Source organism: Carya illinoinensis, chromosome 1, assembly GCF_018687715.1.
Source record: "Carya illinoinensis cultivar Pawnee chromosome 1, C.illinoinensisPawnee_v1, whole genome shotgun sequence".
Lineage (NCBI taxonomy): Eukaryota > Viridiplantae > Streptophyta > Magnoliopsida > Fagales > Juglandaceae > Carya > Carya illinoinensis.
Genome location: NC_056752.1, coordinates 19,897,133 through 19,969,221, shown reverse-complemented (window position 1 = coordinate 19,969,221; position 72,089 = coordinate 19,897,133). Strand labels below are relative to the sequence as shown.

General features: G+C 35.5%; 2 protein-coding genes and 2 long non-coding RNA genes across 7 annotated transcripts; 1 reads left to right on the top strand and 3 right to left on the bottom strand.

The window, feature by feature from the left end:
* Nucleotides 1–18,373: 18,373 nt before the first annotated feature.
* Nucleotides 18,374–21,571, bottom strand: LOC122312945. Its single transcript, XR_006243243.1, has 3 exons — nucleotides 21,329–21,571; nucleotides 18,938–18,974; nucleotides 18,374–18,667 (listed from the first exon to the last, which is right to left on the bottom strand). It is a non-coding gene; the product is annotated as an uncharacterized LOC122312945 (long non-coding RNA).
* Nucleotides 21,572–34,646: 13,075 nt separating this feature from the next.
* On the bottom strand, nucleotides 34,647–47,040 carry LOC122312903 (KH domain-containing protein HEN4). 4 transcript variants are annotated; one of them, XM_043127590.1, is made up of 8 exons: nucleotides 46,291–47,039; nucleotides 40,225–40,659; nucleotides 39,236–39,487; nucleotides 35,962–36,136; nucleotides 35,747–35,862; nucleotides 35,566–35,639; nucleotides 35,090–35,204; nucleotides 34,647–34,990 (listed from the first exon to the last, which is right to left on the bottom strand). In XM_043127590.1, exons 1-8 carry the CDS (start codon nucleotides 46,909–46,911, stop codon nucleotides 34,847–34,849), a joined length of 1,932 nt encoding a protein of 643 aa, XP_042983524.1. In that variant the 5' UTR covers nucleotides 46,912–47,039; the 3' UTR covers nucleotides 34,647–34,846. The 4 variants fall into 4 exon arrangements, with proteins under 4 accessions (XP_042983524.1, XP_042983510.1, XP_042983516.1 ...); XM_043127576.1 differs by having other exon boundaries at nucleotides 35,747–36,136; nucleotides 46,291–47,037; XM_043127582.1 differs by having other exon boundaries at nucleotides 35,090–35,201; nucleotides 35,747–36,136; nucleotides 46,291–47,034.
* Nucleotides 47,041–55,664: 8,624 nt separating this feature from the next.
* On the top strand, nucleotides 55,665–56,459 carry LOC122317463 (zinc finger BED domain-containing protein RICESLEEPER 2-like). Its single transcript, XM_043134603.1, has one exon. The coding sequence runs from the start codon at nucleotides 55,665–55,667 to the stop codon at nucleotides 56,457–56,459; it is 795 nt and encodes a 264-aa protein (XP_042990537.1).
* Nucleotides 56,460–61,543: 5,084 nt separating this feature from the next.
* Nucleotides 61,544–63,843, bottom strand: LOC122302084. Its single transcript, XR_006240335.1, has 2 exons — nucleotides 63,692–63,843; nucleotides 61,544–61,812 (listed from the first exon to the last, which is right to left on the bottom strand). It is a non-coding gene; the product is annotated as an uncharacterized LOC122302084 (long non-coding RNA).
* Nucleotides 63,844–72,089: the final 8,246 nt, after the last annotated feature.

Below are 72,089 nucleotides of genomic sequence, written 5' to 3'. Positions count from 1 at the left end.
GAGAAAGCCCCATTGAGGGAATGAACGAACCTCCCACGAGGAAATACACCTCTTGCGGGAAAGCTCCCTTGAGGGAATAAACGAACCTCCCTCAGGAAGCGCACCTAGTGCGGGAAAGCTCCCCTAAGGGAATGAATGAGCCTCCTCAGAGGGACCGAAGGGGAGGGTTTGGTTTAAGGCACCCTTGCCCCTCACTCGGTGGAATGCCCCAAAACTAATCCGAGCTCGCAAAGTGCTCGAAGTCCCACTGCGTCAAATCAGCGAGGTAGGTTGGTAATTATCAAGTAAAGTATACATATCCAGGTTCTAATTTTTCATAATGTACGCGAAGGATTTGTATGAGTTTGGCTTATGTGCCACTCGGCCCCTTCTGTAGAGTGCCAAGATCGACTAAGCCTTGTCGGTTCTACATATTAGAGGGATTTCTGTTGTGGCTTTGACTATGCGGCATGCTCAACCAAAATGGGGGCCTTGCATACAAGATCGTGGGCCAATTATGCCATAAGGGGTCTCACATATCGCTAAGTGTAAAGGTTTAGTGGTACACGGCGAGGTGTCATCGAAAAAGTTATCAACTCGCCACAGTATCAGAAAGCGGCCAGTGCATCGCTACCCATGAAAGGCATACATGATACAAGTAAGCATCGCAAAGAAAGACGACGAAACAAGAAGACATAAAAAGAAGAACATTTTATTCATCAACTGCTAGAACAATTACAATGGAAGGGCTATAGCATAACAGCGAGAAACCATACAAAGAGAGACAAAAGTCAAAAATAGCTCAAAAGTCCATATTGGACCTGACGGGCTATGGCACCATTGGAAGTTAGGCTTGGTGGGGTACAGTTGCTTTGGTAGAAAAAGGCAGTGACTCTCGAGGTCTAAATAGCAACTCTAGAGAGGCACCATCACAACACTGCAAAGGGGAAGCAGGATAGAAATCAGCTCCAAAGGGGAGGCTCGATCAACCTAAACTCTGTAAACTCCCCCTGAAGAGTAGGGGGCAATGAAGAGCTCGAGTTGAAGGTAAGACCCTTTGCTGTCTGCATAAAAGCCCCCCCTCCCCCCCACCCCCCGGGTGGCACAGGCCTTCTCTCTTACTCCACCTTGGGCACGAGAGGAAGTGTTCAGGTTTGAGTAGACTCAAAACGCCAGAAATCTCCTATGATAATCCAGCCGAGGAGGGAAGCCCTGCTCTCCTTGGATGTGGGGGCAACCATGGATGTAATGAAGAACCATGAACTGCACAAGGAGTTCTGAGGCAGAGAAACCCATTGAACGGTCCACCCGTGAGGTTGGGGGCACGCCTACTTTTCAAAGCATCTCTTGGTAATGAAGAATGACATGACTTTTAGAAGGGCATCCGTTGGAGATTCAAGGGAATTACCATGCACATATCTCTGCAAAAGCTCACCGCAGGATCTGGCATCACAAGGCCGATCTTGAGCTAGAGTGCCCATCAAAGCCAAGAAGGGCCAATGTGAGCACAAATGGGGAGAAAGGGAGACAAAATTTTGGAACGATTGAAGAGCAGGAGGGGAGAATGATGGCAAATAACGAAGATGCAAAATTTTACAACACTCTCAGCCAACACTCTTAACTCCCTGCGATGGCTCCAAGGTTAGAAAGAAAAGACAACAGACTTAAAAAATAAAAAGTGAAGAGAAGCAATGCAGGATGCAAGGGGGACAAAGAAAGAAAGACCTCAGAAAGAAGTTTCTGTAGCTGCTCCACCTCATGGTCTATAACATGGTCCTTCTGCAAAGCCTCACCTACCAGTTTGAAAGGTTCAGCTTCATTGGTAGTCTCCAATGGGTGCACTTCCCCTCTTGGGGGCCTGGCCAACATGTCCTTGCTGGGCCCATAGCCGGGGGAAGTAAAGGTGCCCTCACTCACCGATAAGATAAGGTGGGCCAAAGTAAATGGGCCACCTTCGTCCCTATGTCTGCATACGTCCTGCTTCAGGGGACTTACCGCTCCAACCATAACTTTGCGGGGACTCGACAGGGTATGAGTTGAAGGTGCGGCTGGTGCACCTTGATGTGTGCACGAAAGTGTACACTGAATATTGTTTTTACGAGTTTAATTGCTAGATTATATGTGTTATTTAGACATTTTGATTATGTTTTTTCAATTTAAACTTTAATTTCATATTGCCCAATTTTTTATTTAGTGTCTAATGATTTTATTGCAAGAATGAATTTCAAAATTATTAAACTGAAGTCTGGCTAATAAGGAAGAAGAGAACAATAAAAGAAGAATTTCATACATTCAAATTCAAAGAAATTCAAGTCATAAACAAGGAAGGAAAGAGCAAGTAATGAAAAATATTTAGAATCCACAGTCTCTCTAAATATCTGTTAGTATTATGGTCATTTCTTCATCTTCTGATATCCGATTGAGATAATTCAAGATGCTTTAGAAAGATAACTCAATGGGCTACATTTATTTCAGAAATAACAATTTTCTAATTCGTCCGTTTACTAAGTGAAAAAGGGCCTGAAATATGCACATAGAAATCTGGAGTATTACTTACTTGAGTTTGCAAGCGATTTTTTTTTTTTCATATTGGGGATAGCTCATGAAAAGAAAGGAAAATAGAGAGTCAAGAGAAAAGAAAGAAAAAAGGCTTTTCTGGTTTTTGGGAGATAGGATACTAGAGTTTGGAGATACTCATCTTCCAGAAAAAGAATTATTCTTCTTTCGAATGGGGACCTAATTCCTTGGTGAGGCTAGGGATGAACTTGCTTAAATAATAATGATTTCAATTCTATTGGATTCATGTAATAAAATTTCTTGTTGATACAATTCTTGTTTATCATCTTTTATTAGTCTTCCTTGTATTTGGATAATTTTACAACCAATAATTTTCATAGATTCAGTCATGCTTTCTCTATGAGATTGTTGAGGTATTTATGATTTACCTATTGATCTTATTGTTGTGATTCTCTACTGTAATATTGCTATTAAGTATATTATCATCTTTGAATCTAAGTCCAATAGGATAGCAATCCGTGCTTTCAAAAGAAGAGTGATTTTTAAGAATTACATTTCAATAAATTGGTTATAAAGATATATTTTCCAATTAGAGAGTTTGGTGCTACAATCTCTAATTGAGTATCTAATGAATCTAATATGGATAGAATTATCAAGTTCAAGTAAGAGATTCCCATGCTTAATTGTTATTAATTTTGATCAAACCTTTTCATTATTACATTTTGACTCTTCAGTTTATTTCTTTTCAGAAAGGATTTGTCTTATATTGCTACTTTGATTTTATTTTCTTAAATTTTTAGTTTTTTTATTCATTCTGCTATTGTCTTAAATCCAATGGATTTCAAAGCTTTAGCACAATCCATATACTCAGAATATATTCAAAATTTAATTGAATAGATGTATCTAGGGAGAATTCACTTTGAAGAGACCATTCCTTAGACAATTTGTCTCTCTATGAAATCGACACCCCAAAGCTGTGTTACAATTACTGTGTTATTCTTTGAGCATGATCAAATTTTGGGGCCATTTCCAGGGAGATGGTAGAAGAATTGTTAGATAGTTTTCTTTTTAGCAGTTTGTAAAGGTGGTAACTTCAGTCCCTATTTTAGCTTGCTGCATCTTTATTTTATTTCATTTTTCTTTTTGTAGTTTGTTTTAGTATTGCATTTGTCTCTACCTTGCATGCACAGGTTTAGAGACGCCTTGGATCGGTTTGCTTGTATACGTGTGTTAGAGTCAGAGTCTAATTTTTTGAATAATTTGTTGGATAATTCTTCTAATTCTGAGAAAATAAATGAACACGGAAATCAACCCACTAGGACCCTTCAGGATTATCTCTACCCTACACTCACAGTCACACCATAATGCATCATGTTTATAGCTAATACTCGCCAACTAGATTTTAAAATAGAGATGATACAGTTACTCCCTACTTTTCATGGCTTGAAAAATGAAAATCTATATGTGCACATTAGGGAGTTTGAGGAAGTAGTTGCGACTTTTCATAGTCAAAATACAACTGATGACGTTGTAAGATTTAAGTTCTTTTCTTTCTCTTTAAAGGATAGAGCTAAGAGTTGGCTATAGTCACTGAGATCGTGATCTATTAGGTCATGGAATGAGATGACTCAGGTCTTCTTTAATAAATACTTTCCCCAACAATAGACCAATACTTTAGAAAGGCAAATCTCCACCTTTACACAAAAGGACAGTGAGACTTTGTATTAGTCTTGGAGAGATTTAAAGAGTTGTTGAGTATGTGTCATCACCATGGGTATGAGCATTGGGGCTCAGTGAGCTATTTTTATGAGGTACTTACATCTAGAGAGTGCCAATTTGTGGAGATGTTGTGTAATGGTGAGTTCTTATAGAAAGATCCTACTGAGGCCATTAAATACCTCAATGGGCTTGCTGAAAAAGCTCACACTTGGATTGAACCTAGTGCTACCGAGAGCACAAATAGGTCACGACCTGCAAGAAACCCAAATGGTGGTGGAATTTACCATCTCAGGGAAGAGGATAACCTAAAAGCTAAGGTTGAGATGCTCACTAGAGAGCTAGAGGTGTTAAAGACTAAGGACTTAAAACCAACACACAAGGCTAATCATGCAGAGTCTTTTGGACCATGTTATGTGTGTAGCGAGATAGATCACCTCACCTAAGAGTGTCCCACATTTGCTAAGATGAGAAGGATGCATGAAGAATAATGTAATGCCTTAGGTATGTACAAAAAGCCTTTCACACCTTTCTCTGATGCCTATAGTCCGAGGTGGTGTAATCACCCCAATTTTAGCTGGAAGTCTGAAAACCAGCCGCCTGCACAACCCCCTAACTCATATCCTACACCATATCATGCACCTTCATCTTCTAGGAGTCCTTTAGAAGACACTTTGTATGCTTTTATTGAGGCACATGGTATATGACTAAACAAAAGTTTGAATCTTTAATTACACAAGTTGTTGAAGAAAAGAAGGAGATGAAGAGCCAAGTGTCCAAATTGATGAGCTCCTTGAGTGTGAATGAGCGAGGTAAGTTCCCTTCTCAAGCCCAGTCCAAACCCCCATGGTCAACACATGGCACAAGGGAATTTAAAGGATATGAATGCCATTTTGACACAAAGTGGTAAGTCATTACACATCCCAACAACGAACAAATTAGAGGATGTGGAAAAGAATCAAGATAGTAGTGATGTCGAGCTGCCCAAGGAATCTGAGGTGACAAAGAGTCCTGTTAAGGTACCATTCCCTCAAACCTTAAAATCAAGCAAGTGAACTCTAGATCCTAACAATGAAATCCTAGAGAATCTAAGCCAGGGCAAAATCAATCTTCCTCTTTTGCATGTAATTAAACAAGTTCCTACTTATACAAAAGTTCTTAAGGATTTGTGTATAATTAAGAGGAAGCACCATGTGAAGAAGACAGCGCTCCTAACAGAGCAAGTTAGTGCTCTAATTGAGCAGTAGATTCCTCCCAAGTACAAGGATCCGGGTTATCCAACCATTGCATGCAGCATTGGAAATCATGAGTTTGGGCAACATTTGCCAGATTTAAGAGCTAGTGTGAATCTAATGTCATATTCTATTTATTTGCAGTTGGGGTTGGAAAAAATCAAACCAACTACTGTGGTATTGCAATTGGCTGACCGTTCAGTCAAAGTACTCTGGGGTGTGGTAGAGGGTGTTCTAATTCAAATTGACAAATTTTATTATCCTGTTGATTTCCTAATCCTTGACATTAGCTCTGTTGTTGATACTAATTCTAAAATTCCTTTGATTTTAGGTAGGCTTTTCCTTGCCACTACTAATGCTCTTATTAATTGCAAGAATAGACTCATGAAGCTGTCTTTTAGAAACATCACTCTCAAGGTGAATATCTTCCATATTGCAAAATAGGCAAAAGATGATGATGAGAGCCACTAGACAGACATGATTGACTCACTCATGGATAAGGGAGTTTCTACAGCTCATGATTTTGATCTCCTTGAGTATTTTCTTGTTAATTCTGAATTTGATTCTATTAGTGATCCATCTAATGTAATTGATATTTGTGCTATTTTTTATAGAACTCAGGATTACGGCACTCGAGCATGATAACCGAAATTTGAGCAGTTTCCTAAGAAAGGTGAAAAACAAATTTCTTCAAGTGTAAAAGCACCCAAGGTTGAATTGAAGCCTCTGCCATAGGGTTCAAAGCGTGCTTTCCTTAGGCCAAGTGATACTTTTCCTGTTATTATCTCATCTAAATTGTCTTAGTCTCAAGGTGAGAAATTAATTCAGACCCTAACTGAGCATAAGTCAGCCTTAGGTTGGAGCATTGCTGATATAAAAGGTGTTAGTCCCCTGGTCTGTTATCATAAAATTAACTTAGAGGAAGGAACTAGCCCTCGTAGAGACCCATAGCGTAGGCTTAATCCTATTATGAAAAAAGTGGTGAAGAATGAAGTGTTGAAACTATTAGATGCAGGAATCATATATCCTATTGCTTATAGTAAATGGGTAAGTCCTACATAAGTTGTTCCTAAAATCAGGTGTTACTGTGGTGAAGAATGACCTGGGAGAGTTAGTCCCTACAAAACTTGTGATAAGTGGTGAATCTGCATTGATTACAAAAAATTAAATGCTGTCATCCGAAAAAACCATTTTCCTCTCCTTTTTATTGATCAAATTCTTGAGTGTGTGGCTAGTCATCATTTCTATCGTTTCTTGGATGGTTATTCTGGTTATTATCAAATTGAAATCACATTAGAAGACCAGGATAAAACCACTTTCACTTGTCCTTTTGGCACTTATACTTTTCGTAGAATGCCATTTGGATTGTGTAATGCACCTGCTACTTTTTAACGTTGCATGATTAGCATTTTTAGTGACATGGCTGAAAATTACAGAGAGGTTTTATGGATGACTTGATTGTTTTTTGATCTTCTTTTGATGCATGCTTATTGAATTTAGAGAGAGTGTTGACTCGTTGTGAGGAGAATGAATTGGTTTTGAATTGGAAAAAATGCCACTTTATGGTATCTTCAGGTATTGTCTTAGAGCATATTATTTCTTCTAGAGGGATAGAGCTGATTAATCTAAGATTGAATTAATCTTTAAGTTGCCTACACCTAGGACAGTAAAGGATATGAGATCCTTTCTTGGTCATGCGGACTTTTATAAAGATTCATACAGAATTTTTCTACCATATGTAGACCACTATGTGACCTTTTAGCTAAAAATGCCCAATTTGAGTGGACACAAGCTTGTTAAGAGGCCTTTAAAATGCTAATTGGCAAGCTTACCTTATCACCCATAATGCATTCACCAAATTGGACTTTACCTTTTGAGATCATGTGTGATGCTAGTAATTTACTGTAGGTGCTGTTCTTGGACAGCGAAGGAAGGGGAAGCCTTTTGTTATTTACTATGTTAGTAGAACTCTAAATAGTACTGAGATGAATTATTCCACCACTGAAAAAGAGTTGTTGGCTATAGTATTTGCTATGGATAAGTTTCGTGCTTACTTGATTAGTTCTCCTATTATTATTTTCATAGATCATGCAACCCTTAAGTACCTTCTTACAAAGAATGATGCTAAGGCGCGACTAATATGGTGAATTTTACTTTTACAAAAATTTGACATCACCATCAAAGATAAGAAAGGAGTGGAGAACGTAGTGGTTGACCATCTCTCGAGGCTCACATTTGAGGACACCTCTAACCACCTGCCAATCAAGGATGATTTTCCTAATGACCATTTACTTTTTATTACTTTTCCACCATGGTTTGCTCATATTGTGAAATATTTGGCTGCAGGTGAGATACCGGTAGATTGGATCGCTTAGGACAAGAGGAAATTCATGATTGATGTACGTAATTTCTATTGGGATGACCATTTTCTTTTCAAATACTATACTAACCAAATTGTAAGGCCTTACATGCCTGATGAAGAGATTGCCAGCAACCTGGAATTTTGTCACTCCCAAGCTTGTAGGGGCCACTTTTTAATGAAGAAAACCATTGCAAAAATTTTGTAGTGTGGATTTTATTGGCCCACCTTGTTTAAGGATGCAAATATCTATTGTCACTCATGTGAAAAGTTTCACAAGTTAGGAGTTATGTCCCATCATAATATAATGACCTTAAACCCAATTTTAATGATTGAAATTTTTGAATTTTGGAGCATTGATTTTATGGAACCATTTCCTTCTTCTTTTGGATATCAATATATTATTGTGGCAGTAGATTATGTATCGAAATGGGTAGAGGCAGTAGCTTGCAAGATCAACGATAATAGGATAGTAATTAAATTTCTCAGAGAGAATGTGTTATCTCGATTTGGTACACCACGTGCTATTATTAGTGATCGGGGTACACATTTTTGCAATGGTTCTCTTGAGGCTATGATGAAAAAATATGGGGTAGTACATAAGATCTCTACTGCTTGCCACCCCCAAACAAGTGGACAGGTAGAACTAGCAAATAGGAAAACTAATCAAATATTAGAAAAAATGGTCAACCCGGATAGCAAAGATTGGTCTTTGCGACTAATTGATGCGCTTTGGGCCTACTGTACAACTTTCAAAACTCCCTTAGGAATGTCACCTTATAGGCTTGTTTCTGGAAAGTCTTGCCACTTACCTGTGGAGCTCGAGCATCGAGCTTATTGGACCATCAAGCATTTCAATTTTGACATGGGAGAAGCAGGTAAGTTTAGAAAATTTTAGTTGACCGAGTTAAAGTCATTGACAAATGATGCTTATGAGAACTCTAGAATCTATAAGGCTAAAATGAAAGTGTTTCATAATAAAAATATTTTGAGAAAAACATTTAAGCCTAATGATCGAGTGTTCTTATATGATTCTAGACTCAATAAGCATATAGGAAAAACTTTGGTCTTGGTGGACCAGCCTTTTTGTAGTGAAGAATATTTTTACAAATGGGGCGGTAGAAATAGAGGATCCTAAGGATGGTAGGATTTTTAAAAGTAAATAGTTAATGCCTTAAAGTATTAATTGATAGTCAAGTTCTGGAAGTGGAAGACATTTCACCTGTGGATACGGTCTATCAACCTTGACCACACCATGCAAGTATTTTTTCTTTATTTGTTTTGTTTGTTTTGTTTTATTTTTATCTTCTCTTATTTTCTTTCTTTTCCTTTTTGTTTGCTGTTGTTTTCTTTATTTTTGTATGCAAGTTAGTTTCATTTTGTCATTTTAGGTTACCATCTTTGGTGCTTAGCAAGCCACCCATGTCACTCGTTAATTCACCAAACCCATCATAATCATTTTTTGTTGAAACATTCACAGAACCTCTAATGCACTCATCCAAACTTTGTGGTAAGATGGTAGTTCAACACATGTAACTAGAGAACTCTTTTGCTTAAGTATTCATGTGAGTTTTGAAGAGGATTGAGAGCTTACAAATTCAGTAAATTGTGATAAGCGTTCATTGATCTATTGAATTTGGTACTTCTTTTAAGAATATCATTACATGGATTGTGGTAAGATGGTGGATATACTTGAGATATGACAAAGGTCAACTTAGGATCAACATTCAAGCCTTTCAAGCTAACCCTTTCCATCATAGACCCTTAGTAGCCAACTTTGAGCCAATAAACACATGTAGCTTTTTCTTTAATATGCCCACATCATCCATGCCTCTTTGCATTGGAGTAAGCCTATACACTGATTTGTCTACCCTTTTTACTTCCAAGTATATATTAGGTGTTGAATTTACATTTTTTTTCTTTTGTGTTGGGTTCTAGAAAAAAGTGGCGTGTGTATGTTCATCAAATTGCTGAAAAAAAAAAAAAGAGAAGAGGAAGAAGAAGGAAAAACATTATTATTCGATGATCTAAAAAGTTGGAGAGTACATCAAGTAAGAAGTGCAGTCTACTAAGATATTTAATAAGATTCCCTTTGTATGTACTTAGAAGTTTTTGAATCATTTTCATCCTTTTTTTTTTCATATAGCCCAGAACTCAAGCCACATTATAATATTTTGTGTTTACCGTTCTAATCCTAAGTAAGCTTTTGGAAAGAGTAGTGGAAGTCTCATTTGTTAGTGATCCTATCATAAGATTAATGTTTACTTGTTACTTGTACATAATTACCTAATTTCCAATCATAGTGTGTGTACACCCATTGTCAACTGCATAAAAAGAATCCTCACACGGAACGCTTTTATACCCATGAGTTATAGAGTTAAACCTTTCGCTTGAGATATTCTTGATGTTGCATGTGTCAAGGCTTCTGGCTAGATGAATATAGTTTAGAATACACACACACTCTGCGGATTGCTATAAGTGGATTGCTTGTGATAGGGTTATTGAATTCCTAAGATTGATTTGGTATGTTAATCTAGAAAGTGCGACTTAGTAGCCTTTGTGTGTGATTTTCTTTGATCTCTTTCGTTGTTTTGATATGAAAATTGTCAGGGACTAGCAATGAGTAAGTTGGGGGGTATGATGAGTGCACGAAAGTGTACTCTGAACATTGCTTTTACGAGTTTAATTGCTAGATGATATGTGTTATTTAGCCATTTTGATTATGTTTTTTCAATTTAAGCTTTAGGCCTTGTTTGTTTAGCCAAAACCAAAAATCTCATCTCATCTCATCTCAACTCATCATTACACCTTTTTCAAATCCCAATACAAAATATAATAAACAATCTAACTTTTTCAAATCCCAATACAAAATTAATATTCAAAAATTATATTATAACAATATTTTATTTATTACTATTTAAAACATCTCATCTCATCTCATCTCATCTGTGTAACCAAGCGGGGCCTTAATTTCATAATGCCCAAGTTTTGATTTAGTGTCTAACGAATTTATTGCAGGAATGAATTTCAAAATGATTAAGCTGAAGTCTGGCTAATAAGGAAGAAGAGAACAATCAAAATACATCCAAAGTCAAAGAAATTTGAGTCATAAACAAGAAATGAAAGAACAATTAATGAAAAAATTTGGAATCCGCAGCCTATTTGAGTATCTATTAGTATTATGGTCATATATTCCTCTGCTGATATCCAATTGAGGCGATTCAAGATGCTTTAGAAAGCTAACTCAATGGGCTACAGTTATTCCATCAATAACCATTTTCTCATTTGGCCATTTACTAAGCGAAAAAGGGCCTGCAATCTGCACATGGAAATCTGGAATATTAGCTACCCAAGTTTGCAAGCGATTTTCTTTCCATATTGGGAATAGCTCGTGAAAACAGAGGAAAATAGAGAACCAAGGGAAAAAAGAAAAAGAAAAGGTTTTTTCTAGTTTTTGGGAGAGAGGATGCTAAGGTTTGGAGAAACTCATCTTCCAAAAAAAGAATTCTTCTTCTTTAAAATGGGGAGCCAATTCCTTGGTAAGGCTAGGGATGAACTTGCTTGAATGATGATGATTTCAATTCTATTGATTTCATGTAATAACTTTCTTGTTGATAAAATTCTTGTTTATCATCTCTTATTAGTCTTCCTTGTATTTGGATAATTTTACAACCAATACTTTTCATAGATTCAGTCATGCTTTCTCTATGGGATTGTTGAGGTGTTTATAATCTGGTTGTTGATCTTATTTGTGTGATTCTTTGCTACAATATTGTTATTCGATATATTGTTGTCTTTAAATCTAAGTCTAATAGGATAGCAATCTGTGCTTTCAAAAGAAGAGTGGTTTTTAAGAATTACATTTAAATTAATTGGTTATAAAGATCCAAATCCACTCTGAGGTGGCCCAAAACTCCTTCGGGATCAAAAGCTTCCACCAAGGATCAGGCTGTGGATGATGGGGAAGGGGACATCTCTACATTTATCTCTGGAGGAGGTTCCACAACCCGAGTTGGCGAGGCACCCTGTCGAGAAGTGCACCCCAAAAGTGCATGTTGACCACGTTCACCCTTCGCAAGATGTCCATCTCCTCCACTAAGGTACATGGGCCCCTGCAGCTAGGATCCCTCATGGGGGCAGTTAAGGGGAAGGAATGTAGAGGTTGTGCTCGGGCTCGGTAGCTCCCCAGCCCCCTAGCGCCAGACCGGCATCATGAAGGAAGAAGAAGGGTCGATCATTTCCCTAGGGCCAGGATGAGCCACACTTGCAGTCCATGGAGCCAAGGCCTTCGGAAACGTCAAGACATCCCCCTTGGCTCCAAGAGGATCCTCTTCCCCTTATCTTCGGGAGAGGAATCTGTAGCCCGCTTCCTCAAAGAATGTGGCGACGAGTCGATGGCAACACCCAGGGCAGAGGGGGCGACATGACCCAACAGAAGAAGGAAAGTGACCAAACTGTCTTCCCCAAGGAAAACCTTCGAATGGACTAGGAGTGAGTGCCAGGCTACCCAATCCTGCACGATCGTGATGTGGCATATCTCAGTCTGTGTAGCAATGGGCCGCACTGTCTTGTCACTCAACACTACTCCCCAAGACGCTTTTATCAAGAATTCAACCCAGGAAATCTGTCCCACCAGGAATTCCCACCCTCGATCGGCTAAGAAAAAGAATTTGCCGATCCAGTATGAGACCTTGTTGTATCTTAGCTCTAACACAACTAGCACGGGTGCCATTCCCCTAAAACTACAGATTTCTCCCGTACCCATTTTCACGTGATGAGTCAGGAGGAACTCACGGTAAGTGAGGTCAGCACCCTCTGGGTCAAACTTCGACAAGGCCCGCCACCATAGTACACAGCACATCAAAATCCACCAAGAGTTTGGATGAAGTTGGGCGGGCGCTAGTCCCGGGCGGGCGAGGAAAAGGTAATCTTAGTCCATAGGAAAACATGCTGGGAAAAAGTTAATCCACGTCGCCAAGCCATCAGCATTCACAGCCCCTTCACGCGGTCCAAGAACCTCCAAGATCAATGAGTTCAGTATGTGGTAGGTCAAGGCCAGTGACTGAAGGATGGCCGAGCTATGCCAAAAGCGACTGGTGAACCTAGGCTCCAACGACCCTGCTTCATGGCAGCGCTTGAAGCTAGCCAGGTTGGTGGATTTCTAGGAAGCCATTGGGGCAACGAGGACTAAGGTAGGCTAGGAAGGCCCGAAGTTAGGAGGAGAGGAGATGATGGGAACCGCGAAGATACTAAGGCAGCAGGGGGTACTCACAAGCCACGGATGGTAAAGGGGATCGAATTTGAAGGCACAGTATGGCTGCACAATCACAAAAGGAAGGTAGCATCTAACAACCTACCTTGCAGGGTATGTGAAGCAACAAGCATCGTATTAACACCCCAGGAATAGTAATGGCAAAATCGGCATTGAACACGTGGAATGACCAACTTGCCCATGCCACCACTTAGTAGTGAGGAAGGTGACTAACAGCAGTGAACAAAAGATTATAGAAATTCCCATCAAGTTAGCTGGATGAGAATTGACGGGGTAACTGTTAGGTGGAATTTTCATCAGGGGCCTAAAGCCCATGCTGACAGCCCCAAGCCCATCACCTTCCCCTGGGCCCATGAGTCAAGATATCACCGGTCCAAGCCCGCGAGGCCCCCCTAGTAGCTTGGGGTGGGCACCTAACCCATACAAGTCGGACGCAACCATCCATGTTGAGATGGGACGTTGCTGGAATAGCGAGCGAAACCTTGGTCAAAGGAAATGGAGAGAAATATGCCAAGAAGAAGGGATGAAACTAAGCAGTAACGCCAGAGGACCACACTACATTAAATGAAGATACCAGACAATAAGGGTGGCAATATATTATACAACCCGTTAACCTAACACGAACATGACACAATAATAGTAGGTTAGGGTTTAGTCTTAACAGGTTGACCCTTTAAGACAAGATTGTTTAACGGGTTGATAACAGATCAACCCATTTTGACCCGCTATGACACGTTAAAAAATTTAAAATTATAATTATACCCTTATACCTAAAAGTAAAATTGTTAGAATTTCAATTTCGATATTTTTATTGTTTGAATTGTAATTTTGGACTTGTAGTTAGTTTTATAATTTTTATAAATATTGTAATTTAACATTTATATAAAATTATTCTAAATTTAATAAGGTCAAACGGGTTAATTTCAAGCTTATTCAACCCATTTACATAAACATTTTGAAACGGGTCATATTATGCCGTGTTAACTTATTTCGTAATATTCACTAATGGGTCAAAACGAGTTGACACGACACGACCCGTTATATTAATGAGTCGTGTTAGGGTTTGAGATTTTGACATGATAAGGTTAACGGGTCGGATTAGGGTTGACCTATATAGCATAATATATATGCTTTGACACGATACGAAAAAGACCTATTAACACGATTTGACAGCCTTACTAAACAACCACGCCGCATTAAATGACTGACACTAGGAGACCACGTGGCATTAAAGACAGCATGGCGGTAAAGGCTCTGAGAGAGGCCTCCCTCTTTGCCAAAATGCAAAGTATGGCCTTCTAACTTGAGGAGTCGAGTATAAAGGGACGCCCATAATTACTATGTAAGGGAGATCGATGCATGATAGAAAACTGTTATTAGACTTCTATATTTTCTTTGAAGCATTTTCCGAAGAAGAAGACTGACTTAGGCATTGGAGGCTTCCCAGGCCATCGAGGGCCACTCCTTTCCCCGTTGCAAGACACCAATTGATCGAAGGTTAGGACCGCTAAGCAGCCAGGCCTAAAGGCGTACGAAACACAATGTTAACACATGGATATCATGAATTGGGTGTTTAGGCCTTTCTTGGAAGTTTTTTTGGTGGTATTCATCGATGATATCTTGGTCTATTCATGAGATTTGGAAGACCACATGAACCACCTACAACTAATAATGGGGAAACTTAACCATGATTAGTGATCCTTAAACCATGTTTTAATCTTGATTTTTCTTCTTAATCTTTTTAGCCTTTTTGATCTGAAACTTATAATTTTTATTATTACTTTTCATCATTCTTAGACTAAATTAGAAGATAAGTCTTGATTCAACACATGTCATTAGAATCAAAGACACAACATTGCCCAAAATCCACCAAGTGGCTCCATGTGCATTGCACAAAAGAGCCTCATAGCCCACACCAATTTTGTCTTATTTTTAGTTTTAATCTCACTAATCACACTTCACTTCATCCCTTTAGAACTAGACCAAGATTTGGATGAATTGGTTCCAAGAACCCAACCAAAAACCCCAAACCGAATGTACCTAAACACTAGTTGGATGGAAACCGATTGGCTTGTGTTTTGATTTCACTTCTGCACATGACTGAGCCCACCACCACATGAAACCTATGTTTCCACCAATCCCTAGTGAACCTTCAAAGCACTCATGAGCTGGTTTGTCATTTTACACCCAAAAGAGGACCCAAACCAATTTGACAAAGGATGAAGATGGAGCATGTCATGGTTGAACCACCACCACCTTACTCCTCTTCTTTTTCCTGCACATGAATGATCACTTAGCAGCCAACCAAGCATCACTATTTCACCTCAAAATCCATCAAAATGAAGACTTTAGACCTACAAAACAAACCAAGAAGATGAGACAAAACAAGTGATGAAATCTACCCAGCCTTGAAGATCCCTCACCTGGCAGCATCATGGCATGGCATCATGCCTTGGTTTTTATTTTTTTTTCTGCACCACAGCAGCCCTACATCCTTTAGAGTCATTGTAGCACCTAACTTGATGAGATCATGGTAATTTTAAGGAACTATTCACGTCTACACAAGATGACACAAGGCTGGAACCAAGCACTCATCACCACCACTGCCCACTCCACTAATCACAAGGCTCTCTTCCAAGCCATGACCAGCGTCCCTCCACTCTCTCATTCCTCCAAACCTCATCTCCAAGCTTTCTCTTGTGAACTTGAGAGCTTCCCCTCCCTTAGTGAGTCATAAGGAGAAACCGAGTGCTCTTGAGTGTTCTTGGCAAGTTTTTGAGAAGTTATTGTGTTGGGAGCTTTAAGGGGCCACGTAAATTGTAAGTATTCTTGCCCTAGATCTTAGTTGGCATGTTTTGTGCTGCTTTTAAGTCTTGAAGTGATTTTTGGATGAGTTTAGAAAAGATTACCATGCTTAATTCAAAACCGAGTTCATGAAGGATGGATTAAGTGTTTAAATAGTTTTAAGTGGAAATTTTAGCCAGGATAAATCTTAGCATATTTTGATATGATTCATTAATGTCTTAGAATGATTTTTGACGGTTTAAATTTGAGTTTGAAAGCATGCCATGATAGTTTTTAATTCTATCTCATGTTGATCATCCAAGCATGCACAATTTTGATTAAATCATGCTTAACTTGTGAAGATTTGATTTATTCCACCTACACTTGATGAATGAGAATTTAGAAAACCTTGTGATTGGGATAAAAATGGAAATGTATGATCAAATCCAATTTTTGGAACTTTACTTGATGAAAAGGACTAAGAGACATCATGCATACTTAAGGGCTAGTTTAATAGATATTTAGGTTTTTAGCCATGATTAAGTATTGGGATAAATTTTTTTCACCTAAGATTTATCTTTTATCATGTCACTAAGGACTATAGTGATTATTTGTGATTAATGAAAATTGTATATGCATGCATTCATAGGGATCAAGAGTTGAAATTACACTTAGGCCTCAACTAGAGTGCATGCCACAGGTTGAGTGTGTTTGAGCTAGTTCCACATTTAATTTTACAATTCTAAGGGTATATATGGTTTTATAATATGAAAAATATGATATCCATGAACTTTTGTTAAATTTGAGTCTCGTTTGCAAATAGTAAAAAATGAAGGCCTTACTGGCAATTTCTAAGAGTTTAGGGGTATTTTTGTAAATATTAATTTTTGAAACCTTTGATTTATGAAGATCTTCCATAGCAGCGCAAATCCTAACTTAGTACAAATTTGATTTTAGCTACTACATTTTTTCAAACACAGGCAGTTTGTAAGTTAGCCTCTTACTTACTCCTAGATAATTTATTAATGATTCTTTAAGTTAGCCTCTTACTTACTCCTAGATAATTTATTAATGATTCTTGTATAAATGTCACATTCATATTATAAATATCATTTTAGCATGAAATTTTATATGCTACATTGAGTATTTGATTACTTTCTTAAATGACAATTTTCACAATTTTTAGCATATAGCATATAAATGTCATTTTCATTTGAAAGCTTGCTACATTCGCACATCTCATGAAATAGATTTTTCAAGCATAGCATAAAAATGAATTTTGTCATGAACCCAAAGGCTAGGATGGGTAATTATCCTAGTGGAACTTTTTTGTCTACTCTAGAGTAAATAAAAATAGAGTGGTAACCCGAGGGTTGATAAAGAACAATGAATGGGTTTCAAATGGATTTTTTTTAAAGAATACTAAGACGAAGTCATATATGGCACCTAATGCTGATGGGTGCATACATCATGATGAAATGTTATGATACCAATGCATTGAGAATTTCAACGTGAGTTGTACTAGAGTCACCAGCAGGTACTCACAGTACATATGGGGAACTGTGCAATACCATAAGTTATGTTGTTGATGTTATGATTAAATATGAATTGCTAATAATGATGGAATGTTATGAGGAAGCTATATTTTGACAATTGAAGTGAAAAATATTCTCTGTAAGAAAATATGCATCTCAATTTTCTAAAAATGTTGAGGAATCTGGATGAGAGACAAATATTGATTTTTTTGCAAAGCATGTATCTCATGTTTATCATTTATCTTGCATATATTATCAGTATGAAAGTTAGTTATTTAACTTACTGAGATTTTAAATAAATCTCACTCATTGTGGACCCAATATCATTCCACTCGGAATGATAAAAGTTGTGTCATGACTCATGAGGACGTACTAGATGGACCAATGGATCCAAGTGATTAAAGAGGAGTAGGATCTCGATAAAAGACTGGGCCTCATCTTGATATTTATAAACCTAACCCTTCGTGCATTAGAATGCATGAAGCAATTGATTTAGCTATAGAGACTTTTTACCATGAATAATTGTATTAAGATTATGCTACTGTATGGGTTGAACTTATGATGGTTATGAATGATATTGGGATGCGTTAATTTATTTTGTCGCTAATGACCTAATTTAACGGCGATTAGATAAACACCACCACTAGTACGATGCCGACTCATCATACAATTTGACGGCATTTATTTAAATGCCACTAACAGTATTTTGGCGAAGTTATTAACAGCATTTATTTAAACGGCGGTATTTTTTAAAATAGTGGCGTTAACATAAACACCGCCACATTATGTTGCCAGCACATCATACAAATTAGCGGCTTTTATTTAAATGTCACTAATAGTACATTAGCAACACCTTGAATTTATTAATGGCGTTTATCTAAACGTCACCATGAGTTTGTTTTTTTCTACATTGCGGCTAATTGTAAACGCTACTACTAATTTGTTGCTAACATATTTTTTTAAATTAACAACATTAATATAAACACCACAATAAATATATTACTTGCACATTGCATTAATTAACGGTATTTACTATAATATGATATCCCACAATAAAATGATATAATATATCAATTAATAATAAATATGATATAATGGGTCATTATTCATATATTAAAAAAAATTACAAATCAAAGTACATAAAAGTTCTTCATGAATATTTCTTCGTCTTCACATTGTGTTTGTCATTAGCTTTAAGACCATTTCTTTCATGGGTACTTCTTCTTCACATTTATCCAATAATTTTTTGGAAAATGTTATGCAATCGTTGAGCCTGGAAAAGATCGTAAAAATTATACTAAATTAATAGAGAGTAACCGTAAATCAATAGTTGAAACTTCTAATCAATAACCAAAAAAGTTATGAAATCGTTGAGCTTGCAAAATGTTTCTTTGGGTCATATTCAATATCATACAATCCTCAAGTTGGAGAGCTTCTAATCTAGTAGCTGAAAGCATATTAGTCCAGATTCAAACAATGGGTAAGATTAAAATGATTTGCTCGTTTATATATCCTACTCAAAATACCAAAAAGCAGAGTATACCTTGGACAGGACATCTGAAAAATGATCTACACGACATCTGAAAAATGTAAATCTTGTAAGTATATAAAATTAGATCAACTTTTCATATATTTCAGAAAACATAGAGATTAAAAATGTAAACTATTTTGGAGACGTTTAATGCAAATGCAAAAACATAGAGATTGAAAATCTAGTTAATTACAAGGGACCTCTAATGCAAATGCAAAAACATATATAATCAACGCAATTTAATAATAAATAAAATAATGATAGCCTTACCACTATTCTACCACCACTTTACCACTTTTTTTAATTTTTTTTTTTAATTTTCTTTTACTTTACCACTTTTTTCTTTTACTTAAGTAAAATTTTCTTTTACTTAATGATTAAGTATTTTAAAAAAAATACTTAGAATAAAATAAAGAAAAAATAAATATATTACAAGTGGTAAAGTGGTGGTAGAATGGTCGTAACTCTATCATTATCCTAATAAATATACATAGGATTTGTTTTATGAACTCAAGCTATTCTAGAAGGCTCTTCAACCCCCATCCCACCCCACCCTACCCCCTTCTTCTCCCCCACTTGCATTATTATCCCTCTCAATAAACATATTGTTGGGTTTGTGGCAAGCACGGCTTCTCTTTTTTTTTTTTTTGGATGATGTGAAGGCCTTTAATTTGAACTCACCCTTAGGGAGTGAAGCTTGAATACACGGCCCACAACCCCACCCCCCCCCCCCCCCCCCCCCCTCTCCAAACCAAAAAAAAAAATCATGTATCACATAATCTGTCTATAACTCATCCCAAACCCAACTTTTGACCATTAGACTACACCCTGACAGGTTCCACATAAACATTGAAAGAGTTCATTTATTTAAATCAATTAAAGGCACCTGCCAATTGATGACAGGATGTAGAAAGTCAAAAAAATGATTTGATCTTCTGTTACAAAGATCAACACTCTTGTTCAATTTGAAGTTGTTTTCAGCATTAAGAAGGCCAAAGGCATGGATTCAAATAATGAGGAACGATATAGTTGCTGACATATACCACACACACACACAAGACTAGATGAAAAATGAAAGTGAAATAGGATATGTATTGCCAACCCCTTGTAGTTTATATTTAAAACAATGAATTCAGTTAAATGGAAGTGCCTTAATTAAACTCTGTAAAAACAAGCAAACAATAATACACAAGGCAACAATTTTTCTAGAAAAATGGGGTGTACCTGTTGAAGCTATTGGAAATTTATTTCAGAATTTGAACTAAACCAAAAATAAAAAAATAAAAAAATAGAGGACAAAATGACTACAAAACCATCAAAATGATATTTGCCTAAAGTCTTTCCCACCACTTTTACAATCGATTGAGAGCCAGTTTTACAAACTTGAATGTTCACAAAAGAGGACAACTTTAACATAGGACAACTGTAAATATGACATTGTAATATTAAGGAAACCAGGAATTTTAGCATTAGATAGCAAGTTTCCACGTAGTCTAAACTTGACCAAGTAAATACAATAAGTTTCTCACTACCCTGATTTTAGTCGTTTAAAGGCTCAATATGCATTCACCAAAAGGAAATTCATCTTATCACTTGCCTTAGTTTACTTGAAAAGTAAACACAAAAACAAAAACAAAAAAAATCTCAAATTTCATCCAAACAACTTTCCAATTCTACCTACTAACTCTCACAAACCCAATACAAAAAAATCTTACAAAATTTTACAGGAATTCTCAAAAATTACAAACATTTTCACTTACCAAATGTGCCCTTTAAGTTTTTTCTCAACCACTCTCACAAAAAGTTCATACCAGGACAATAAACACTGAACTACAAGAATCCGTATCAAGAGAACCAGCAATGGAGAAAAAAATGGGACACCAAATGTGTCCTAAACCTAGAAGGTAAACATATCTCAAATGTGTCTTAAACCATCAAGGCGTCTCACAATTTTCTCTTTCCAACAGTGAAGAATCAGACACTAAATCCTGTTTGGGCGCTTAGAAAATGAAAAATACCGCCTAACCCAAGTCAGAAAATTGTAGGAAGGCCAACTAATTCGATAGGAATAATAATGTCTCACTATTTCCGACAACTTTTTGTCCTACAAGTGAAAAAGCGACATAAACAAGAGAAACCCAGGAATCCCAAAACCAGAATAATGGATTTGTTTTATTTTTATACGTAGAAAGAAAGAAACGTCAAGGCAAAGGGTGAGAGTAGAAAGATCGAGATGAGAGAGATAGAGATAAATAGAGTGAAACGTAGAAGTTAAAGAAGCAGAGATACAGAGACAGAGAAAGAGAGAGATCCAGACCTGAAGGCCAGCGCGAGACGAGCGAAAATGAGAAATAAGGAATGAAATTGCAAGAGAGAGAGAAAAAAATAGGGAAAACTGCTTACCAGCGTGTGAAGTGAAAGACCATACAGTAATCTGGAAGCTTTTCAAATTTGGAGCACCCATAGATCACAGGGGAAACAAAGGGGGTGAGAGAGGGAAAGAGTCAGCCGAGAACAAAAATGAGAGTTAGAAACAGTTTGGAGAAGAAAAAAGGAGAGAGAGAGAGAGAGAGAGAGAGAGAGAGAGAGAGAGAGAGAGAGAGAGAGAATGGAATAGGGGCAATAGCGTTAGATGTGATGATTTTAGTCTCTGTTCAAAGCGAAATGACTGCGTATAAGAGGTGCTAATTGCATAACAGAGGGAAATTTGAATTTTATGAAATTTTGAGGAAGCCAATGAGGCGCCAACTTAACTTTTCACTAGTTTTTGTTTTGATAACAATATTTTAAGGGAAATTACAGAATATTCGTGCATGTACCTTAATGTAAAATTACATTTTCTCCACCTTAATGTAAAATTACCTTTTCTCCACCTATATTTTCTAATTTCTTGATTAATATTAACTCTTTCAATATTCCAATCCTATCTATAATTGAAATGTTAATATAATATTTTTTCATATTATATATAATTATATTATATAATATATATAATAATATAATATTATATATTATATATAAGATAATGTTATTATAGTGTTATGTTAATATTAAAACTATATATAATAATGTTATTATAATCTTAAACATGAATATTTAATTGATCATATGCTTTAAATATATACATTAACTACATTTTGTCGCTTAATAAATTCTCAAAATATTCATTTTGATAATTATATTAGTAAATTAGTAATATTAATTTATATTAGTATATAATGTATATTAATTATAATTTATACTTTATGGTCTTATAATAACACTCTAATACTATTAGTAATATACTTTAAGTCTATATATAAATTATTATAGAAATCACTATAGTATTAGTTATACTACACTATATAGAGAAAAACTTCCCACATGTCTATCTATTTCTCTCCATATAACAGCCTCCCAACAAGAAAATGCCACATATACGTCTCATTTTATCTCCACTATAACCGCACCACAGACTATTATTGCACTACAAACATGCTTGACAAATATATATCCCCACGGGTCCATAGATCTTCCCCATTAACATAGCTAGGGCTGCCGAATGTTTTCACAACACATAGATCATGCATCATGTTCCCAAACAGCATTTCTCTCCACACATTGCATGATCATAACGCCGGCTAATCCCATCTCCTCTTCCACATAGCAATGTCACCACATTGCAGTTAAAAAACGCCAGCCTTCCTCCCTTAAACTCACTGCAATTTGCTTGAACACCGGCTGACCACATCGTGCTCTGTTTTTCACCCTCAAAACAAAGCACTTCAACTGCAGTTCAATCGTCATAGCCACGGCCCACCCCGCACGATACCGGGACCATCAGCAGAGGGCACTAGAGAACAGCTCTCCACCATCAAATACTATCGTACTTAAGATTCTCTAACTCATTATTCCCTTTAGTTTAACCATTATCGTACATGATGTCCTTGCAATTTAACCATTATTCTGAAAATCGTTATAATGCAAACCCATATTAACTCTTGTTCAATTAGTATTAGGTCATAAAATTTAAATTGTATTAATATAATAGACTATATATATAATAGATTAATAGACTACAGAGTTATACATAATAAATTAAAGAATATAATAGATTATTAGTATGAATACTATAAATCTATATTAGACTATTAGTATTAGTATATGTATATATATATATATATATATAATTAGTATTACTTATAGCAATATAATATATTAGACTAGTATTAATATTAGACTCTCAGTATAGCTATATATTAGTATAAATATAACTATAGTCTATATTAGAATATTAGTATTAGTATATATGTGATTATTTAATATAGTGATTTATATTCTAATTTATAAATAAATTCAAAGTATATTACCAATAGTAATATAGTATTACACAATTAGTATCATCATGAATATTAGTATTAATTATAGACTATAATGATTAGAATAACTATATATTAGTATTTGTTAATTGTTAAAATAAACTCGAATACGGTTTTGAGACCCAGTTATCCGTAATCGGATCCTCTTTTTCTTTTCTTTTTTCTTTTTTTTTTGAATCCAGATTATAATTTTAAAAAAAAGTTTTAATGTCTTTTTAAAAAAAAACCCGGATTAAATCTAGTTATAATTCGGATATCTGGGTTTTAAGTCAAAATTTGAAAAAAAAATCTGAATATCTAGATTGAATCTGGTTATCCGCCCAGATTGAAATCCTAATTAATTCAAAGCAGAGAATCGCGTAGTTTTAATAATCTGGATCCAGTTGCACACACCCCTATTGCAAACACTCTTTCTCTCTTTCCTCAGCTCTGGCTTCCCTCCAACCAATTGGATTTACATATATGCCAATCCAGACTTTCTTGTTGTTCTTAATTTTTAAAAAATAAAAAATAAAAAAGTATCTCTTCCAATTGGATTTACAACCTTAAAAGATCTTTTGAGACAAAATTTAAATTTCATCTAAAAAAATATTATGATTCAAAATTTAATACCAACAACTATTTTATTGTTCCAATAGTAATTTTTAAAGATGAAATTTCTATCTATAATAAAATTTGTTGTGAAAAAAATGCGAGAATCATTCCCTCTAACTATATTCTTTTTTATTATATTTCCCTCGTGGCTCTTCTCTTCCCTCTGTCTTTCCCGCATTCCGCTTCTCTTCCGCATGACTCCTTCCCTCTTCTCCTTCTCTCTCCTTCTCCCAGTTAAAAGCTTCTTCTCTCCAGTCCCAATTGATAAAAACCCACCAATCCATCACAACACCGTCGCAGTTTTCTCCTCAGCCAAGACAACAAGCCGCCCCCAGATGAGGCCTACATCGACCAACTCCTCTAGGTACAATCTTGCTTGCTTCTCAATACTCTCTGATATTTGTGGTTCCACTTACTAGGGTTGTTTACGTTTTTGATTTCCACACCAGGAGAGAAAGGCTTTGCTCAAACTTATCTCCGAGAGGAAGTATCCTTCAATTGTTCTATCTATCTATCTTTCCATATCCTACGAGTGAGTCTTCAAAACTTGCAACTTCAGAATTGGAACCTTGCTCAATCAAATAGCCAGATGTTAGTGGTGCGCCTTCTTTTTGCCTGAAACAAATCTTTTAATCTCATAGCTACAATACTGGTTCTTAACAATTGTAATTGTCATTGCTGATTGTGCAGGAACTTAATTTTGGAAGAGAGAGGGTAATTTGGTTTTGAACTCTCAACTCTTTCATGCAAATTGGTTGTGGGTTTATGTTTCTATTTTGTGTTTAAACTCCCAACACTGCTTATTTCAGATAAAAACACTTGGTCATGCGCTTGTATGCAAGGATGCCTTACTCAAAATGAAGGATACAGAACTGAAGGTACTCGTATAACACCCTCAAAATCTTCATGTTGGAGTGAAGATTGTAGTTTTGGTTTCCTTAAAACAGCCATTGACACCATTATCTTTATTTTGTTCAGTGTCATTGTTGCAAGTTTTTATTTGGAAATCATCTTCGTTTACATTTTCTTGCGAAATGCAATTTTCATTTCTATTGCAAAATGCTTTGTCGCAAAAATTGAGTTTTGTGACTCCTTTTGCCCCTGGTGGACTCATATGATCTAACACTTTCCTCACCTGCAAGCGGAAACTAATCTCATACCACCACAGATCAGACCAGCTCTGATGACTATAGGCAATAGTATTCTATAAACATGTATATACGTACTTATTAACACTGCATATTTTTGCCTCAATTGATTAATTGCAAAGCAGAATCGGTGGAAGAGGATGAGTTGTGATCTTCATAGCTCAATTAATATTTTCTTCGTGTCCTAGTCATTCAGAGTTTTGTAAAACGTTTGTGTAAAATAGGGCATGTAATTATTGGTAAGGAAACTGGGATGAATGTGTGGGAAGAGGAAAGATAAATAAGAAAGAGTCGATCTTTCTAGCTTTTAAACATCCCTGAAGAAACCTGTAATAATTGAGTCTGAAAGTCCAAGCTAAAGCAAGATGCTAATGTGGGACTACGTGAGTAAGAGATGGGGAGTAGCGTTGTTGTGAACATAGTGCTAAGCCACATTCCTTTTCTGGGCCAATATGGTTTGACATCAGTTACAGACCTGTTTAGATTGTAGAGTGTCTACAGTACAATATTTGATTCCTGAATGATTAAACTTGATGCTTTATTTTCCTCTTCTTATATCCCCTTTTTTATAATGCCATGACAGCTACAGAACTCAGGTGTTATTGACAAGTATTGCATATGTTCATTTGAACCCCACCGACTTTTCCAAGCATACCCAGAACTTTTCACCTACAAGTAGTAATATTTTGCTTTCAAGAGCTGCTGGTACGTAATTAGCTTTGAATGGAAACAGAGGAGTTCAAATATATGAGCTATAAATTCAAATAGAATAAGAGTTTGGATGCACTTTTCTTGTAATATATAACATATTAAAGGCTCAGAAAAATATTAGTAATCAAATAATCTTGAGTGGAATGGTATGTTATTTATGGAGTGTGCATTGTGCAATGGTGTTGGTGCTGCTAGCATTGTTTTTATGCTTCTGAAATTTGTTTGTAGCTTAGAAGAAGCACCTTGCATATGACTATTATGGTTGTGGGATTTGGCACCTTTTGTTTCTATGGTTAACATGTATTGTGATAGTGCAATTGTTGCAGGTCTTTGCAATGCTGGAAACAGATTTGGGACTCCTCCCAAATGTAGGTGCCTCTTATCTCTTGTCCAGTTATGTTGTTTTATGTTGTTTTATTCAGGTTTCTATGTTGTTTTCTTTAGCAGAGGCCGTTTGGGCATGTTTTCCGTTTGGCTAGATCTGTTTATGGTGAAGGGGTTTCATGTCTTAGAATAACACATTTTTAGATTTGGGTCTATTTCAATGAGATTTTTTCATTGTAAGTTTTTGAGGATTTACGTTTTGGTTCTTCTGTTTCTTAAGATCTGCTGTTAACAGCTATATAAATGAATTATCAAAGACCTAATCTTTGTTTTTCCAAAAATGGTAATTGAAATAAAGTCTTTGGCATGTAATGTTCTGCTTAATTTGGCAAAAATGTTTGGGTGAGATCAATGTATGAAAACATGAGATGTTTTGATATGCATTCTTGCCCATAGAATGTTTTCTGTTGCTCATAAGGTTGAAGCATTTGTAACCTATGCTGTAAAGGCATAGGATAAGCTTGCATTATAGAGGGTTGCAAATGAAAATCAAGTGCAGTTCGACTACTGTCAATCTGGTTTACTTTTATTATTCAATTCATCTAATTATTGGTAAGTTTTCAAGCATATATATACATGAAATTTAGTCAAGTTTTGGTAGATTTATTCATGACCATGGAGAGGACTAACTAGCTATGATCTTTTTTGCTCATGGTTTTTTGGTTTTTAAGCAGAGATATGATGCTGAAAAGTTAAAAGTTTGAATTCTTTGTGGGAAAAAAAAAAAAAAGGAAACAGAGTTTGAACTCTTGCTTGAATTCAAACAATATATACACATATATATAATTGATAAAGTGAAAGCATCATATTGGCTTTTCATGAACTAGGTTGTAAAATAGTGGGTCCATTGTTTTAAAAAGTTAAAAGTTTGAATTCTTTGTGAACAAAAAAAAAAAAAAAAAAGGAAACAGAGTTTGAACTCTTGCTTGAATTCAAACAATATATATACATATATAATTGATAAAATGAAACCATCACATTGGCTTTTCTTGAATTGGGTTGTAAAATAGTTGGTCCATTTCTTTATTCTTAATACATTGGTGTTTGTATTTTAATTTTTAATAGCCAAGCCTGCTTCTTGTGTTGGCCAGGCACCTCACCTTTTTGGAAATTTGTCTACTTGGTTGTTTATCATGCGGATAGACCTTTGATCCAACCCCTAAAGCACACTTGGCTCTGAGAAACCAGAGAAAGGGAAAAAAATAAAAAATAAAAGATGCTTCTTGAGCCTAGGCAATCAAAAAGCCCGGTAGATTATGATTTTAATGGAAGCTTATGCAATGAAACTTGCTCTCCACAAGTCATGAGCCTGGGGTATTTTTTGCATCATCCAACAGCTGTGAGTAACAAAAAGAACATTTATACATGATGAATATTGTATATATTTTCTTTGCATGCATTTAGTTAAAGTGGTAATTAGTTTCTAACCTTAGTTATTTTTTACATAAAGTTTTCTATTTTGATATATTTTTATTATTATGGACCATGTTCAATGCATTATGTTTTTTAATATGATTTTTTGAAATATATTCTTGTAAAAGTTTTTAAAAAAATTAAGCTTTTCAAGATTAATTTTTATTTTTATTTTTGCAAAAATTTAATAATATATAGGCTTTTCTATTTATTAAAAAAAGAAGAACAAGAACAAGAAGAGAAAAGAAAAAACCAAGGTTAAGTGCAAGACCCGGATTTCGAGTTTTAAAGAATCCGGATTCATCGAGGTTCCAACCCGGGTCATAACCCTAATAATCCGGTTCGGACTTGGTCAGGGTTTGAAATCTAGTTTTTGGGTTGGGCATAATCGGTCTGGAACCCAAATGAACAACCCTACTCTTCTATAGTTCTATCGAACCTCCCTCCCTCCCTCCAGAATTGGAATGCGATATATAGCATTTACTGATAGAGCATCTCATAAATTCAACTAATTAAGATTTTGTGGATATTTTCGTATCATTTAAATAAGTTATTATTATTATTTATTTTACTACCAATAAATTTATAATAGCTTTCACTACTGACGCTATATATTCTTATCAGTGTAGCAATATATACAATGGCGCATTTATCAATTACCGGTGTTTCATTGATCAATTTTCAGCATTTTGTAAATACCGGCAATGAAATATAATTATTACCGATGTAACACTATAAACGCCGGAAAACTACTTATGTACCAGTGTAAAATTAATGGTTGGCATTTGTTCAAACGATATAAACGCCGAAAAATTCAACACTTTACCAGCATAAACTTTATCAATTGTCGGCATTTTGTAAAATGCTATTGATGCTATATATTATCACCGGCGTAATATTATAAACGTCAGCAAACACGGTTAATTTAACAGCGTATAATCAATAAATCAGTGGCGTTTATTTAAACGCCACAAAAAACCTATATTATTACCGGCATAACAACATAAATGCCGGGACACTATTAATTTCCCGACGCATAATTACTATATTGGCGGCGTTGTTATAAACGCCACCAAAGCTATATATTATTACCGGCGTAACAATTTAAACGCCGGGAATCTCAATAATCTACTAGCGGAAATATTAAGCGTCAGTAAATTTATATATCTACCAGTGCATAAACAAATGCTGCGAATATAAACGCCGCCAATCTTAACTTTTTTTGTAGTGCCTTTTCCCACTGCGTATATCACATTCTACTATATGCATTTATAGGATGTATTGCATGTTAACTGTCATGTACAGAGGTATGTAATCTTGTGTTACATGTCCTGACGCTCTAAGTCTCTATTCCATCCCAAGCGGAGGTTGGGGGCGTCACAATACTAAAACAAGCACGGTCCTAGGCAAGCAAATAATCAAGAAACTAATGATTGAGTAAGAGCTACTTTGGGTAGCCAAAGGGATTTGAGTTCTATATTGGGTGATTAAGGGCTTGTTTGGAAAAAATTTTCATCCTAAAGTTCTCATCTCATCTCATCCCATCTCTTTCTTAAAAATTACTCAAACACAAATACTTTCAAACTAATCATTACCACTTTCCCAAACTTTCAAACAAAAAGTAAAAAACAATTCAGTTTTTTCAAGTCCCCAAACAAAAATAATATTAAAAAACTATATTATAACCATATTTTAACTTTATAATATTTCTTATTCAACTTTTTGTTTCTCCTTTCCCAAGACCCAATGAAACATTAAGTTAAACTATCTCAATACTATTTACAAACTATCTTACTACTATTAACAAAATTCTCATCTCATCTCACTCCCCAAACTTATCCTAAGAGTTGGACAAGCAACGCGCAACGTGAGTAAATTTGAATGCAAGCAAAGGTATTTATACAAGTAATGTGTAGCACAATCACATTTAGGGCCAAGCAATAGACAACACTGTGCGAGGTCAGTTGGTGCAAATAGATAGTGGGTACTCAGAGAATAGTGGGTAACCTCGCAAATAGATCATACTCAAATGATGACATTTCTACAAGGAGCATGCACTGGAAAGAAAGATCACAAGCTCAAATATGTTGACCACAGATGTAGGAGCTATCTACCATTTGGGCAACATTAACAAATGGCAGACTGCACTACTCAAATATGCTACCCTGCCTCGCAAAAATATTTATTCACGCTTTGGGATTTTCAAAAAAGTTTAAGAGAAACTCTCTCTCTCTCTCTCTCTCTCTCTCTCTCTCTCTCTCTCTCTCTCTCTCTCTCTCTTTCTCTCTCTCTCTCCCCCATTTGTTCTAAACCTAGAGTGAACGCAAAAACTCTAACCCTGTAGGCAGTGCTCACACTCTCACGTTATAAACATAAGAATACAATGAATCAAGGGAGATCATATCGTCAACATGCATTTCAATAAAAGCTCAAAGCAGAGGTCGGTCCTTTCCTACTACAATGCTAGAGATGTTAGATAATGATTATTAGTACCCTGGATTACTGTCTATAGCATCTTGTCCCCCATACTTTCATGTTTTTTGCACGCATGATATTTTACTATGGTTGACTGGCTTTCTTGTTAAAAGTTGGATATTATTGAGTAAAAAGGTTCTTACTTTCTTATCTTAAAAAGAGTATTTTGGTGTGTGAGTGGATCATGACCCCAAGCTGAGATGGGAAAAATCTCTCAGTGGAGCTTCTCAAGTTACTCCAAAGCGTCTAATAATTGAGAGACATCCCTTGGGTTGTTGCCAGGCAACAAAGAGTTCAAGTGAGATGGTAATACTCTCGAGTCGAAGCCGTAGCCTCATGACTGGTGGAGGCTAGAGGACGTCGTGGTCAAGTACTGGGCATGAAGCCAAACGTTGCTTGTTATGAATTCATACTTTTTGTCGTTTCCTACGGTGTGGTGATACGAGACAGGGTGTGTGTATGGCCATTAGGATGGGGAGACCATAATGCACACGTTAATCAATGGAAATAGTTGGTAAAATGGATTCCATATTGAGTTTTGGACCTCTAGTCTAGGAAACTTATGTTTGTTGATGCTTTGGGCACTGGGTGCTCAGTAATAATGGTTATAATGAACTATTTTTACTTTATTTGCTCAGAGGCTAGCGCCTTGGTATGCATGATCTATCTTTTATTTACTTGAAGTTCCATCATCTCATATTCATCGTCATACCTTGCATTTATAGTTGTTGTCATGGGTTGTAACTTACTAAGATTTTCTTGAAATCTCACTGTATTAGTCCCACTATGGTTTTGCCTTTTGGAACTGTAGGCTTTGATGAAGATGTAGGAATGGGGTGAGATACGAGGAGGATGAACCAATGCAACTTGAGGGAATAGTTTGAGGGTTTGTCCCCTATTGTATATTAATATTTGTAATATTATGTTGTTACATGATTTGGGCGACGAATAAGTTCTTGTTTTGTAGTGTTTTTAACAATAGTGTGGATGTAACACGTGACTTTTGGGATAATATTATTGTTTAATGAGCTAAGTATAATTATCTGGTACTCATATTTCTAGATATGACATGTAACTTAACCTTTTTCCACTACGATTAATTATATACACTTAAGCTAGGTATACAAGCACAAAGTTTCACGAAATACAAGGGGTGTTTGCCTATGTGGTGAGCATCCCAACATTTTGGCCTTCTGTCAAATCCCAAGCAAGGGCTAGAGGTACCACAGTGGCCAAATGAGTCCCTTTGGGATAATTCTCCATCCCAGCTGGGGATCGTGTTTCAACTCTAATGAAATTTTTATAAAATAATGCAATTTTTATAAAAACATGCTCACAATGATAAATGCATGGGTAAGAAATAACAAAACAGTTTCATGAACGATAATTATAATGATGAAATTTTGGAATATTGTGTGTAATATGCATTCACACATCATACAATCCTAGAGTATGGTTGTAGGGTAACTTACTTGAAAATGCTAAACCTAGCGAAGCGTTGATTTGTTTATTGTTTGAGAGAGTACATGGTTTAGTTAAACTAAGTTTAGGATGATGGATTTCTAAAGAGTGAATCTAGAAAACTTAAGAGGTTGAGTTAGACAGTTGACTTTGCAAATAAGCCCTTGATGAAGGTCATATTTGTGTTGAGGCCTTTGTTTTCACTTAATTGCAATTCAGCTCTCAATGCTTTATAAATTAGGCATAGTGCCTTAGAACTTCGAGACAAGCCTATTCTTAGACATCTTTCCAATCAACCTTAAAAAACCATCATTTTGCACAAAGTCAAACCATCATACCTTAAAGGGTCTAAAAACCGTTACTTTTGAGTCAAAAATTCTAAAACTTATATCCCATAGATGGAAACCCAAGAGTAAAAATCTGAGTAAGATTTTAAAACTTACTGTCATTGTAGCATGTCTGTCATTTGATCAATCGCTCGGGCCATGGCATGGTTTCCATTGTTACGAGGTTGATCCCTTTCATGATCACCCCTAGGTCTTACGTTACGAGGAACTCTTGGTCAGGCCATATCGTATTTCCTTCTAAATAAACCCCAACCTATCACTCTTACGCTTGATCCCAAACTACCAAGATTCAAACTTACTCACTAATAGATTGAGCTTATGATACTAGATATTTAAGCCTATCATATTAAAGATCATAGCCTAATGCTCTAGTACTATTTCCTAGTGATGTTATGGATTTACCCATAGCCATGAAAGCTCTAATACCATGCCCTAGCCTCCAGTTGTACTCCATCAAGGAAACCGTGATGTCCGGGATGCGAAAAGGTTGATCACATCCCTTGCATTCTTGAGAAAGCTTGTGTGCTCATATGCCAAACACACGTGTGTATCAAATTCGTCCACGCAACATTAGGCTTTACTGCTGAGGTCAGACTTATGGCACGTAGGTTAGTAGTCCTTTGTTCCCGGGTGTGCTCCAATTGAGATGTCATCATTAGAGCATGGGCGTACATCACCTACAACCCTCTGAGCTCCCCCGTGTTATTGCATAGTGCTCCCAATTCCGCATTGGGTCTTGCCTTTGCCCATTGCTTGCATTTTGTACGGTCAACACGTCCTTTCCTCACCATGTATAGAGTGAACCTCCTCGGTCACCTTGTTCTCTTTGTGCTGCTCATATTGGCCAATCTCCCCACAATGTGCTGCTCGCTTAAATTTATTCCCGACAGCTACCTTCTACCCGCCAATATTTCACCCATGTGATAGGATTTCTTCCTCGGTTCGACGCAATCCTCACATCTATTCTCCAGTGTAGAACTTTGGTACTATTTGATTTAGGTGCCACGCATTCTCTTTATGTTGCATGTTTTTGCTAGTAAATGTGATAGGGCTCCCAAGCTCCTTGATTGTTTGTTGTATGTTGCTACACCTTTGGGAGATCATAGTGTTTGTTGGTTCATATTTAGAAACTGTAAGGTGGTGATTTAAGGATGAGGTGACCAAAGAGATGTGAGTTCTACATTAGGTGAGTAAGAATGGACGAGTGATACATAGGGCAAGCAAGTTCAGGGATAGGCAAAGGCATTCGAGCAGGCAATTAGTGAGCTACGACGCAATTGAGTAATGAGAAACAAGTACAATATGGTAGGCAATAGGAATGTAATGGATGAGCAACATATAGCGCAAATGCATTTTGGGCAAGCATAAGATAATGTGGTGTGAGGTTGGTTAGATACCCAAAAAGCTGGAGTGCCCATAAATAACATAGGAGTGCTCAAAGAGTAGTAGCTAACCCTGTAAAATATCATACTCAAACGGTGACAATTCGACAAGGATCATGCATTGGAAAAAAAGACCTTGGGCTCAAATACGCCGACTAGAAGCAAAAGCTTTCCACCACGTGGGTGACATTTCTATAGTGTTAGAAGCATGATTTTATTTATTTGAGATAGTTAGAAATTTTATAATACAATATGGTCTATAATATTAAACTTAGTTGATTATTTTTTATTTTATGGCACAAGAGGAAGATCTTTGTGGTCGGCCATTTTGACCTTGTTGGCTAGCTTTGCCACCTCAAGTTCACCAACCAATTAAAGCAAAGCAAAGCTCCAAAATCCTAAATTAGCCATTTCCTCTCGCCTACGAGGGATACAGTTTGATATCTAGACGTTAGTCCCTCACTACACGTATTGCCTTGATAAAATTTTGGTTCTCCCGAAAATTTGTTTGTTTTTTGACTCAATATCTAGCTCAAGGAAAAGCATCTAGACATCCGACAACAACCCCCAATGCACATTTTGCCTTCATAAAGCTTTGGCTCATTGTAAGAACTTGTATGTTTTGTTTTTGCTCAACATCTAGCCCCCAGAAAAAGGTATCTACGCAACCAAAAATACAACCGGCAAGTAATGCTACAATTTATTTTGGACATGTTGATCTGATCACCGTTAACAAAAGATCTTGATTTTATTTACAAAATAAAAGGATTCAACAAAACCTATACAATATATTTTCAAAGTATGGAGCTTTACTTCATAAATCACGTGATCCATACCAAAATTCGTTATTATGTCTAATACTCTTCCTTTATGTGCTTCTAATGAAACAATAAATAATGTAATTCAGTTAAAGATTTTCTCTACAAAATAAATAATATCAATAAAAAAAACTCATCTACAAATTATCTTAACACCTGCTGATGTCATACTCGATGAAGAACAGCATGCATTGAACGGTGGCGGGGCCATATGGATATCGCGAGATATTTTCTTAAACATTAATAAATTTAAAAATAATGTTACATACAATTATAATAATTGTACAAACGTCATACAATCATTTAAAAAAAAAATCATTATTAAAAAAATTATGCGGATTTCATATTTTTTTATTTTTTTTAAATGATTACACGACACTTGTACACTCACGATTACAATTATCATTTCTCTGTTCTTAAAGTATCTATTTGCTTTCTTAACTCCCTTTTAGATTTGTAACCAATGCATTCTTAATGTTATATGACACAAAATATCAAGGTTACTTCTGACACTGATTTCTTCACTTAACCAATTTGTGATTTTTCTCATTACTAACATAGGGATAAAAAGGTAAGAGAAGGGAAGATCAAGGTCAACCAAAATTTTGAAGATTAGAGTGCTAACATCAATGCTCTTTTAAAAGTTCTATTCAATTTATAAATAATTCAATGTATGATAAGTTAATTTAATATATATTTTTTTAATAATTGTAGTTATACCTGAGCGTTTACGGCTTATTTAATATAATATTTACAGTTATTGCAGGGAAGAGAAGAGGAGGAATAGCATGTACAGATTTCCAATAACTGCCAGTTATCAGCAGGTGTCGTCATGGTTGTGTCTGTCCACAAAAAATGAAAGCTTGAATAAGGCTCTGAGCAGCATGCGTTTGTTTTGGTGTCCCAGATACTATAACTACACCTTCTGTAGCCCCAGGTTTTAGGTCATGAATCAATACCTTTGCACCTGAGGACTGAGATGAAATTGCCAGTGTCAATAAACGTATCAAAATCTAACTAGAACTATCAGAAAAATTATTATTAAACTAAATGCAGAGCTATTAAGGACCCACCTGCTGGATCTGGGTCAGGTGACTGTTGTTCTCTCCACGAACGTGGCCCAAACATGTTTCAGGAATTGTGATCTCAATATTTGTGCTGGTTGGAATAGGAGCTTGACTTCCGCTGCTTAAAATATTGTTTTCAAACAAAAATTAGTGTACATTTTCAGCTCGAATAATGAAATCTCTTCTCTGTAACTTCTGTTTTTATGTTATCTCAACCTACATGAAACTTCTTATACAAGTAAACTGCATAAAACTACATGCTCCTCTTTCCCACAAATCGAAAGTGCTTGTTAGCCTTATTCAATCGTAATTACTTCCTCATATGAAAAAGAATGCAAAGAAAGGTGGAACAGAATAGCAATCTTATCAGCGTTAGATCATGCCATGGCAGGTTGACTCCAATTGATGAACCTAGGCATTTAGTCGTGAAAGTAGAGGTGAAAATGTAAAATGGCAGAAGAAGTGTGTGAAAAAAGGGGTACCTTCTATGAGGCCCATTTTTTGAAGCCAAGCCGAAAACATCAGAAGTTCCCCTATGATTCCCACTGCTAATCGTCTGAAAGGGACAAAGTCATTAGAAAAACAAAAAATGAGGAAGAATAAATTATCTCAGATCAGCCATAAGGTTGAAGCATTAAACTTTTGAAAGAACAAGCAACCAACCTGAGGATTCCAGGGTCTTGGAGAAGAAGATGGTCTGTCAAAAGTAGAACAATGTCCCGGTCTCTCACTCCCACAAGGATAGGGAACTCGGTCCCCATTAGACGGACCACTGCGATCTGTACCATGTGAAAATGAAGATGGGTAATCAGGGGGCTGGGAAGGAATGGCAGACCTGTCATGTCCATGAGAATGTCCCACTGGAGAAGGATAATTACGTGGGGAAGCTGGGTTATGTCTTGGCCTGAAAAAAGGAGGCATCTCTGGAAAACGAGGCAAGTAAGGCGGGGCACCAAAATTTGGAGAAAGCGGATTCATTGGTAATATGGTTTCACGAAGCCTGCTTGTTATGTGAAACAAAGCATCTTGTACGGATTGAAAGCTTCCAATAACCTGCCAAAAAGCATGGAGCCTATTTTGTCTTTGAGAGAGATAATCTGACATTCAATTCGAAGTTTAAATAATAAATATGGTAAATAGGAAGACATAAGTCTTTCCACCCAATTGATTCATTCTTTTAAGAAAACTCACACACATGAACCATAATGATTCTTGACATTATTTATGAGATTAAAGTAGGGGTGTACAGAAAACCGCCAAACCAACCTCCACCAACTGAAACCGACCACTAGAAGCCGGAACCGGCCGCCACCAAAGAAGAACCGGTCAGCCGGCGGTAGAAAATTATGAAAACCGACTTCGGTCGGCTCAGTCCAGGTTCGACCCTGTGGAAAACCACCGAACCGACCGAAGATATAATTCTATTTTTGTTTTTAATAAACCATACTCAAAACGATGCCATTCCACATAAGTTTAAGTGGAACAGCGTCGTTTTACTGCTATAAAGTATACGAAACATAATTGAAACGACGTCATTTTATTTAAAACGTTGTCTTCTTCCCAAATCCCAAACCTTCTTCTCCGATCTCCTCTGCAACTCTCTCTCTCAGAGAACAACCTTGCATCTACATGACCGAACGCCAAACCGAACGCCGACCGAGAGCCACCAGAGAACTACCGTAGTCGAGATGGACGGTTTTCCTCCTCCCCAACAGACGGTTTCAGTTGGTTGCTCCTCCATTTTTTTAGACATCGGGCGGCATCAGTTTTGCCCAAAAACCGCACCGACTATGTCGGTTTTCACCCCTAGATTAAAGGATGCACATGGCTTCCAATCATCTCATCTGGCATAACTTAAAGAAGTGTGATACGTGGCTGAAGATTTATTCAAAGAATATGGCACTCACAACAATATGAGAAATTATCATTCCCATATTTACTAGTGTCTTTTGGCATGATAATAAAGAAGAGATTGTGTGAGGACAAGTTTGGTAAGGATTTTGCAATGGATATCCAGACAAAAATGTTTCTTTCTTATCTAGGAAACTCTGGGAAATAATATTGCACCGAATGTGCAAAAAGAAAACAGAGGTTAGCAAGAAATTGGTCCATCACAAAGTTACACGGAGAAGACACACACAAAAAAAAAAAAAAAAAAAAGCATCATAAGAGCCAAAGGAACAGGCAGTGGCAAATTGATTGTTTACCAAGCATAAAAACACAACTGGTTGCAATAAAATGTGAGATGGGGAGGGATAAATGATGAGTTTAAATTCCACTTAGTGAAATGGGCCACAATTTGTTTTCCCATCAAAGGAAGTTTGGGAATTCAGAAGTTTAAATCTTTTTTTTTTTTTTTTGATAGGTAAAGCGGAAATCTTTTAACAAAGCTTTGCTTGGCAAATTGTTATGGAGATATCACCATGAACGGGAGGCCTTGTGGCAAACCATCATTGCTTTGAAGCACGGGGAATCATGGAGAGGATGGTGTTCTAATGAGGTGAGTGGGCCTCATGGAGTGTGGCTATGGAAACATATAAGAAGAGGGTGGGACACATATGCAGCACATACTCGCTTCAATGTTGGAAACGGATTGAAGGTAAAATTTTGGCATGATATATGGTGCAGCGATCAGGCACTCAAGGAAGTTTTTCACAAGTTTATGGCTTAGTAAGAAGGAAAGAAGCATTGATTGCAGATTTATTTATCATCTCCAATGGCCTTACCCAAAGGAATGTTACTTTCCTTAGAGATGCACAAGACTAGGAAATTGATGAATTTTTGGCATTCTTTGACCTTGTGTACTCCACTCGTTTGTCGGGGGGAGATGAAGACAAGATCTATTGTTGCCCCCCTCTAAGAAGGGAATATTCATGGCCTGCTCTTTCTACCAAACCATGACCATGCACAACACAAATCCGTTCCCATGGAAGAGCATCTGGAAGACAAAGGCACCTCTAAAGGCAGTATTTTTTTTTTTTTTGTAGGGACGGCTTCTTTGGGAAAGATTCTCACTATTGACAACTTGAGCAAACGTTGTATTATAGTTATGGACTGCTGCTATATGTGCAAGAAAAGCAGAGAATCCGTTGATCACCTACTACTACATTGTCGGATTGCCATGACTTTGTGGAATGAAGTCATTTGCTGGATTGGGGTTAGCTTGGGAGATGCCAAAAAGAGTATGTAACCTTCTAGCTTCTTGGAGAGGTATTCGGGGCAACTCTCAAATTGCATCCATATGGAGGATGATACCTATATGTCTATGGTGGTGCATTTGGAGGGAGCGGAATGCAAGAAGCTTTGAAGACCAAGAGTGATCGATGGATGAGCTTAGAAATTTTGTTTTTTCAATACTTTATTCCGTTGGTTGATTGTAATTGATGTCCATGGCATGACATTTCATGAATTCCTTGTATCTCTAAATTAGCATGCATAGGCATTGCTCTTGTATATGTCCCGTATACTTGGGTTTATGCCTACTTTTTTGACCAATAAAAATTTGTTTACCGATAAAAAAAAATAAAAATAAAAATAAAATAAAATAAAAAATAAAAGAAAGTAAGATGGTATAAACAGCTCAAACTGCACCAAACCAAAGTTTTTTCCAGCCAAACCAAATTTCTAATCAGTATCAAATTGGTAGACTTAAATTTTGCTATCATCTTTAACAAGAACAGGCGGGCAATGTTTAAATACAGGCTGGATGATTTTTAACTCACCTAAAAGTCAACCAAACAACCGGCTCAAAAATCAAGCAGCTACTAGCTTTAGGCCGTTCTTTTTATAAGCTTTGGGCTCTTTATCAAAGTACATGTGAAGAGCATTGAGAAAATCATAATATGTCTATCCATCATTTGCCAGCTTATTGAGTCTTTAGAATGGGAACATATTGCAACTCATATGTTCTATAATAAATGGCATACAGGCAACACAATTTTTTTTTTTTTTTTGGCAACTAGTCACCATTAACAAAGTTTGTGAAAAAGGTCACGGATCTTTAATTTTGGTTCCAATGCTCCCACCTTGTTCAAAAGAGATCCTAGAGCAGATATTTCAGGATGAATAAGCATGACATTTATGACTCAATGAATGAAAGAACGAATAGCTTGCACATGCTCTAGTATACTCATGCTGGAAAGAATATATTACCTGTACAACTTCATCATTTGGATAACCACACTTTGGAACCTGTTCTTTTGGAAAAATGCGTATACTAGCACCAGTAGCTCTTCTCATTTCAGTGATAATGAAACCGCCTTTCCCCAGTAAACAACCTATCTGCTGCGAATGTACAAGAAGCCTAGCAACAACAGCAGCACCAGGTTCCAACCCAATTTGTGCAATTCTACAATGCACTTGAATAACAGCTTCCTGTGCTGGAGAATGTTTCTGCTCAGAATTCTGCAAGTGAAAAAATATAATTTGAGAAAACAAAAGAATTCAATCCCCATAAAATTCTATAAAGAAAATTCTACATCATCACTTCAAATGTCAATGATGAATATTCTAGGGTCATTATTTTTCTTAGTTTTGTAAATACAACAAGCAAAGATGCCACTCAGTCCAAGGACCATTGGCGTCGGCTAACACAGTTGTCTGGATCTAAATTTTACTCCCATTTGAGAGCCAGAAAAGAAGTTAGTGGGTCATTAAAGCCAACTAGTTAAGATAGTAGTTGTTATCATTTGAACTTTATTCACGGGATCTAGGTGGTCAAATTGATCATACATCCCATACCACTTAAATAGTTCCACAACCAGCCACAATGAAAAGGGCATATATCTCTGCTTAGGCTTCTTATATCTGCCCCAACAAGCATTATTGCACCTAATAGGTACCACTACCATTTTGTTTAGACAAATGTTTCTCCAAATTCCATAAAGTTTTCAAAGAACTTTTATTGAGAAATAGATTTAATGGCCAATGACCCTGATCTAACTTTGTACAAAGTAGTGTGCTTTGCTAGAGAGGGTCTACTGTTCGCACGGAACATATGACATTATGAAGATGTGATAAACCCAGATTTATTGGATGAGTAATCTAAACCAGAGAACTCCCACATCATATTCAAAAAAACTATATATCTCTCCAAAAAATAGTAAAAGAATTACAATTCAAAGTCGTTTGAGTTCTCATGCCTCTCGTGCTGATATCACAACAACCCGTTCATCCGAATCACAAGCAGCATCAGCGATCTTGATAGACGCACCAGTTTCACTTTGCAAAGCCCTTATTATACAGCCACCTTTCCCAATTAGACTACCAACTTTCTCAAGTTGGCATAACAATTTAAATATCACCTCTTCTTCAAGAAACATTCTGTTACCAGCACCAGTATTTTCAGGTCCTGAAAATGAATAATAACCCCTCAAATGATAATCTCCAGCATGAAGGCTAGATGAAAAACCCCGGTGAGGAAAAGGGTCAACATGTGGTAGCAGGGAAGTTCCGTATAGCACGCCCAATGAAGGTTTAGTAGAACCAGAGTTGGTTGTGTCAACCCTAGGGTTATCCTGAAGACAGCTAGAAACAGACAGGAGTGCTTTCTTTACGGCTGAGAAGTTCCCTGTTAACTGCATATCATCATAATAAAACATTGGAAGTGCAACATACACAAAAAAAACGAGAAAACACAAAAGATATTTTTTTGTATAAGTACAGAGAACACAAAAGATTAACACAGTTAAAAGAAAAAACAATTTGAGTATTATTGCAAGATATATTGCATTTTAAAGAAGAATCACATAAGTCAATCAACATCAGTGATAAAGGTTCGATGGTGTATGAAGGCAAGGCTACAAACTCTATTGGTGGCTTTCTCAATTAAAAAGGGCACCTTATTCTATTAATTTAAAAAAAAAAAGGGGGCACCTTATTTAGTACACTCGGATTGAAAAATGAAAATTATATCTGTTTCCTTTCCTTCTTTGAAAGCGACAAAAAACTGTGAAGGGAATAAGTTACATATATAAGAAAATAATAAGGTCTTGCCCACACTCGTATTAATAGCACTTGGTAAGCAAATCTCAAAAACATTAAATTAACTACAGCAATCCATACTGAACTATCTAATTCTTCACCTTGCATATTCTATTTTATATATAAGTAAGAAATATTTATTAAAAAGTGCAAAGGGCACAACCCACATACTAGGGAAGTATAACCTATCTATAAGGAAAAACAATACAAGACAATCACGCAAATTTAGTCCATTAAAATCAATGAAAGCAGCCCAACGTAAAAATAAAAAAAGAAAACAATTTGTGCTCCTCCAGCGTCCACCTGCAGTTCTGAAAGATTCTATCCTTCCTTCCACTCCAAATGCACCAACTCAGGCAAGTAGAAACCATCTTCCACAATACTTTGATTTGCAGACTGCCATCTAATCCTCTCCACAAATAAAAAAGAGCCACAATTCTTTTGGGCATGACCCAAGGCAATCCAACCCAATTGAAGAAGTCGCTCGATAGTGCACTCACAATCTCACAATGAAGCAAAAGATGATCCACATACTCCCACTCCTCTCACACATGCAACACGAATCAAACACGACAATGTGCCTCTTTCTTAAATTATCTACAATGAGGATCATCATTAGACGGCTATCCAATAAAAGGGTGCAACTCCATCAAATACTCTTCCAAGGAAATGAATTATTATCATGAAGAACAAAAATATTATAAAGGAAACAAGCACTGAACATCCGTATTTTGGACAGGGTTCAAACAATCTCTTCGTCCCTCGTCTAAATCTAGTGTAATACAAATCATTAAAAAATTAAATAAAGCACCCACCTCCCAATATTGAGCCACTCCGATAAAGGTAATTAGCAAAAACACTAAAAACATCCAAATTGTCTGCCCCTAAAGCATGACACAAGAAACACTGTACACATCCAAAAAACTCCCTTGAGAGCCATATTATCGCACCACCACACCCAAATCTAATCATGGATTCCTCTCCCACCTGAAATCTAATATAATAGAATACTTCCTCCAACCTTTATATTCTTTAATAATCCACCCCTGTGAAACTCTTGGAACATTATTAGAACACCCCCCATCCTACAAATATACATATTTGGAATTTATTAATAGCTTGCAACTCATCCATAAAAGACTACCTATTCAACATTGCTGTAAATTGGTTTGTTCCATTGTGTTAGATCCCCTTTTACGGCCTTAAGTTTGGGCCAATATGTAACTTGCAGGTCCTTGCAATTGGAAATATGACAACCTGTGACAACCCGGTCTAAGCTAGGTCCTTTTATTTTTCATTTTCTACTTTAATCTAGATGGACTTTAGCCCAATGGTTTGAGAAGGCTTAAGAGTTTGAGAACTGACTTAGACTATGTTTTGTGTTGGTGCAATAGGTGCCCAAGCCCAAGGATAGGCCCAACACCTAGATAATTTTCAGCCCCATAGGGTTTTGGAAGCCCAAACTAGGGTTTGGGAATGGGTGAGAGGCGCACTTTGGTTAGAAGACCCTTGAGTTTCCCTAAGATGTAATCATTTGATCCATCACCATAGGGATGGGAGATTCAGTTCACAAGGAGGGTGTGCCACTTGGCAAACATGCAAGAAGACTTCTCGAAGAAGATACATGAAGAAGGAAGGACTTAGGGTTCGGTTTACTAGAGTCACACCCAACCCCATGGAAGCCAACTTTCACCTAGCCACTTGTCACACATGCATAGGGTTTTAAAGTTTCTAGAATGAGTAATGATGAAGAAGATGAAGAGGGGGATCGGTTTGGGGAAGAGCTACACGCCACTCATGAAAGCTTCTAGAAGAATCTTTGATGAAAGAGAACAAGAAGGATTTTAGGTATGGCAAGAGCCACATAACCACTTCATGCCAATGGCAACCATGCATTGCTTTTCCTTAAGTTCCTTATGTATGGTTTGTCTGGGGTTTTCTTCTCAAGGGACCCAAATCATCAATGGCATAATGGAAAAAGGGAAGTGGTCTTTGTAAGGGCAAGAGATGTTCGGCCCTTACTATCGTGTAAAGTTCTACTTAGTCATTTTTGTAAGAAGCATAATCTAGAGTGCCATTCATTTTTGGCCATTAGGGTTTTGTTGAGTGAAACCACACTTGTCTTACACACAAACTTGTGTTCCTCAAACCGTGTGTATATGAGTTATACAAGTCACAAGAAGAGCATTTAGCCAATTAGGGTTAAGAACATAAACCCTAGTACACGACACACATGTTTGGATTGATGTTTGTTATCCAGAATCTAATAGTTTGAAAACATACACTTTTAGCTTACTTATTGGAAAATCTTTGGGAAATTTGTAAGTTAGCCTCTAACCTACTCTTGGATAATGTATTATGTTTACATGTAAACTCTGCATTTTAGTTGCTCAAATTGGAATATTGAATTGCTACTTGTTACATGCCATGATTGATGCATATCCTATATGATCATGCTATGTTCAAATGTTGCTTGTTAAATAGTTGGTTCAAGTGACACACTTGGAGTTTTGAAAAATGGTATATGCTTTGTTGAACTCTCACATATGGTACACAAGTATATGTTTCATGTTCTAATTCTTTCAAGCCATGCATGTGATGCACTCTTTGTAAATGAAATAAGTATATGGCATTGTTGCATGAAAGTTACATGGTCACGTGTCACATGTTTTCCGGTTGTGCATTAAAAAAAATTATTTTGTCACGACCCAAATGCTAGGATGAGGAAATATCCTTGTGGAACTCCTCTGTCTACTCTGGAGTGTTTAAATTAAAGTGCTTAACCCTTGAGTTGATGAAGTACAGTCAAGGACGTCAAATGGATTCTTTTTAAAGGATTTCGGAGCAAAATAGCCGCACCTAATGTTAGTGGATGCAACACATTGTAAAGCAAGGTGAAAGCAAATTACGAACTACCATATCATATGGACTCAGATGTACTCATACCCAGTCAAGAGGGCCAACAATTTGATGCGGTAACAAGCAGGGAACCCACAATTCCTATGGGTAGTCATGAAGTGTTCACCCACATTGTTATATGGAATAAGTTTGTTAAGTGGTTATAAGAAATGAAAAGATGATATTTTGTTACATGTTTACTTTGTTACATTGACACGTGGTTAGAAGGTCAATGATTTTCGAAAAAGTTTGCATATGGGACAAAAATACGTTTTGGTCAAAGTATATGTTCATGCTCATGCATTCATACTCATGGTTAACCTTATGCATGTTTCTGTTATCTCTGTGTATGTTTTTGGTTAACTTTCTAAGATTTCTTAAAATTTCACCGTGACAGTTTCCACTACCATTCCTACCCGGAATGGTAGAAGTTGTGACAAACTTGGTAGAAAGTGATGAGGAAGCGCAAGTGAGAGGAACCCTCGAAAACCGAGGAAGCCCCATGGAGCCCTAAGCATTCTACGAAACCAACGCTAGTGGAACGGCTCAAGTCCGCTGAGAATTTCATAAGTGAAGTACTAATGCTTTTGAGGACCTGTAGACGATTTGAAAAAGGAAAAGGGCAAACAGGACATTTTTCAATGGAAAAGGGCAAACAGGAAATTTTTCAATTTATGTTAAGGAATAATATAATTCTTCATTTTATACTTGGATTTTGAAATCACAAGGGTTGTGGTTTAAAACCCTCATTTTTTATTTGGGAGATCTGTGAACGAGTATTTTGAGATATATAGATGTTTTATTTGGTACCATATTAAATTACCCAAACTTTATTTAGAAATGAACATTTTTCGCTGCGATTATTGCATACTACTACAAACATACTAGGTGCATTGCATGTTAACTATCATGAACAATGGGTGTGTAACCTTGAGTTACATGTCCCGACGCTTTAGTCTTCATCCAATCCCAAGCAAGGTTTGAGGCGTCACACAACCAATTTCTAATATTGTCAATTAAACCTTCCGTTCTAAGCCAAATTCTCAAACTCGAAATATCTTCCACCATCATGAATGTCGCCAAAACCCAAAAGATGGGAGAAATGATCCTAGAAATGAGCCTCCCAATCTAGGGAGACTAGAAATCTATTGATTCTCAACCAAGATCCCCAATCCCAATTGCTAGACCATGTAAGAGCTCCACCAGCTAAGAGAATAGCCAAAAGTCCTCGCACAAAAATAAAATCAAAGAAAGCCTCATGACAAGACACATATGAGCAACACCCGATCTCTCACTATGGAAACGCATAAGTTACTCACAGTACATTCCACCAACTACCCAAACCAACCAACTCCTCCCATTGTAATATTCTTTTGTGATTACAATTAGACCACCCGTGAACTCTAGCAAACACCAATAAAAACCATCTTCACCATACATAAAAGAATAAGCCATTGTATATTCCCACACATACTCCACTTTATACACCACCATAAGATCCATATATGTAACATTGTACCAGAAGCCCCTCTAAAGGCTAAGTTACGCCAATCAATTTGTTGACAGCCACAAAACCTTTGAACACACCTTCTAGAAACAACATCCAACTTAGTCTCTTGCAAGCAAATAATATCTACATTCTACTATCAAAAAAGAAGAAGAAGAAGAAGAAGGAAAAAAAAAAAAAAAATTCAAACACCCTTATCAATATCCTTCAAATCAGAACCCTAATATCTCATGAATGGCCTGCTTCAGCAGTCATGAGCAAAGCCAGAAGTTGCGCTTCAAATCCCTCACATTTTTTTATAAGTAAAACATAATAATAATTGATCAGTCCCTCACATAAAGACCAATTTCAATTGCATATTTTTTATCAAAATCTTCTTGTTGATCTTTTCTATTTTTTTTTTTATAAGTAAAATCTTCTTGTTGATCAGAACTGCAACTGATGCGCTGATCATTGAACTGGTGCCCTCGAACTCCAGCCTTTTTTATAAGGGGGACGAAATGCCATTCACTACAAAGAGCATTGGCTTCAATAAAGTATTCAAGATGCAGTAACTGTGATTGTAGAGTAAATACATGTACACGGACAACCAATCTTATATTGTTAATACTAGAAGTCGTGCTATGCCAGACGCTGAGGCTAGTCTACTTATATTGTAGTAAAAAACCAGCATTGCAAAGAAAACCTTTCCAGTATTTAAAATAATAGGCAGATGCAAATTGCATTACTCAAAAATAAACCACATAGTAGCAGGCGCGCAAGTTTTATCTTTTGATAAGTATAGAAGGCGCAAGAGTTAAGCAATTAACATTGACGTTACCAGAATCAACTCGTCACCCGCGGACGCACAGGGCGGAAGATGATCCTTGGATAAAACCCTAACTTGGGCCCCACTCTCGTGTCGTATCTTCTCCACAATCTTACCTCCCCTACCTAGCACGCAACCTACCTGACTACTCGCCACCAGCAACCTACAACTAAATACTTCACGACTATTCAATCCATCCCACTCCCGATCATTCTCCTTCAATTTCTCCTTTTCATCACCAGACACCCTCACCATCCTGTCGAAAATTCTCAGCAGCGCCTGCTGAGCTGGTGAGCAACCCTCGTTGTCCTCCTCATCCTCCTTGTTCTCCTCCTCCTCCTCGCAAGTGGCGGTGCTAACCCTATCTTTGTGATTGTTGGAGTTGGAGATTATGTGGATGACGCACTCGTCTTCGACGGAAGAGCTGGAAAATGAGTTGATGTGGATCTTGGTGCCGGTGAGGGTTTGGAGGTGGCGGATGAGACTGGTGAGAGATGCGGCTTTGGTTGTAGGGCAGAGGACGCGGAAGAGACTGGTTTCACTTGGTACGTGGCGGCGCTTGGCGGCGGGCTCCATGGTGAGGCTGGTGGTGGGGTCCGACGAACTCTTGGGAATGACGGGGGAAGCGTCCATTTGAGCGAGTGAGTGACAACTGCCGTTAAGAGGAACGTATGCGTCATTCCAGAGAGACTCCCAAGTACACACTACCCTGCCCTAGAAAATACACGTGGAGGAGTCAATGCATGTCTTTTTCCGAAGAGGGTCAAGCACTATTCAATACCTAGATTTCGATTTTTAATCTGGGGAAATCACTGTAAAGTCACGAGTGTGATATTCAGCTCCCCTTCGTATTTTTATTTTTACTCTTTTAAGCAAATAATTATTTGCACCCAAAATTAATTAGTTAAGGATCAAACTTGTCGACATCCAAAAAGTGAAAGAATACATAGGGTTGATCACCTTGAAGATAAGTTTGGAACTTAAAATATTTTTTTAATATTTATCTAACTTAATTTATTATATATTTAATCCTTTTTTTAATATTTTTTTAAATGATTATCTAGCTTTATTTTCACAGTAAGTTGTTGTGAATCAGCCTTCTTAATTATATTGAAAAAAAAAATAGAGTAAGTGAAACTTTTATTTATTCTGTTTATTTATTAATTAATTTTCAATACTGAAGATACATATGTGAATAATGTTATGGACAAAAATATATTAAAGTTACATCAGTTTAAGAATTTGTTGATGTTCCTGCAGCTATAGAATCATGATTGAGACTTGCATAACGTTTCTCCCTTTCTGCAAAATCATACTCAACTATTTATTTCTGCATCCAAATAGATGATTACTTAAATTTTATTCGGATCACGTTTACTTGACCAAGCTTGTTCTTTTTCTTTTCTTTTCTTTTTTAATAAAAAAAGTCTTACTAATGTCACTTGATGGGCATATTTCCTGGGTGCTTTGGTATTTGAGATTACTGCTATTTACTTCAGAACCAACACCTTGGTATGACTTAACTGGGCATTAGATAAGCAGCCTAGTGTGCAAGTAACAGAAGTGCGTGAACGTAGAGATTGCAGGCTTATAATGTTTTGGCAAGAGCCCAGAATAAAGAACATTGTTGGGTTGGAGCCCAGTAATCCCCCTACCATCAGTTTTGGGATTTTCCCAAATTTCTTTTGCATGACAAATCTGGGTTGATTCTATTTTATTTTAACGTATGTGCTTGAAAGGGACAATTGCCCTTTTGTTAAGGGGTGAAGATCAATTAGTTTAATTAAGTAATTATATATTTAATATATTAACTAATCTTGATCTTGCTGATCATAGTAATATATATTACCTAATAATCTTGTATGTTTTAAAGGATAGCTTGAGATCTCCTTTAGTGTTTTGTTTATTATATGGCAAATCTCTTTATACCCTCAGATTTGTAGCAGCAGTTGTGTTCCTCGTGATTGTGCACAATCATAGAATTTGCACAAGGATTGTGATGAACATATATATATAGGATTGATGGTCTCCTTGCAAAGTGAAATTCTTGGCCTTTTACAGTACCATAGCATTAATAATGTAAAATAAATGAAAAAACTAGAATTCACGTTCAAAAGTGTGTAAACTTCTTGTGGAAAGTTACTTTTGCTATTATATATATATAATGTATATAATGTCTCTTCTTTGATTTTTGTTTTGCAGTCTGATAGATTGTCATATGTTATTGCTCGTGGTCCTCTTTACTGGATTCAAGCATATTTTAAGCATTACTTAGTTTGGCTAGTTGTATTCTGAAAGTGCTTTTCCAAATTTATTTTGTTATTTTGTTTGTTAATCAAGTGGGTGCTTGTAATTTTTGTAGCATTACATCATTTCTATGGTAAAATATGATCAATTTATAGTCATAATCACATAATCAGAGTGGCTACAATCTGACACTGGTTAAATAAAAAAAAATCGGGTTCAACCTGGAATCCGGGTTTTTCAAAACTTGAATACATCCGGGTTCCAGACCGGGTCTGACCCGGCTTAACCAGGGCCGAAACTCGGCCCGGGTGTACCCGAGTTCCCGAGTTAGAACCCGGATGAACAATCCTAAATAATGGTATCTTTATTGAATATCAACAAATTCAGGTCTGGTTTGAGTACATAAATTTTAAAATTTTAATTTTTTTTTAATTATTACTTCATTATTATAATTTTTTCAAAATTTTTAACAAAATACAAAAATAATTCAATTTTTTCGAATTTCAAAACAAAAATTATATTATAACTCTCTTTTAACTTTATAATTTTTTTATTAAACTTTTTCTCTCTCTTTTTCTAAAATCCTATAAAAATCTTAATTCAAATTATTTTACCTATTCACAAATTATCTCACTATTATTTATAGATTTCTTATATCATCTCATCTCATCTGTATAATCAAATAAGACATCAGCCATTACAATATTTCTCACTCAAAATAGAACTCAATATTTGTATAGGTCCATCCTCTATCCACACCTTTTCTTCTAAAAAAAAAATAAGAGCTAATTTAGCAACTATATGAGCTATGTTGTTAGCTTCTTTATAAGTAAAATTTACATTGTAATTTGAATTACCAAATAGCAATTTTCTTGTATCCTTAACCAGGTTCCCATAATCTACCCAAATCTCATCTTTGCTATTAGTAGCCTTGACTACCATATGAGAATCACCCTCGAGGATCACACTTGACAGCCCCAATTGTAGGCATAGAACCATTGCTGTTGTCAAAGCAAAAGCCTCGGCTATAACATGCTTCATGATAAAATCAATGTTTGAACACAAGTAGGCTAAAATGTCCCCTCCTAGATCTATGATTATAACACCTATCCCCACTTTCTTAGCCTAGGCATCTAGCGCATCATCCCAGTTTGCTTTCCATTTAATCAAGCGTCTATTAGTATTTCTTGAAGGGCTTTTTTGTTGCTGGTTCTGTGCTGCAATGAAGTCATCCATTCCTTGTTTTGCAACTATTAACACTCTCCTCAAGTTCTCAAACTTCTGGTCAAAGATTAGGGAGTTTCTTCTTAACCAAATCCTTCTCATCATGATTGCCCCCAACTCTACCTCATCTACCTTCAAACACAAATTCGGCTTTTTCCATAATTCCAGAAAATCAAACTCTAAACTAGACTATTTATGGACTAGGCTATCATGCTCTACCCAAACATCAGAAGTTGCTAGACAGCACCAAAGTTCATGTATAGTAGTTTCAATCTCTCTTTCACATTCTGGGCACAAGTTGCCATCAATAATGTTCTTCTTGAAGAGATTAAATATGGCTGAAAGTAAGATGTGACCAACCTTCCAAATGAACTGCTTCACCATACCTTTTACATTCATCTTCCATATTGAATTCCATCCAGCTTTTGTATCAGCCACATTTGACGATTCTCCTTTTCCCAATCTTATTATTTAAGTGGTATACGCTTTTAACAAAGAAAAAAAAATCCATTGTTTGAGTGACCCCATATTATTTTGACCTTAGCACCCAACCTACTCAGAGGTATACTAAAAATGGATTTAGCCTCATCTTTATTAAAAAGGTCATCAATCAATCATTTCTTCCAAGGACTAGTACTTAATTGAACAAGTTGTGCACATTTGAGTCTTCATGCAGAATTTTGACAAGAGATTGCACTTTATGAGTATCAGAAGTTGGCAACCATTTATCCTTCCAAAATTTGATATTTCTTCCATTCCCTACCCTCCACATCGGTCCCTCCTTAACCAGATCAAAGGGAAGACCACAAACTCCTCAAATTAGAGATGAGCCATATCCCAGCTTTGCCTCTAACAACCTCACATGCTTAAAGTATTTTTCCTTCAATATTTTTGCAACCATTGAGAAAAGATGATTCAGTATTCTCCAACACTGCTTTGCAAGCATGACTTTGTTGAAACTTCCAAGGTCTCTAAATCCTAAGCCTCGTTTCTTCTTTGAGTCTTCTATCTTAAACCAAATCCTCCACTGTACTCTCTTCTCATTGTGCATATATCCCCACCAGAATCTTGATATAATAGAAGAGATTTCTTTGCAAAGCCTTCTAGGTAACCGGAAACCACTCATAAAGAAGGTTAGTATTGCCTGTATGATAGCTTTTAGTAGTATTACCTTCCCAACCTACGAAAGGAAGTTATTCTTCCAACTGTTAACTTTAAGCCATACCCTCTCTTTCAGGTTTCTAAAGATGTTATATTTTGATCTACCCACCACGTATGGTAATCCAAGATACCTCTCATAGCTACCACATATTGACACTTTTGCTTCTTGCTGAATCTATGTTCTAACTGACATAACAGTATTAAAGCTGAAAATTGTAGTTTTCTATTTGTTCAAACTTTGCCCTGAGGCTTTCTCATATGTGCTCAAGAGCCTTTGAATCTTCACCCATTCTATAAGCTTTGCTCTTCCAAAGATGACAAAGTCATTAGTAAAGAGTAAATGATTTACCCTTGTTCCTCCTCCTGAAACTACTACCTCCTTGTGTCTCCCCTTCTTTCAAATGAAGTAATTAAGAACTAAGCCATTCAACACATAGAATGAATAGGTATGGGGAGATAGGGTGTCCCTATCTAGTCCCTATCTAATCCCTCTAGTAGGCTTTATAACATTTCCAGGCTGCCCATTAACAAGCACAGAGTATGTTATTGAGGTAACACACTCCATAATAAGATCCATCTTTCACCAAAGTTGAGCTTCCTCATCACAACCTTTAAGTAACTCCACTAAATCTTGTCGTATGCTTTTGAAATATCCAACTTAAATGCCATACTTCCAATCTTCCCTTTTTTTTCTGGTTCTCATGGTATGCAATGTTTCATATGCTACCATGACATTATCCGTGATAAGCTTCCCAGAGTGAAGGCACTTTGGTTGCTAGAAATAATGATGGGGAGCACAATTTTCAACCTATTAGCTAAAACTTTTTTAAACAAGTTTATATATGACATTACATAGGCTAATAGGTCAAAATTCATAAGTTATAGAATGATTTTCAACCTTAGGTATTAAATCAATATGAGTGAAATTAATACAACAATTCAACCACCCCCACCCCATTTGAAAAACTAAGGATAGCTTTACATACCTCCTCTCCCACTAAAGCCGAGTAGATTTGGTAGAAACAAGTCCCATAACCATCAAACCTTGAGGATTTTAGAAGAGCGATTTGCTTTAAGGCTTCCTGAGTTCCTCTACCTTAGCCATACAAACTTCTTATGCAAATCAGCATTCAAAGCACTGGTGACTTTTGGCTAAATGGATCTTAAACACTCTTCTATTACCTCCATGGAAGGATTTGAAGAACTAAATATGCTTTGGAAATACTTGAAAAGACCTCAATTTCTTTAAGGCTCTGATATAAATTTGCCCTGTGAATCTTTGATTCCTTAATCCAATTCGTCCTCCTTCTTTGATTGACACATGCATGAAAATACTTGGTATTCTCGTCACCAAGCTAGTACCAAGTTCTCTTAGTCCTCTATTTCCACTTCATATCTTCATTCTCAAGGAGCAATCCCAATTCTTCTCGATGAGTTTTAATAGTAGTATAATTCTGTTGGCCTTCAATCTCTTGCTTTTGCTTCAATCTCTTAGTTTTTTTTTATTATATCTTTCTCAATCTCCTTATCTCTCTGAGAGCTCCATCTAATTAGGTCTCCTCTACAATACTTTAATTTTTTTTGCACCTCTTTTATTGGATTTTATTCTACTATGTTTCTAGCCCATGCTTCTTCTATAATTGTCCCCGATTCTTCCTCTAGCACCCATTTTGCTTCGAATCTGAATAGTCTCTTTCTGTTCCTTCTAACATGGTCCTCCTTATAAACCATTAGCAGAATAGGCTTATGGTCAAATTTTCTAGTGTTCAATACTTCCACCTCTCTTTCTTTGAATATCCCTACCCATTGAGTGTTAGCAACAACCTTATCTAACCTTTCTTTTGTAAAGTTATCATCTTGTTTGTTGTTTCTTGTGTATTTCACCCCCTCCAACCCAAGTCATAATTATTGTTTATTTCCAAAACGTGTCTAAAATCTTCCATCAAACTTTCATATCTTGGTCTGCCCCCCATCTTCTCCTTTTGAGAGAGACAATCTCATTAAAGTCACCAATCATACACCAGACTTGATTTGTGGTTGGTTTTAACATAGACAATAGGTTCCAAGTTTGTTTTCTTCTACTAGTCTCAGGGTGGCCATAGAAACCTATTGCTATTAATAACCATGTAATCCTCCTCCCTTCATGTACAATACTAGAATTAGGACTGTAAATGAACTAGTCTGTTCGAAAGATCGCTCGATACTCGCTCGATTAAACTAGAATCGAACTTGACTCGTGAAAAAAAAAAACTTGTTCGTTAAAGCAGATACTTACTCAATTTGTAAATGACACATACTCGATTAAACTTGACTCGACTCGGTTAACGCTCGTTAAGGCTCGCTCGTTTATGCTTGACTCGACTCGTTTGCTCGACTTGATTAAAGGTCGTTCATATATATGTTTATGTGTGTGTGTGTATATATATATCTATCAACTTTTATACTTAAATATATAATATATAGCCTAATTACTTATACCTATTCACCTATGCATATATATTGAATATACTATATATATTATTTAGTTTATCACTTAAAGACTTATTAAGTCATTAAATTATAATTTATACAATAGTTGATCAGTATGACTTAATAATTTCATATATGATATGTTACTATATACTATTATGTAAGGTATGTAATGTGAGACACATACCATGATGCTAATATATACGTATATGTATATATATATATATATATGAAACTAGTTAACATTTATTCATAATAACTATAAATTATATGTTTACATAAATTAAAAATTAGTTATATGTTATAATTGTTTCTTGTATAAAATGTTTATGACATAGTTTATAGCCCATAGTTAAATATTATTAATTCTATCTAGGATATATTTAATAAGTCTAGTTATATAAGTATTTTTCTTAAATTATTAACTCATTATATATTTAAAAAAGTATATTATTTATTATATTTTTATAATATACTTTCCTTTATCCTTAATTGTTATAAAAAGCAACTGAAATGTTGCCTAACTTGCCTTGAAAGTTTTGTCTTTTAGACATTATACAGTGTTTTGTCTTTTATAAATAAGATTTCTTTTTAGTGCTTTTTGGTATATGATTGCAGTTTTGAAGCATCTGAGTTCATTTTTTTTTATATTAAGATACGTACACTCATTGCTTTTGCGAGAATCGAGTATATATAATTTTTAAATTACCTTTTAAACTTCTCAACTTTCTGATAATCTTTATTTTATTGAATTTAGTTTAACAAGTTAGAGCAGAGACCCTTCAAACGATGACGGTAAAGTTCTCTTTTCCATCTCTTCTTTGCACACTGCTCATAGTCACTAACAAAGAGTTCACTGTAAGTTTCCCATTTCAGAGTACCAAAAGCTCCGATCTTCTTGCTTTCGGTAAAAGTAATATCTTCTTGCTTTCGGTAAAAGTAATCATTTTTCCTGTTCTACATATAAAAAAGAGGTAACTTTTTAAGTTTGTAATTTATCTCTTGTGTTCCATTTCAGTCTTTGAGTCTCATTCTCTTGGCTCCACAGAGTTTGGACCACAAGACAGAGATTCCCTTTTATCTCATCACTATAGGTACGTATTTATATATTTTATGAATTTGTGTTATTGTTTATAATTTTATAAATTTTCAAAGCAACTTTAATACATATATTTGTTGAGGAGTTGGTTTGATTATTGGTTTGCCTTTTGCAATGCTAATATAATTCATGACACACGTATATAATTAGTTATGTTATTGTTATGTTTACTTATTTTTTTTGTATACAATTTTCTTTTTTATTTTTAATAAAACTTATTATGAAATCTGAATCTCCCATTAGATCCAATAAAATATTTATTTAGGTTTTGTAAATTGTATAAAAGATAATAGCTTTTTAGAGTAGTTTACACATACATGCGGGTAGTATCTAAACAACCATGCACTTAATTCTTTTGAAGGAAATAAGAATAAAATAGATTAAATGTTATATAATATTCGTAATTATTTTTATAATGTGTTCATTTTCTACACTTTTATAACTTCTTAATTAAAAATAAATGAGTTTTTATACTTATAAATATTTTGTTTGCACTGTTATGTTTTAGAACAAATTCTATTGCCATGGAGGATCCAAGTCAATATGTAGAAAATGAAAATGAGTCAGTTGATATGAATTTGTTTGAAAGCCGTACACTCTCTAACCGTGAAGATGGTGACCCCCAAAATATTAAGGATACTACCTCTACAGCGGGTGCAACTAGTGTGACTTCTAAGGATCCCCTTGACCACGCATATAAAAAAAAGATAAAGAAAAAGACTTCAGTTGTTTGGAAAGACTTCTCAATAATAGAGTTACCTAGTGGTGAGAAGAAGTCACAGTGCAAGTGGTGTAAGGCATTACTCACCATATCGAGATCAAGTTCTACTACTACTATGCATAGGCACAGAGATACATGTCTTGCATGTGTTGTATCTAACAAGAAGTAAAAAATTCTGAGTATTGAATCTGAGGAGAATGATGATGTCGTCACTATTGAAAGCTTTACGTACGATCATAAAAAGGTACGTGAACTTCTTTCTCATATGATTCTTTACCATGAGTACCCTTTTAATATGGTGGAGCATGTACTATTCAACAAGTTTATGAAGGCAAATACACCCCATTGGCAAAAAATATATCGTGCAACTGCTAAAAAGGATTGTATAGACACATATCAGATTGAAAGAGAAAATTGAAAACATTATTATTAAGTGTTGTTGATAAGGTTAACATCACTACTGATATGTGGACTTCTGGCCAAAAGGTTTCATATATGGTGGTGACTTGTCACTTTGTGGATCCAGATTGGCTTCTTCAAAAACGAGTCTTGAACTTTTGTAATGTACCACCTCCGCATAGTGGTTTTATTATTGCTGATACTTTGCAAAAGTGTTTTGTTGATTGGGGCATTGAAAATAAAGAATTTACGGTGACAGTCGATAATGCCAAAGCTAATTATGTTGCCATTAGAATTTTCAAAGATATTTTTCGATTGAGAAAGCTCTTAACTATTGGGGGTAAATTATTTCATGTGCGATGTTGTGCCCATGTAACAAATTTGTTGATGCAAGACGGACTTGGCCAAATTGGAAATATTATTGATTGTGTTAGAGAAGGAATCAAGCATTTGGTAGCATCCGAGGGAAGGTTGAAACAATTTAGTGAAATTATGAAACAATTGCAATTACCTTCTAAAAAACTGATATTAGATGTTCCCACTCGATGGAATAGTACTTACTTGATATTGGTGACTGCTATGGAATTCAAGGAAGTGTTCTCTAGATTTCAAGATAGGGATCAAAATTTTCAATGGGTGCCTACTATTGAAGATTGGATGAAAGTTAAAAATATTTGTGATATTCTGGAAGTTTTCAATGAAGTGACCAACATTGTATCTGGAAGCGTCTATCCAACTTCTAATTTGTTTCTTCCTGAGGTATGGAGGATGAAAGAAGTATTGACTGCAAAGAGTGTTGATAGAAATGAATATATTCAAGCAATGGCAAAAAAGATGAATGAGAAATTTGAGAAATATTAGGGTGAATGCAATTTGTTAATGGCAATAGCTGTGGTATTGGATCCAAGATACAAAATGGTGTTGATAAAGTTCTATTTTCCTTTAATTTATCCCGAATTTGAAGCTTCTCAGAATATTGATCTTGTTTTTAAAGTTTTGCATGAGTTATATGATGAGTATGTCCAAGTTCATAATTCAATAGCTATGGGGCAAACTATGCAGAAAAATATTAATGTAAGTTCTTCGAGCAGCTCTACCAATATTTTTGCACGAACTATGCCAAGTGGGCAGTCAATGTTCCAATCTTTTCGTTAGAAGTGTTGACACTTGATTGAGCTGAAATATTGCATATTTTAGCTATTTAAAACCAATGTATTTTAAATTCATCATGACATTATTATTGGTTTTAAATGGAAAAATGGTTAAAATGAATAAATCAAAGTTGTGATTTTAATTGATTAAAAACATGAATTTCTGCTTGAATTCTACCAACTATTGATTACTGTGCATTCTAGTCTATAATTTTTCTTGCTTTCCATTATCATTTGCGTTTGTACCATTGTTCTTCTTGTTCTTCATGTTCATAAAGTTTCTTGAGCTATCTTTCCATCTTTTGGGTCCAATCCATGAACCTCAAAAGATAGAATTCTTGCCATCCGTGAATGGAAGTTGCTCAAGCTAATCTTTCATTTGTGTTATTTTGTTGTTGAGTGTTTTCTTTTTTTTAATCTCCATCTCCATTTTTCGTGCATACCATGGTTCATTATGTTCATGCCTTGTTCATACTTTGTCTTGAGCTTTCCCACCATTCAAACACTCCCAACTCCATCTAACCTCATACACAGCCGGACAGTAGCCACTCACACCAGCTCACACACGCTGCACAGCAGCAGAAAGACACCCATTCACACATGCAGGAGCACATCACACATGCAGAAAAGTGCAAACACAGCAGACAGCAGCCTCAAACGTGACAGCAACTCACACATACAACAGAACACTCATTCGGACTCAAACATGCAGACCATTCACACATGCAGTAAACATGCAGACCAGTAAACATACAGCAGCAGAAAGACACTTGAACGTGCAGCAGCAGAGATTTTATTCTTCTTCTTTCTTTCGTTTAAGCTGGACAGCAGGAGATCAGTATTTATTTAGCTGGAGGCAGCAACACATAAAGGCAGTTTTTACTTATTTTCTTTTCGTTTAGAAGCTAGAGGCAGCAGCAGATTAGTTCATAGCTTTGAGTTTTATTTTATTTTCTTTCTTTTGTTTTAGACGCTGGGCAGCCAGCTTATCTTTCTTGCTGTTTCTTTCATCTTCATTCGGCTACAGTAGTAGCTTAGTTTTGAAGTTTTTCTTGCTTTTCGTTGGAGTCTTTCGTTCATAAGCAGTAGACGGAGAAGGAAGAAAGGGGGGCTGAAAATATTCAGTGGTGTTCGGCAGTTTTTGTTTTGACTTAAACATTTTGTTTGTTCGGCAGTTTTTCCTTTTGGCTTCAATGCTTTGTTGTTTTAGAATTTTTATTAAGTGTATTAAGAATTGTTCTAGAATTTTATTTCATTAAGTGTAATACCTTAATTTCTTTCATGTGTGTTAGTTGGTTTCATGCAACAAAAGAATTGTTTTCGAAGTTTTAATCAAGTATGCTAGTTTGTTTCATGAAACAAAAGAATTGTTTTAGAAGTTTTTAATTAAGTGTGCTAGTTTAATTTATTGCAAGAAGGGTTTGGTTGAGAGCTTTTGTTTTTGATTTTTCTGAAACATGATTTTTCTGAAACATGATACATGGGAGTAGAGGGAATTGAGCTTTTCATTCGTAAAGTGAAGTGAGTCGGTTTAGATTTATTTTTTTCTAGAGGAGATTTAGTTGGTTTGAATTATATTTTTCAGAAAGTGAAGGAGAGAACTTTTGTTTTTGTTTTAGTTGGGTAATTTATTTGTTGTTTACTTATTTCATGTTATTTATTTTTATTGTTTCATTAAGCTTTCATTTTAATAGTGATTACAATTGCTATGGTTTAATTTGAGAATTTGTGATGAACCCTAGAATATTGATTTTGAGGCTTTTCAATTTTCAGTGCATGTTTTGTCAATTACTTTCTAATTTAGTTTTATTAATTTTTGAGTTTAATCTATTAGTCCTTTACATTCCAATCCGACAATTAAAATCTAAAAACATGAATCTAGTCCATGACTAGTAACCTCTTCCATCCATTGCACATATCATCCTCTTGTTTTCTCTTTGTGAAGTTTTTCACATTTTTCAACGAGTTTAATTTTAAGTAACTTTTCCTGAGGAGACGATCTAGGAATTTATTCATAATTATTACACGACATCCTCCTGCACTTGGGATAACATTAGTGCTACTTATTTTTGAGTGAGTCAACACTTTTCAGCCTATTAAGTCGGACTTGGATGTATATTTGGAAGAGTGTGTTTACATATGTGAGGAAGGTACTGATGCAAAGTTTGATGCTTTAGAATGGTGGAAAGTCAATAATCTCAAATATAAAATCTTGTCTAAGATGGCACGTGACATATTAGCAATTCCTATAAGTACAGTTGCTTCAGAGTCCACATTTAGTGCTGGTGGTAGAGTTATCAATCCATATCGAGCATCTTTGTCAACTGAAACGGTTCAAATACTACTATGTGGAGCAGATTGGGTTAGAGCAGGCCATGGAATTAAGAAAGAACTAAAAGTAAGTATCATTTTCATATATATATATATATAAAACTATCACTTTCATGAACACTTTAATTATTTTCTAGAGTAGAAGGTACATGATTATTTTTATTTTTTATTTTGTAGGAGGAGTTGGAATTGGCAGAAATTATATTGCCATAATTGAAGCTTATGGATGGATGCCATGCAATGCAATACTTGTGTATAATTCAAGCTTGTGTATGTAGAGGAGTAAAAATACTTACAAATATTTTTTGAAAAGCTTGTGTATGTAGGGGAGTAACAATACTTATAAATATTTTTTGGGCATACATGCAGGGTCCTTTCATATTATAATTAATATTTTGAAATATGATAATATGGATGGATGCTATGCAATGCAATACTTGTGTATAATTCAAGCTTGTGTATGTAGGGGAGTAAAAATACCTATAAATATTTGTTAGGCATACATGTAGGGTCCTTTCATATTATAATTAATATTTTGAAATGTGATATTATGGATGGATGCTATGCAATGCAATACTTGTATATAATTCAAGCTTGTGTATGTAGGGGAGTAAAAATACTTATAAATATTTGTTGGGCATACATGCAAGGTCCTTCCATATTATGATTAATATTTTGAAATATGATATTATGGATGGATGCTATGCAATGCAATACTTCTGTATAATTCAAGCTTGTGTATGTAGGGGAGTAAAAATACTTATAAATATTTGTTGGGCATACATGCAAGTCCTTTCATATTATGATTAATATTTTGAAATATGATATTATGGATGGATGCTATGCAATGCAATACTTGTGTATAAATCAAGCTTGTGTATGTAGGGGAGTAAAAATACTTATAAATATTTGTTGGGTATACATGCAGGTCCTTTCATATTATGATTAATATTTTGAAATATGATATTATGGATGGATGCTATGCAATGCATTACTTGTGTATAATTCAAGCTTGTGTATGTAGGGGAGTAAAAATACTTATAAATATTTGTTGGGTATACATGCAGGTCCTTTCATATTATGATTAATATTTTGAAATATGATATTATGGATGGATGCTATGCAATGCATTACTTGTGTATAATTCAAGCTTGTGTATGTAGGGAAGTAAAAATCCTTATAAATATTTTTTGAGCATACATGTAGGGTCCTTTGATATTTTGAAACATGATATTATGAACTGACTTTTATTAAAGTTATTAACATGATTGAAAGATGATAGCATGAACTGGAGTTTATCAAAATTGATTTCTACTAAAATTTGTTATTTGTCAAACCTCATTGGACATATTTGCTATGGTTAAATAATTTTGATAAAAAAAATGCAAGGAAGTTAAAATATATGACAACTTCTATTAGTTTATGTATTTAGAATTATGTGAGATTTCAAAGTTTGATGTAGTTTAGACTTTGAAGTCTCTTTACATGTATTTTGTTAATTTGAAATAATCTTTTTAACCATTGATGCTTCTAGAGATACTATAGAATAATAATTCTAAATATTCTATTCGACATGCACTCTTATTCCTGATTTAATTGGATTTCCTATGTCAATATTTTCTTTTTTTTTTCTTTTTTCTAAATGTAAATGACTGTTTTTCTTTTGTGGTTTTCTTTGAAAGCCCTTGTGTATATTTTAAATTACTACCATTAGTTCGTTTATTGATTATTTAAATTGCAAATGGATACAATGAAAAAAAAAATTAAGTTATCTTACATGCATTTTTTATTTCTCTAATACTTTATTTTATTAATTTATATAATTAAAAATTTAAAAAAAAAAACACAATTCGAGTCGAGCCAACTCGACTCGAGCTCGTTTTGCTCTTGAAGATCGAGCTCGAGCTCGATCTAGAAGCTTGATTTATCGAGCCGAGCTCGAGCAGAAAAAATTAAAAATCTCAAGCTTGAGCTTGAGCTCGAGCTCGAGTTTTTTTAATCGAGTCGAGCTCGGCAGTTCAAAAATCTGTTCGACTCGGCTCGATTACAGCCCTAACTAGAATTAATGTGGTGCTTAGAAAAATTCAAGACTTCTAATCCCTCTTCCAGACTCCACAACAGCTCCAATCCCCCAACGTCTACCTCTTAGTTCCACTACAAAACTACTCTCAAAGTCCATCATCTTCTTTATGACTTCAAACTTGCAGGGTAATAGTTGTCTCCATAAGAAAAACTATTTGGGGTTTCTTTTCTTTTCCTTCACCAAAAGGTAAAGGCCTTTCACTGTCCGAATGTTCCCTAGTGTGACACCCCTAACCTTCGCTTAGGATTAAATAGAGACTTGGAGTGTTAGGATATGAAACACAAGGTTACATACCCCCTGTTCATGACAGTTAGTATGCAACTAGTAGTATGCAATAATCACAGCAGAAATAAGGGTGATAAAAATAATTGATGCCAAAATGAACTAAACATCCCAATGATTTATAAATCATAAATAGATACTTCCTCACTTAAGAGGTCTATATGAGTTCAACATAATATGGGAGATAGAATATCCATAAAACAAATCTACATAATCGAATAAACTCTCACATCTGCTCTATAGTGTACAGAGTCATTGCTACTTAAGTTAAAATCAAGTCCAGCATCTTCTCCAAATCAAGCTCCTTCTTAGTCATCTGAAGCCAATGATTCATCTTGTTCATCGAATGCCGGTCCTAATACAACTTCTACCATTCCAAGAGAAATAATAGTGGGTCCATAAGAGTAAGACTTACTTGAAATTTCAATAAGTTAAACAACCAACTTGCACAGAGATAATATATGCATGATTAATGATTAATGATAAATATGAGATATATTCTATGCAAAAAATCCTTATTTGTCTCCCATCTAGATTTCTCAATATTTTTCGAAAAAACTTTAACGCACATTTTCTTTTAAAGAACATTTTTCACTTTCTCATTTCAAAAGCATGACATTTCGAAAGAGAACATTTCATACCTCATTGCTTTCAAAAACTTAATATTTTATCATTATTAAAGCCATCATTAAAATAATATAACATATAGTATCATTACATCTCCCCATTATGCACTATGAATACCTGCCAGTGACCGTAATACAACTCATGTTGACACTGTGTCTTTGTCTGCAGACATCCTAACCTAATGCATTGGTCATAACATTTAATCAAAATATAATATCATAACATATGCACTCATCAACATTAAGTACCATAAATAACTTCGCTCCAACATTCTTTAAAAATAATCAATTGAAAGCCCGTTGACAATTTTTTGTCAATCCAAGAGTTACTACTCTATTTTTACTCACTCTAGAGTGAACATAGAACTTCTAATGATTCCTCATTCTAGCCTTTGGGGTCGCAATAAAATTTATTTTCATGCTATGTTTGAAAAATGCATTTCATGACATATGCATATGTAGTAAACTTTATGCGAAAATGACATTTATATGCAATATGCTAAAATGGTAAGAATTTCACATGTCATGTAAATAAATAATCAGATGCTCGATGATATATCATATGATGTTTCATACTCAAAATGACATTTAATATTAATGTGGCACTTACACAAGAATCATAAATAAATTATCTAAGAGTAAGTTAAAAGCTAACTTATCAACTTTTCTGGTGCTTAGAAAATTGATACGGCTGTAATAAGAGTTATTCCAAGTTAGGAATTGCATAACTAACGAAAATGTACATAAGCAAAAGGTTTAGCCAATCAATATTTACAAAATTGCCCCTATACTTTTCAAAATTGCCACTAAGGCCCAAAATTTTTATTATTTGCATTTTGACCCCAAACTTCACAAAGCCCATATTTTCTATATTCTAAATCCATAGATGACCTTAGAATTTTAAAAATCAACCAAAACTGCTATCTCAAAATATCCAACCTGTGGCATGCAATTTTGACAATTTTGTGATTTCAAACTTATAGCTTCTTTGCATGCATGTGTGATCCAATTTCATTAAACATGAATCCATAAAACTGATCTTGGAATATTTTTACATTTTTACAACTTAGAATAATACGACACAAGTTCATCCCAACACTTAGGCATTAAGTAACACCAAATCATTTAAAAACCTTCAAACCATGTGTATGCAGGATGTTTCTAGCTTCTCTTGGTCAATGCAAGTTTTATAGCCTAAATAAATCATGCATTTCAATGCCTAACATGATGATAATTGATTCATAAAGGTTCATAAGACCATCCTTAAGGAAATAGAACATGATATGCTAGGATTATTCTCATACAAGTGCAAACAGAATACTTAGATAATCAACACGAGATATTGAATTATAAACCTATCATGTTATGTTGTTTTCCTCAAATTTAAACCTTCAATAAATCTCTTAAGATATTAGAAAAAAATATAAAATCATATCAAGACATGTCATGGCTAAAATTTTATCTCAAAACAATTTACTCAATCAAAACTCCAAATCTAAACCAATATGCAACACCGAGTAAAACCTTTTATAAATCAATCAAGATTTCATTCCCATGCCATAATTTAAAGCCTAACATATTAATCTAATACCCAACAAGAGATAAGGAAAGAATACTTACAAAAGTCATGGCCCTTGAGCTCTCAAAACTCAACTCACTTCAATACCTCACTCAAGCTACTTGGTTTCAATCCTTTCTCTCACTTTGAATACTTTGCTCTCAAGAACATCAGAGGAAAGCTAGAGAGAGTTGTGTGAAGAAGTGAGGGAAGAAATGAGGCATGTATAGGACTCAATGGAGGGTGAGAGGCAAGAAGGCATTGGTTTTGGCTCCAAAGAAGTGAATGTGATTGGTGTGTGTGGTAGGTGGTGTGTTGATTGTATTTCTGGCTTTGTGTCATGTCTTGGTCAGCTGAATATTTATGATTGAATCTTGTAAAGAGAGTAGAAGAAGCCCATAGGTGCAGTGGGCTGCATTGCTGCAGAAAAATAAAACAAAAATTCACAAAGAAATGAAACCATGGCCAATGGTTTTGGGTTCCTTCAAATCTGTCCAGATTTTTTATCCTCTTTTGTCCCATCCTCTTGATCTAATTTGGGGGTATTATGACCATCATTTGAAGCCTTTCTGAGGTGAAGAAGAGAGGCATGAGTGGCTATCAAGTGATCATGCTTGAGCAGAAAATGAAAGAGCTGAAAATAGAGGAGGTTTAGCCAAGTGGTTCAAGGATGTGAACCTCTTTGATTTCCAATCGGTTTAAGGTCCATAAAAGGGGATTGGACAAACATAAAAATTATACATCTTGAAGCACTTCCAATGGAAAAAAATGAAAAAGGGGTGGCGTGTGGAGGTGAGATACAAAGGTGCAGAAAATTCTCTTTTAAAAAGGTGCAGAAAATTCTTGAAGAGCTAAGAGTACTCGGGTTTGAAGCTAACTCAATTCCTAGGTGAACAGTTGGATTTTTGGCTTTTGTTTCTTGGAACCATTTTACCCATTGCTAGGTCTGATTCTTAGGTGATATGATGAGGTATGATTGTGCAAAAAACCCTTTGAAAACATGAGGAAGAGGCGTTGGTTAGGGGGCTGGTTTGTTGAAGGGTCACTTGGTTTGCTTCAAAGGAGCCAATTGGTGGTTTGTGGTGGCAATGGCTTGTCTTTGACTTAAGTGACATCGGTTGGGTTAATTCTAACCTTCAAGGTTTGTCTAAGAGTGATGCAAAAAAAGTGCAAAAGATAAACATTTCAAATCTAAAATTATGAAGAAAAGGGTTTCAAGAAAACTATGAAAAGTCATGATGTTTGGGTTACTATTCATGAGTGAGATGAATAGTGATCTCTAACTCAAGTTAAAAACTTAACTAAGGTTGATTTATAAGGCTAGGGGTGTGTGGGGTAAGTTTGGAAAGAAAGAAAACCAATGGTATGGTGTATGTGGATCCCATTTATAAAAATGAAATAAAAGACAAGGCTTTGGGTTTCATGGGTTGGACTTTTGTTTGGCCATTTGTGCAAGCCTTGGTTGTGGGCTTTGCAGTGGGCTTTTTATGGGTCTTATGTCCAAATTTGTGAGGCATATCTATGGCCTTAAAGGCCTACTAGGTTAGGTCCTAATCTTATGTCATTCTTAGGTTAGGCCACTAGCCTTTACTCTTACTAAGTTAGGCCCAATGACCCTATATCCATTATATTGAACCTAATTTCTAGCATCTTTCAAGAAAGGCTTAGAACTTTAAATTTCTCAAGTTGGGCCTAAAGTTTTTAAAATCTATTCTTAGCATATATCATCCTTAGTGACAAGGGCCCTAAAAAAAATATTCTTGGGCTCTTCTAAATCCATCCAATACTTGGCCCATTTGCGTAGCTCATCAATATATCATCTGTCATACCAGTATTGGCCTCTTGGCTTTATATCACCAACATAAATAATATTGCACTAAAAATCTCTAAATTAATACTACTAAACCAATCAAATTCCAAAAATTTATTTTCCTCAAAATCAGCATGGCACTAGAACTTTCTAAAAATTCTACTAGACCCAAAGCATACGGCCCTCTTTGCCAACTTAAGCTTCAAAAATATTCTTATTCTTACATAGCCCAACTCCTAATTAACTAGGATTAAGACTACTAGGGTCAAGGCCTAAGGAGCTTTTTAGGTCGGGTGTTACACCAAGCCCTTGTTAGTTCCGATTCAAGATTTTCATAATGATTGATAGGGTTGACTAGCAGCCTCCACCACTGACATAGAGATTGAGGTCTCATAATCTAGCCTATTCTGCCTTCCTTTTTTTATGGGACTCTCTCCACTACAATCATGCTCTTCATTTGTTAAATTGCGTTTACAACTAGAAATCAATAAAGTATCAACAGTTTTACCTGCATTTCGAGCTCTTCTTTACTATCTTCCCTTGGCTACCATCGCCCTCTCCTTGCCTTCATTTGTTATCATTTCAGCATTAGAGTAGTTCTATTCCACATTGATTTACATATTGTGGGCTTTAGGCCTCTCCTTATGAGGTTCAGTGGGCCTGTGGCTCTTTGCTCAAGTTTATTGGCTTTGTACTAATAAGACCTAGTTGACCCTTACCTTTCTTGTTTCTTCCAGCCATTTTCTCAAACATTTGGTCAACTGTATCATTCCCTTTTCCCTATACCACCTCCTTCAATCCCACCTAGGCTAATTGATGATTGTAACTACTCATATCACCATCTCCTCCACATATCTCTCCCCTTTGTATTCAACATTTAATTTCCTATGAACTCCACCTTCTACATCTCTATTCTCTTGATAAGATCTGTTGCCCATGTCACCACCCTTTACCAAAGCAGATTTGGTATTTGATTCCATTCCCCTTTCTAAATTCCCCTACAAGACTCCCATTCACTATCTCCAATTTTCTATCGTGCAAATCCATCTTGTCTCATTACTTTTTTCCTCCATGTAATATTTTTAGCTCGAAGCCATAACCCAATCTGGGTTTTTCCACCATTGCTCTATGATGAGATTGCTCCTGCATTACCACAATCCCTTACTCCATATACTATAATGCCACATTTAAAACATATTCTAGGGAGCTTCTCGTAACGTAAAGGTACCCAAATCTTATTCCCCCCCCCCCCCAAGCATCAAGTTGACAGCCCTTCCCCTTGCTATCATTTTCTTCATATATGTTTCTATTTTAACTATGAGATAGTTTCCCCAACTAGTTCCATCCTCCTGGTCATTTACTTCCTTGACATTACCGATTGTTGATCCAAATTGTTTCCCTATTTCTCCATTCATACACACCAACGGGAGATTTTTCAATTATACCAGAAACACCTCACTATCAAAATTCATCTTCTATGGAGGAATAAAACCATCGAATGGTTTCAAAACAAGAACCAAATTATCAAACAACCAGGGTCTCCCTTCCAGAACCCTACGTTTTTCCTCCTAGTTTTCAAAGGTTATAACAAATAAATTAGGGCTTACAAATAGATTAGGGAATAAAGCCATCAACAAGTTTTTTTGAGTCTCTTTGTACGCCCTTTTTGAAGTTTTTGTAGGCATTTTCTCATAAAGTTTTCTTCATGAAAGTTGTTCTTCTTTGAGTCTAAACTCCTTGGATATATTTTCTATTTCATTTAATAGTCACTGTTAGGTAAAAAGTTGTTTTAACCATGGAAATGTCATTATGGGCAAAAATCTAGAGGGTGTGTTATATTTTGGAGTTTTTTACCAAGCTAATAGACGAATCTTGGTCTAAAATTTTTATGGAGTATTTTTAACATGTGCATATGAATGTTGGTTGAGGATCTGTTACATGATTAGAGCTTTTGGTGAAATATTTTCTTAAATTTAGAAACTTAGAAACAGGAAGAGAAAAAACAGTTTATGTTTTAAGAAAGTTTGGATCTTTTGTGGTTTAATATTACTCCAATAGCTTTGATTTATTTTATGATCCTAAGCCTCCTATATATATGTAAGGATGTTAGTTTGAAGATTTTTTGTGTTATTTTTAATGTTATTATTTTTATGCAAGAGGATACTAAGTTAGGCCAAAGGTTTGATTTTTTGGCTAGATCCATGTTTTAGTTTATTTTTAGCCATGTGATTTTAAGTTTAATGCTTGGATCGGACTTAGGACACATTTTTAAACCATGTTATTTTTTTGGTTTGAAGCTATTATCATTTTATGTCATGGATCAAGTGTTTGATCAAAGCCAGTTAAGAGAAAATTTCAGTTTTTAAATTAAGTGTGGAGCCGAGTACGTCAAGTCATGTTTTGTAATTTTTTGTGACTTTTGTGTAATTATTAAAATCATGTTGGTTCTTAGAAATGTGTGATAATTATGTTAGAAGAAAGATTTAGATTTTTGGAGTTCTTGGAGACGATTTGAAATAGGTCACACCTTGTGATTCAAGTTTTGGCATTTTTAGTTAAAACTTTTTGGTCTTTTTACTAAAAAGTTTTGTGTTGATGATTGGTATATTTTTGTTGGATGTTTTAAGTATTTTTTTTAAACTTAGGATGTGAATATTTTTATTGCAAATTTTGATTTGATCATGAGTTTTGAAGTTGGAAGAAATGCAACAAAAATAAAGAGAAATGGCCTATGGATGTTTCGACCTTATGAGGTTTTTCATAGTTGTGTTTAGTTTTAAAATTTTCTAAGTTGATATGTGAGTTTAAAATAAAATTTACATAAGGAATGTATACTTTGGTAATTTCTAGAGTTAAGATGTGAAATCCTTAAATTAGAAGTAAAATAGTCATCATTTTCCCACATATAGGGGGTAAAATGGTAATTTTCTTAGTTAGCATTTTTCTATATTTTTAATTTTTAGTGATAAAGTTTTTTAGTTTTAGAACCCCTGCTTATAGTTTCTCGTGTTTGCGCTTGATTTATCGTAAAACGTAACAATTGTTGTAAGTTAATTCTTAACTTCCTAACAATTTACTGTATATGTGTGATAGGTAAGGGAACTACAGTTTATGTATGTATGTTATCATATATGTCATACCATGTCATTACATGTTTTTATCTGTTACACATGATTTATTTTGTTATAAAATACTTATCTGTTATACAATCTATTCTGTCATGTATTGCTATCTATTGCAAGTATGTCATATTACGTTATGCCATCTGTTACACATGTCATATCATGTAATATTCTCTGTTACATATTATGCCATGTTATAAAATGCTATCTGTTACACATTATGCCATGTTATAAAATATTGTTTGTTACATTTACGTTACGTTATGTTTATCGTCATGTTACATTTTGTCTTTTCATTTCATGTCACATTTCATCTTAATTACAGCTTTGTGTACCTCGGGAACAACCTTTCAAGTCATATCAAGTCTATTTATGTCTATCACGACCCTAAGTGCTACGATGTGGTAATATCTTAATGAAACTCTTTTGTTCATGTCAGGGTGTCTAAATTAGTGTGAAATCTCTTGGGTTGACAAAGTAAAGTCAACAGGTTTCAAATGGAGCCTAATTAACTAGTCGTTAGAGCAAAGATGAGCACTAACGCAGATAGTGCCCCATACATTTCAATTCCATGTTATGTGTACTTGTACAGGTGCAGATACATGACACGAGATATGTACAGTACTCATGTCCATAGCAAGTGTAGATACCTATGAACTGGCATGTACCATACATGTGTCCATAGCAGGTGCAAATACCTGTGAACTGGCACGTATATTAACATACTCACAGCTAGTGCAAGTACTTGTGTTGTGATGTGGTAATTGGCAGAGACACACGGTTCAAGGAGACCCATGTAGCAACCACATTTCACTTCCATTAATCACGCTTATTTATTGAACAAGATTCCAAGTTCATATAGTTCACATTCAATCATGTTTCAAGTTCATGTTATTCAAATCAAGTTCATGTCATTTCAAGTTTTAAGTCATATTTCTAGTTAACGTTCACATCATGTTCAAGTTCACGTTTATCTTCAATTCACGTTTCAGTTCAAGTCATGTCATTTCATGCCATGTTATATGTCAAGTTATGTTATGCTTACTTATGACTTTGATTATGTATTCACACATTTACTGCCATGCATGCATCATTAAACTGTATGAAATTTTTCTATTAACTTACTAAAATTTATAATCAAATCTCACCGTGATAGTCCTAACTACCATTTCTCCTGAATGGTAAGAGATGAATCAGGACTAGGACAAGGAGCAGAGCCTGTAGACTAGAGGACGTTAATTACACATCGTCGACACAATGTGGAGCTTTCGGCCTCTATAGTAGATTCTTAGTTAGTATATTGGCATCGTTAGCCAAGCTACGTGAGTTACTCGATGATCTAGCCCATTAATATATTTTGATTTTGTAATTATAGAGCTCAGTCTCTCATACTTGTGAGATTACAGTCTTCTGAGACCGCACTATAATCATGGATGTTTATTTTGCCAAATATGTATGGATTATGTTTTAAGTAATTGGGATATTATCAGTTTGGTGCATAGTATTGCTCAAAGAAAGAAATTATCAGCTGCAAATATTGCATAATGCTATATGCAAGTTAAGAACATTGCATCTTTATATGTCATGAACGGGAAAAGTAGCCATGTGTTGCATGTCTCGATGCTTCAAATGTCCATCCGATCTAAGCGGAATCTTGGGGCATCATATTATGGGCTAAGATTTAGAAGACTTGAACCAAGCCTTATAAGAGTTCTTTGTAGAATAGCCTTAGAAAGATTTGGCCCAAGTGTGAAGAAGGCACAAGGCATTTTGAGCCTAACTTGGTGTTAGCTTTGACCTATGGCCCATTTATGTTAAGGCAAGCATTTCAAGCCCCATCTTTGTGAATCTTGAGGTCGCTCGTTACCTCTTAAAATCTAGAACCAATGCCTCCTATCAACCCACACCCAACTCCCATAAACCATGCAACTCCCACTCATGGCCTTTTAATGACCAATAAGTCCCAAAGCCTTGTCTTGCATTTTTACACTTCTTTTGAAGCCCACATACATAATTCCATTGGTTTCCTCAAGCCCATATTGTATCACATGCACCTAAGGATTTCATTGGACCCAAATTAAGTTTTGAACTTGTGTTAAGAGCATTAATCAACTTCTGCGTGATTAGTAATCTCAAAACCATGTTTTAAGCTTAATTTCTATTTATATTTATTTCTCACCTTTATAATCTGGACTTTATTATTTTTATTTTTATTTTTCATCATTCTTAGACTAAATTAGAAGATTAGTTTTGATCTAACACATGCCATTAGAGGCAAAGACATATCATTGCCCAAAACATCACAATAAGCACCTTAACGCATCACTTAGTGCATTATACCCATTTAGCCCCTAGCCCACACCTATTTCATTCTTTTCTCAAGGGCACTTTTGTCTTTTAACATCTCACATTATCCTCCTTAGTTCAGTTTGAGTGTTTGTCATTTTTGCCTCAAAGAAACCAAACCATAGTTTCCAACTGATTCCATTGGACACCTAGTTGAACTAAACGAAATGGCTGTGTTTTGTTTTAGTTTCTGCACTTGGTTGGATCAAAACCACACACCACCTTCCTTTCCCACCAATTCGTAGTGAACACTCAAAGCATTCATGAGTTGGTTTGTCATCTTATACCCCAGAGAGAACTCAAACCGATTTGCAAGGGATGAGGATGGTGCATGTCACGACTGAACCACCACCACCTTACTTCTCTTCTTTTTCCTGCTCATCATGTATGATCACTTGGCAACCAACCAAGCATCACTCCCTCACCTGAAAATCTAGAAAATTATGGACATTACACCTGCAAAACAAGTCCAACAAAATGAGACAAATTAGTGATGAAATATGCCCACCCTTGAAGACCCCTACCCGATGGCATCTAGCATGACATCACCTAACAATCCATTGCATTTTGTTTAGAAATGCTAAACCAAATCAGCCCATGCACCCATAGTCTCGTTGCAACACCTGGTTTCAATGAAATCATGAGGGATATTGTTGCGCCTAAATATTGACTCAAATTAATGAACCAAAAATTTAGTGCAGTTTTACCTGTAAGTATACAGGTGTTGTAGTATCTTACATGATCGAATCCACAGGGATTGACTTTTGTGATAAAGAAAATAAATTCAAACAATGAAACGAAATTACTAAAAGAAATGTGCAATTGAATGTAAAATAAAATTACTGAGATGAAAATTTGTAAAATAACTGAATCAAACTAAAATGATAAAATGAATTGATATGGAGAAAGACTAAGGTTTCAAGGATCCGTCTAATAATTTATGATATTGTTTCCAATTGATTTACTTCAATTAAACTAGAATAATGATTCCGTTTAATTGGAAGATTTAGCATTTAAGGTGAAGAAAAATAGTCGCTAATGATTGAGCGTGAATGATTGATGATTAAAACATTCACAAATCTATTTGAATATCACAGGAATTCCTCAAGCATTCACTGTATTCAGAAATCACAATGAATCAAGATAAATATATAGATAATCAAAATATCCAATAATAAAATC

Coding starts and splice junctions, on each gene's coding strand:
- LOC122312903 (XM_043127576.1), bottom strand. CDS start 46,911: ATGGACGCTTCCCCCGTCATTCCCAAGAGTTCGTCGGACCCCACCACC. Junction 36,137..39,235: donor CAAATGATGAAGTTGTACAG/GTAATATATTCT, acceptor GCTTTTTGGCAG/GTTATTGGAAGCTTTCAATC. Junction 34,991..35,089: donor ACCTGACCCAGATCCAGCAG/GTGGGTCCTTAA, acceptor ATTTCATCTCAG/TCCTCAGGTGCAAAGGTATT.
- LOC122317463 (XM_043134603.1), top strand. CDS start 55,665: ATGTGGACTTCTGGCCAAAAGGTTTCATATATGGTGGTGACTTGTCAC.